The sequence below is a fragment of the Argiope bruennichi genome, chromosome X1 (assembly GCF_947563725.1).
Source record: "Argiope bruennichi chromosome X1, qqArgBrue1.1, whole genome shotgun sequence".
NCBI lineage: Eukaryota > Metazoa > Arthropoda > Arachnida > Araneae > Araneidae > Argiope > Argiope bruennichi.
Genome location: NC_079162.1, coordinates 97,905,955 through 97,973,177, shown reverse-complemented (window position 1 = coordinate 97,973,177; position 67,223 = coordinate 97,905,955). Strand labels below are relative to the sequence as shown.

Below are 67,223 nucleotides of genomic sequence, written 5' to 3'. Positions count from 1 at the left end.
ATATTTAAAGTACAAATCTGCGATAAAAATCTTTCATATCATGGATTTTCAAATATTGTATTTCACTTTTAGTTAATTTTTAATCAAGTAAACGTTTTACTAATGGCACAGAACATAAAAACATGATCAGCTGAAAATTAAGCTAGTATAAAAAATCAGCTGAAAATTAAGCTAGTATAAAAAATCAGCTGAAAATTAAGCTAGTATTTTCTAAATGCATCACATGAGAATGATCGTCTTAATCATCTTTCTCTAGAAATCATACTATTGAATCGTATTTACTAGAACTTTCGCTGATGCTATCTTCAAATTCTTTTAAACAGAAAAGCAAAAGATTCGAAATCAAAACGCTGTCCAAGAAATCGTAAACTCTGAATAACTGTAGAAAAATTTCAGGAAGTAAGACTATAAAAACTCTTACTCAACGCTTACTCAAGTAATATAAAAGCAAGCATGTCAAACCGAAAAGCTAAAAAGGTCCCTATAAAAACATCTAAGTTTACGAGAGCGATAAAAAAAAATAACACCTTTTTAGATTTTATAGGAATAGCTTTAATTCGAAACACACATAATATAGAAAAACTCAATCGATAACTTAATCGATAAAATTACCGATTATAACGGAAATAACTCTGACTTATGTGATATTGAACCAGCGGAAGTAACCTCAGGGAAACTTTCTCTAATAGATGTATTAACTGAAGCCATTATTGGACAATAGTTACGAAAGAGTCTATTAACGTACGATCTTTGACGATTAATCACTGGAAAATGATTTATACACAAGCAACGGAAAACTGAATGTGTAATTTGTATGCCGTTTTCCAACCTATTGAAATTAAAATTTGACATAGGATTACAATTGTAGTCACAAAATCCCATACGAAATTTCATATATTTAAGTCAGTGCAGTTTTGAGTTATCGCATTTCTATGCTGGTAAAAGTATAGATCACCAGATGCGAGTCCATAGGCGGATTTGGCTCCAAATTTGACACATATCTACATTTTAGATGCTAAATCCGTGAACCAAATTTTATCTATCTAGTCTTCTAAGATTTTTAAAATACCATATTAACTCATATACGGACAGCCGAACAGATAGACTACTTCTGAATGGATTTCGTTCAAAATTTAAGAGAAATCTGAAAATTGGGCGTAAAGATCATACACCAAATTTCACTTGTCTATCTCAAAGCGTTTTTTTATCGTGTTCACAGACAGACATACATTATTCCAAAATGTATTTCGCAGACTTAGGGAGATCTGAAAAGTAAAGATTCGTCAAAATCTAAAGTTCGAATTTTTTTGACGATTACGATACTTTCTTTGTATACGTCGAACATAGAGATAGCAATACCGGTATACCGGGATACCGAATACCGGTATTTTGAGCCATTTGTACAAATTTGTAATACCAGTATTCACAGGTTTAAATACCGGTTTTTCGGTATTTACTAGAAATTTTTAAAATTGTCTCCACTATATCTTCCGGGATGGCGAACAAAGCAAAATAGTATACGTTTTGGTTTTTATGTCTCCCTAACGGGCAAAATTAATTAGCTAATGAATGGCTTAATTACTTGCTTAAATCTAAATTAGCGAAGCATGGATTATCCCTGAAAGAAGATATTGTATCCTTAACGACTGACGGAGCAACAGTTACGGAAAAAGTTGGAAAGTTGATTGGTGCAAATCAGCAATTGTGCTATGCACATGGAATTCAATTAGGAGTAATAGATGTATTATACCAAAAAAAGAAAAAAAAAAAAAGAACAGAAGAATCCAAATACTTTGGATATATAAACTTCGGATTCTAACTTTGAAGAGAGTAAGAGTGAGAGTGATATTGACAATGAAGATAATGACAATGTAATTGTTGAAGAAGATATTGCTAATGAGGATAAAATATTAACCCATAAGAATTGCTTCCAATAATTTATAAAGTTCGAAAAATTGTTAAGATATTTAAACATTCCTCTATAAAAAAAAGGATATATTACTAAAATATATACTAACTGAAAATAAAACAGAGTATAGGTTGATATTCGATTCTAAAACACGTTGGAACAGTTTACTCCTAATGATGGAACGATTTTTGAAACCGAGAAATCCAATCTAAAAAGCAATAATCGACTTAAATCTGTAAATTAATATTTCAGATAGTGAATTCGACTTAGTATCCAGAACTTTATCAGCTCTATTTCCAATAAAACTGACTATTGAGGCATTATGTCAAAGAGATTCTAATTTATAAACAGCTGGTGCAACAATAAATTTCATGTTGCGGTCACTGAAAGAACAGCACACATCACTATCTAAAGAATTATATATTATATTGAAAAATCGCACAGAAGAAAGGCATACCGAAATAGAAAATGTCTTACGGTAAATCATTATAATTATTACATAATTATAATGATTTTAAAAATGAAAATGAAAAAGAAGAAAAGAAAATAACCAATTCAAATCTGATTAAGATTAGAGTAAATTTTCTTAAAAATTTTTTACCCACAAACCTATCCACATTCAGAAGAATTCGGTTCAGTTATCGAAGATTATGTTGACACTAATGTCAATAGTGAAAAGGAATTATCTTTTGAACAAAAATTAGAATTAGCGATAAATAAAAAAAATTCAACGAACCAAAATGCAATACAGAAATCATTTATATCCAAAACCATCCGACGAGAAATCGATTTATTTGAAGATGAGGGATTTAAAGGTAAATACTTGGAAAAAGTATATCGCGCATTGCTAACAGTACCACCAACTAGCGTAGATGCCGGAAGAGCGTTTTCGACAGCTGGTCATTTTTACACAAAATTACTTTTCAGGCTTAATGACAGTACAATTAATGCATTATGTTTTTTAAGATCGCATTTCAAAAATTTGTAATAATATCACAGACTGAATAGTGATATTTACACTTTTTTTGTGATTTAAATAATTAAGATGTTCCTTTACTTTTTTGTGATTCTTTATATACTGTTATAATCTATAAGTTACAAATTATTTGTTCTGATATTTACACTCTCTAATGAAACTGGCAAATAAAACAAAGAAACACCTGTGTTTTCTTTCTTTTTCTAAAATTTCTAATCTCGGTATTAAGATCTAAAAAATACCTAATGCCGATATTGAAATTCTGGTCCGATATTGCAATCCCTAGTCGAACATGAGAAAGTAAAAAAGGAAGAAATTATTTTTAAGTGTCATTTAAATACTAAGCGTTATAATTTAAGGAGGGAAATATTTATTTAGGATACAAGCATTTCAACTCTTGAAATATCTATTTGTGGTGATGCTCATTTTTGAGTTAACACATTATCACTACAGAAATTATTAATGATAAAGATAATAAAATGTGATGTATTTAATCCTCCTGAATCCCTAATGAAATCCTAAAGGTAAAATTTAACAAACAATCAGGTTAGATTATATTCAATTTCTGTTGTTATTGTTACTAATGGCCCTTTACAAACCCGCTGACAGATCTTTCAGCGATTTAAGCCGAGTGAGCGTTTCTTGTTTTTGCAGTAGCGCCAACTAGAGGCAAGTGTACGACTTAGCTACTTCATGCGTCACATTCGCTTCCACAACCAATTTTTACAAGTGGGAATATTCACACACCTCACAGATAGAACACAAAAGAACAACCATAACCGAACCAGGACTCGAACCCGGGACGCCCAGATCACGGGGGAAGATGCGCTACCTCTATGCCAGGTCGCCGGCACTTCTACGTTTTAACTTCAGAAACAAGTTTATTAATTTATAATCTTATTTTTGTAAAAATATTGACAAAATATTTTCCAAAACAAAAAATAGAAATAAAAACTGATCAATTTAATGAAACATCCAGAAGAGATGATAATATGTCAATAACAATAATTTAATTTATTCAACATTCTTCGATATCTCATTCATATTCATTTTTAAAGCTTCACTGGAATTGGAAGATTGAATATGTGTAATTAATTCTTTTTTATATTTAGTATTTACTTCTATCAAAACTAAATGTTTATATTAATCTCGCATTTTCAAAGAACGAAAAAATCTATAAAATAGGATTTTCTTCTTTTTTGAAAAATGAGTTGGAAAATGAAATGTCAATATGAAAAACAAAAAAAAAATCAATAAATAACCTAAATATATTTCGATACATACTGGAGACTCAAAAGCATCGTCATGGAAACATTAGCAATAGCAGTAGCTTAGTAGCAGATGATTTTACAAGATTCGAAATTTCTTAAAAGAAAAATAATAGGTACACATATTGGATAAAATAAAATTGATCAACTAGAAGTAAAAACTTACGTTGCCTTCTTGTTTTCTATATCTTCGATATAAATTCAGTAAAAATTTTTATGTGTTTTATCTGATATAACAGAAGAATATACACCACTTTTAAAATTATTTTTAAAAAGGCACATTTCTAAGAGAATTTTCAGCACATGATTGGAAAAAAAGCATCTGAAGACCTTCTAACACAAACATTTTTCTTATTCTTTCAGACACCCCCCTCATATTATCCAGAATTAGTCTATTACATACATGACACCCATCTTTGAGAAATTCTTTGCCCTTTTTAAGTTTCCAAATACTCCAGAAAATTGACGAAGACTTTTATCCAATATCACAAGAAAACGACCTTTCAGAAAGAATTTATTATTTTTAATGCATTTTTCTATTCGGAAACACAATTTTAAATTTGGAATTCATAAAGTTAAATCTAATAATTTCTTTGGAAAAATGCTTTCTTCGGCTTACTAAACGACTTCGAATTCTTGATTCTTATAAAGAATTTCAGCCTTTTAATGAACGAATTCATTTAAACTCCTAATTAGATGGAGAATTCTATTTGGCTCATTTATTATTCTTTCAGTTTATATAAGAACATAAAGAATGCTTGAAATACTTAAGCATGTACAAATGATTTTGATTGATACTTTGACTTAATTACATGTTTAAATATAAAAAATTCTGTACTTCAATGCACAAATCAAACATATTGTATCTGAAAAAATTGAATAAGACTGCTGTTGTTGGGAATTCGATTTTTTTATATCATTTCCTTAAGCCTCAGCAACTTCAATCTGATTTTCATTGCTCTCCCTTCTTCTCATCTTGATATTCAAATTACTAATATTTGATAGCATTTTAACAATTGTAATGCAAATTATTCGATTCAAAAGGAAAAAATTCATATATCTTAAATTAACTTGAAATCTTCAGAAACGACGATAGCTTAGAAATATGAATAATTGAGCTCCTTCAGCTAGAGAAATTTTGCGCCCAGCAGCGAGGAATTTGGGCACAAATATCTCCGAAACAGAATTGAAAATAGACATAGAATTTGACAGACATTTGCGCTCAAATAGAATTTGAGCGCAAATACCTGTTTGATAAAAATACCTACCCAATTAAATAACTGAAGATGATTGAAAAACGGTCATCTGCAGTCTTATTAGCATCTTGCTATATAGCCAATCGGTGCCTTTTCAAGATATAATTTTGAAAGCCAGCTTTAGCCATCTCTGATTGTACGAATTCATAAAACTCTTTATTATTAATGGAATAATAATCAATGATTTCATATTTAATATAATTTTATAACTAATTTTATATTTAATATTAAATAATCATTTGTGTATATATCACTAAAAGATATTCACATTAAAGTAATTCTGAAGTTATGTACACTTATAATATAAATATTACTATTATTATTTAAAATAATTCACTATACCTTGCAAATGGGTATGCAACATATAATTTCCTGTAATATATAGTCTTCTATATTGTGATTAAAAAGCTGTATCTGACGCCCTTGCGTGATTTTAGGCATCAGCGTGCAACTACCTTCTTTATCATAGATAGCGTAGATAATTTCTATTACAAGCAGAATTTTCTCACTGTCAATCTCCGAATGAATATTTTTTGAATTCATTTGCATGCTTAAGTAACACTACAAAATCTACGGCTTTCTAACTGCAAGTTCTACTCATATTTTTATACTATATTTAAAATTATAATCCAATAGAACTTTTAGTTCAAAATTGAATCAATAGAATAAATTATTAAGTGCCGTCAGGGTCGGACTGAACCTTCTAAAGGTTCTTAGTCAATAAAAATCTTGGGGCCTCTTTCCCTCCTCCCATCATTTTTAACAGGGGCCACCTCGAAATGAGGATGAGATGCTTCCGGCATGGTGACTGGATCTCGCAACCCTGGAGGGTACACAAAAAGGTGGGGGTCTGGCTCGTCCCTCGATTACGGGACGTCTTTCCTTAGGGAAGGGCTGTTCCGTGGCAGGTGATGACCCTTAGGATTCAACCACAGTTCCCGCCAGTACTGCTGTTGCAGCAGTTCGGTGATTCAGTATCTATTATCCGTGTGCCTTCGGGCGGAGCGGCGGGTCAATGATATGATTCCCTCCTCCCCCTCATATTTTTCAAACGAATATTTTTTATCGATCTTAGTTTGATCTTTATAAAAGTAGTTTTAATTAGTAAATTTTGACAAATGGAAATAGCAAAACGCTTAATTGCAGATCACTTTCTAAAAAATTGGCTTCAGTTATCGAGTATAAAAGAATGCGCTATTGAAATTTAAAAGTTATAAACAAAATAATGAAAGAAAGAGAGAATTTGTCTTAACATATTTTAGATAATATTTAATAATAAGATTGGACATTTTTCTTAAACTATAAAACATTGCATCTTTTTATAATTATAAAATTACATAAAACTTGAAAAATTTGGTTAATTAATTAGCAATGTTACTAGAAAAATTTTCCAAATTTATTTAAGCATTAATTGATTTTAATTTGAATAAGTTCGATTGTACGACCTTCATAATTAAATAAAAGTGAAAAACATCACTTGAATCGAGCCCTCACAAAATTGTGGGGCCTTTAAGCTAATTGCCTCTTTAATAATGCAGCTTTGTGTGTCTTTGTGGAAATGGCGCTCCTACCTACAATCCATTGGATCAGATGATTATTTTAGTCGAGTTTCGTTGAAATTTTCATGAGTTATGACATGGATTATAAAATAAAAAATAAAAATAAAAAATTCTAAAACCACAAAATTACTAAACAGCATTTGAAAGGTGGATTAAAGGCAGAAATAATTTCAAAATTATTATAGCAGATGATCTTAAAAATGAACAGAATGATTTTGTTTGTTTGTTTGTTTTATTTTGAATGTCAAACCTCACAAACAAATATTTGAAAGAACATGAAAAAAATGCGCTAAAGAACTTTGGTTCAGAGATAATAAGATTCTTCTTCCTGTTAGAAAGTAAATATTCTGGAAAATATGTATCTAAATAAATCGGTAGCAATCTAAATCGCTATATAAATGAAACGAGGCGAAACAGATAAAATTCACGTACACGAGATTTATCAGCCAAAAGGTCAATATTCAAACATGTGCAAACCTTCTTTCACAATCTGTAACATTAGGTATCTGTAAGAAACTAAATACCATGTCCTTTTTAATAAATAAAACATATTTCATTCTATAAAAATCCAAAAATAAAAATGAAAAAATTATCTTTCCCTTTTTAGAGAACATTATTTCTCTTAAAAATCAAAAGCAATAAGGATTTTTTCCATCAAATTTTTCCATCCCTTCAACCATGTTGTGGGCCACTTTTAGCTATAAATTACATACGCAAGGAGTTCTTTTTTAAAGGACCTCTTATGAGTCAAACTTTTCAAAAAATCTTTACCTTTATCGAAAACATCATTGCTTTCATGTCAGACATTTAGAAAATAGGAAAGGATTAAAAGAGATTCCTTGACTATTTGTTAACTAGTTGTACTTTGCCCGTAAAAGATCTGCTTTTTATTTATCTCCGAAGGAATTACATATCTTAAGAGATCGACATCAGCTAAACCGTTCTGAGTCGAATTTTTCCAGAATATTGACCAATGTTATACCTATGATGCTTTTTGATTCTCAACAATCTGAAGTTATATATTTACATTATACTCTACTTTTCTATTTTTTCTGTCTCAAAGTATTAATATTTACAGATTCATTTCCTAGAAAGAAGAAAATTCTGTTTTATAATTTTTTTTTTTCGTTTTTTTAAAATATTAGTTTAGTATAAAATTTTAGCAGAATTATATACTTAATACAAAAAGAGTATGTATATTCCATATTTGAGAAATCCATATTATATATATTCTCTTTTTTTTTCTTTAAGATTTGGAACAAAATAATTCGTCGGACGAGAAAATCGCCCCATAACCTTCCTGAGAGAGCAAACTTTTTATACATACTTTTCTTTAAAGGATAAGAAAGGAAAAAAAAATCGTTTGACTTCACCGCTCCATGGTTCTACTGAGAAAGCTAACTTTTAATAAATGTGTGAATTTTCAGAGTAAAAGAATTATAGGATTGAGAGGATTGCATTAATTGTTAAAGATAAGCTGTATAATACTGCTTTGTTGCATGCAACAAAATTTATTGCTTTTTGAAAATTTTCGAGTAGCTAACAAAGTAAATTAAAATAATTTAATCGAAAAAGAAGAAAAGGCTTATATGAAAAAGTAAAAATAAAAGCAGCAAGAATGAGATGACACAGATTTGTACTATTATTATAATGTCACAATTAAATAGTAGATATATTCACAGCATTCAAAATAGTAAAAGTAATTGCTCGAGAGATCCATAATTATTTTTACCGTGTAGAATTAACGATAATCTGTTAACAACTGAATCAAAGCTTCACCCCTATCGACTTCTAAGTAATATGTTGAAAAGAAAACCACTTTATTAATCTTCCAACTAAAAGCTTTTTAAATCGATATTTGTAAGTAATGCTTGCCTATTGATCCAAATACTTTTGTATAGAGGTTAATTGCTATTCATATACTATTGATTCTCTTATTGCAACAGTATTACAAAGTGATTCAGCTCTCAAGGTACAAACTTTTAGGGAATGCAGAATACACAAAAAAGCATAGATTAAATAAAATCACGTAGGAATATGTGACCTGAAACCCCAGTCTCGACAACTGGATGACAAACGATGCTGCATTGACTCCAAAGCAGCATCCAATTTTTTCAATTCTTTACCACCCACAATTATGCTTGCCTGAAGGTGCAGCTCACCATTGCTGTAGCAGGAATTCAGTGTGTGTCTTCAAAATTTCTATTGCATATTAAATGCAACAAACGCTGAAATGGCCGGCATGAACCTTTGTGTATAGTGCAATTTATGCAACAGAAGGGCTGCAGCACGATTGTGTGCCAAATGGTCCTCAAACGGACGTGTACTGCATCACCAAATAATTGGCAATTTACACTCTAAGCTATATGAATAAGGACACTCTGCAGAAGTAGGTGTAATACAGGCTGGTTACGAATGGCCAGCGTACCTGCTTTCGAAGAGAAGACATTGCGTTGAGTGGAAAAAGTTCCTGGTACATACGAACGATTGTCCGTAATACATGTATTGCAGCATCTCAATCAAGTGAGTGATACACATTACACAGGGAGCATTTACATCCACACCATTTGAAATGGGTCCAGTCATAGCAGCCTGATTATTTTCCCCATTTTATGGAAGTGCATGGTACCACGGAAAAATGCAATGAGTATCCCAGCATTTCCAACATTCCTTCTGTTCGCGGATGAAGCCAAATTCTTTTGTGAAGGGACATTACTCAACACACTGTTTATGTAAGGAGCAGTGACAACCCACAAAGTATAACCCTCGTGCAGCCCAGAAACGGTTTTCCTTGAGTGGATGCGCGGGTGTTATTGGTGATTACTTAATCGGATCATGTCCCTCATTAACTCAACAGAGTGGCCACAAATATTGCATTTTTCTGGAGAAAGGAATTCTCAGTATCGAAGCTAGGTCTACATGACGTTCAATGTGGTTCCAGCATGATGGGACTCAAATTCATTTTTCCCATATTACATGTGATTATTTGAACAGAACAAATGCGCTTCGATGAATTTGGTGCTGTCCAAAGAAGGCCAAACAAGATCCCCGATTTATCTAACACGGACTTTTTCTTCTGCGAGACACTGTAAGTCACGGTCTATCAGACCACCATTGACTTGGACACCGACCTCGTTCCAAAAATTTCTATCACAACTGCAAATGTCCGTGAAATACCCGATACTTTTAAAAGGATCCGATAACCAATGCGTCGTTCTTTAGAAGCGAGCATAACTGCGGATAATGAGAATTTCGAGCATTTGTTGTAAAACTTAACACGTACACGTACTGTCCTAGGGTAAAGTAACATTAAATAAAAAAGTGTTTCCTCCCATTATTGGCTTATCAATTCTGCTTCCACATTTAACCTCTAGCTGATTAGGTAGGGGTTTCCGGTCATATATTTCTATGTTATTCTGTTTTACGTTTTCCACCTCCTCTAAAAGTGATGGAAATGCAACTAGAGTTCACTTTTGTAGCCATCTTTATACAAGAAATTAATTAATAAAAATAAAATTTTCAGACCAATAATGTGTTACCATGTTTGATTAGAATTCTTTAATTTTCTCGAAACTGATCACCGAACACGCTCTAGCTTTCTTTTTGGCATTAAAGTCTTGACTCTTCAAAATTTCTGCTGAGACAGTTCATAAGCATCACAGCAAAATTAAATATTAATGCACCTGATAAACAGTTTATAAAAAGAGACTGAAGTAATTCATTTTAGAATTAAAGGCAGTGTTTAAAATAAGTTCAAACTATCAACTAAAATACCCAACAGTATTGGCATTCTTTGAATCAGCAGTCATGAAGTTAAAAATTTTCTTACAAATGAAGACTAAGTATTACGAAAGATATCCCGATATTTCTATCAAAATCTTTCATTTAGTATTATTTCAATATTTAAAAAATACCTTTTTAAATTTCAATTCAGCCACGATAATAGTTAGCATTTTTTCAATGCGAACAAATTTATGAAGAGATAATTCACATTTTATACGCACACACGAAGACATGAAAAGCGGAAATAGTTCATATGAATACTTAGTTGAAATTAAATATGTAGAATTTAATTTAACTACATCATGCGGAAGACTGCTTTTAGCTCATGTGTCAACTATGCATAAATTTTACGTATGAAAAATTTTAAGGCTATATTTGAGCGGAAAAATATCTAATAACCTAATCTGGCACTATCCAAAATTGTAAATGAATATTTTTTGTGATTAAAGTATAAAAAAAATATAAGATTATAGAAAATATATAAATGCGTGAAGAAAAAAACGCAGCAAACATTTTCATTTAAACTAGGTTTTCTAACGGGAGTCTAAATAGGATTGTTAGAAAATAGATAGGATTCTAGGGGACCTTTTTCTGTCAAGAATTCTTCATCATCTGTCAGTAAAAATAATAATGAAATTCTGACTCAAAAGATTTCATTCAAATGTTTTGATGACTATTTTTTATATTTCCTTTCAATAATCAATAATTAAGGCTTCTTATCCTATTCATCTTACGGATTTCAAGAAAAAATTTCAAAAGGCAGTGGAATCGTCATTGGAAATATTTCAGAAGCCTTTATTTAAACTACTAAGCAACAGCGTATAAATTCAAAATCAAATAGTAACATTACATTCGAGATTTTCCAACAAATAACAGAAAAATTAAATGTTCAGAAGTTTTCAAACAAATAGCAATAAAGCTATAATAAAGAATAACTATTATTAGAAATAACTACCTACTACTGAAAGAATCATTCATACATTATAAGAAGCGGCGATTCACTTATTCACTATTTCAAACATATGAAATCGGTAATCAAACACAATTTCAAAGTATCCATGAAATTCAGTTTTGAAAAATCTTCCTTGGAAAAATTTTGAACGAAAATGCTATTTATAAAAAAGCAAGTTAATTTAAAATTGTAAGATAAAAAATTAACATATATCACTTCAATGCAAACATGGTATTAATAATCATTTGAATTAACAGAGTGAAAATACAATTAAATACTACCTCTGTTCCACCCAAAACAAAAACATACATTATTGCATTGACAATACAGTCTGGTATATTTTATCTGCTTCTCCTTCTAGCTTCTCATTTTCTAGATTTTGCTTTCATTTAATACTTTGAAACGAGTAACTAATGAAAATTCAAAATTTATGTCATTCGTTCATTTAACTTATTACTTACAAATTCACTTTTTAGTAAAATTTGGAAAGCATTTTTTTTCTTCTCTCTTCTTCTTCTTTTGTGTCAGTTCGCTTACAATCGAATTCGTTCAGTAGATTCAAAATCGAGTTTCAGTTACAAAATATCATTTAGCATTCCCTCTATGAAAAGAGAAAACTGATACAAAAATTAGTGTAAAAGGAAAATATTAAAAGTATAAATTTTCCTTTAGGACAAACAATCTCTAATGCGCAAGAAAGAAAAAACTTCCTTACACTTAGTTTTACATTCTTTTATCTGAAGGTAATCTTCGACTCCTTTGTCCTTCTGATTCACTTCACTGAGCGCACAATTCGCTCTAATGCTTTATGATTTGCATTCCTTTATCTTTAACAAAGAATCCTCATTTCAGAAAAATCATTATTCTTAAAAAGAATCAAATAATTTTGCAGCAACTATCTCCAAAGTAAAATGTTTATCCGCATAAAATAAATGTTCATTTGATCTTTAAAAGAAATCGCTGAAGAAAAATTTTGTGAAAATCGTAAAAAAATTACTAATGGCTTAAATCATGTTAAAAATTTATGCGGGAAAAAAAATATACAGCAGAATCTCGTTGTCGGATATTCTGCTTTAACCGATAATGGTTCAGAATTAATAAGAAATCTACACGTAATTATGTGTTCTGTACTTCATTTAATAGTTATTATGCAAAATTTTCAGAAAATAATCAAAAAGTTTATTACTAAAGGCAGAAATCATGAAATAAATAATATACAGTAGAGCCTTGTTGTCGGACATTCTATTTTAACATATATTAGATCAGAATTAATAAAAAACCAAAGTGGAAAGATGTGCTCTGCAGATTTTAGTATCGTTAGGCGAGTGTTTGTTTCCTTATTTGTATAGCTAATGCTGATGCAGACTCAAAGACGATTACAATGCTGTGATAGCAAATATCGAGAAAAATCTTTCATAAACTTTTTTTTTTTTTTTTTTTTTTTTGTGATTATGCCCCCTTCCCTGGTTAACCTCGATTTTTAACCTGGATGTAGCAACGCTTAGATAGAAATTATTCATGGATGGATGAGTATTGACCAACAGTGTAAAGTAATGGAAGATAAAATATTGTAGGTTCTTAACAATAACAAGGACGCGTTCCAAGAATAGCCAAGTGAGATCAGTGATGTTAAAATGACTCACGCGGAAGGGTAAATTTCTATTAAAGCAGCCATAAAAAAATAGCCTGAAGAATGGATATAATGCTTTTCATGAGTTGATGTTATTAGCAGTAAGAAAACATCAATTTGTATTAAAACTACTTATTATCACTAATTTTAAAAAAATTATTCCTTTTAAATATTGTTTTATTTTTATCAAGATATTCCTAGTTGATTAATTTGTTAGTAATATAACTTTTTACTTTGAAATATAGTATATTTCGAAAGATATTTCTAATGAAAGTTATGAATATAATGTAAGATATTTCTAATGTAAGGTGCTTCTAATGTAATTAAATATATTCCCTTTTTAAAAACTTACTCAACTTGATTTGTTATGTTAGTAAAGAAGGAACTTTTAAATCGATTTTTCATTTACTCCCTCGTGTGATAATGAAATTTCGTTAACTTGCGTATTCTCGATACAATACAGTATTTTAATAATTTCAAAAGTAAGTTATCAATTAAAAAATTTATTAAAATAAACTTTTATTCCTACCAGTGGCGTCATCTGGTAATAAACAATACATTTCTAGACTGAAAGGAAAAAATTATTAAAATTAAAAAAATGTTGTATAATACATTTATAAACATGTGGCTTTAAAAACTGTATATTTATTATTTTCCTTCCTTTCATCCGACACAGGCAATCCCGTTTAAGAGAAAAAACTGAGATTCTACTGTAATAATAATAATAATAAAACTGTTTGCTATCGCGTAGCTACAAAACAAGAAAACTGAATTAACAAAGAACTAAGATCGCAATAAAATATTAAGATGGATAAAATGTTATTTCAGACAAACTTATTGCAATACCTTGAATATATCATATTATACGTCCATTAGTATAATTTATCAGCACAAGATGCATGCATTTCTAATCTTAAACAACTTTATATTTCATAAGAGTATATACAAAATGTAGCATTCTTTATAACAAAACTTATTGGGCTGGCAACTAAGTGATTGAAGATTTTGTCAATAGATGGTCTCAAAACATTCTTTTGTTTTATCCACGTGTTCAAAGCACCGAACCCATATTGTTTACTTCTTGCTTAGACTTCCACCTTTGATTTAGAAACAAAATTGTACCAATTTATGTACTTCGTAACATATTAACAATGAAAAAGAGTTAAACATCTATGACATCTTTATTGCATGTGCATTGTAAAGGACAAGTGTTCTTATATAGTGGCCAATTAGCTGTTCATTAATCTCAAGTAAAATAAACAGCAAAAACTCACGTTACAGCATTTAAAAAAGTTTAGTGCAAAATCGATAGAGACACTTCATACTACAGAAAGATCGAATTTAAAATAGCGTGCTTTGAATCGGTGGTGTGGCTACAGCGGACACATAAGATTTCGTGGTCAGAGCGGACACTCCGAAACTCATCGTGGTTAGAGCGGACACATCCCCCCCCCCCTCCCATCTTAGAACAGATAAAGGGTGCAGATAAATAAGTAAATAAATACTTTTAAAAATCACAAATATAATTTAAAACAGTATTTAAGTGGCAAATCTCTTTCACGTTTGATAACGTTTTTTTTTTTTTTTTTCGTTTTTTTTTAACCGAAGTTTTCTGTTTTTGCACTCGATTATCGAATTAAAAAGATAAATACATTTTTGCCAATCAAATTTAATTATTTATATTATAGTACGAATGCATTTTAAACATAGCGAAATGTAATAAAAATAAAAAATTTCAGAGAAATATTTAAAAATTAATAGTAACAGTATAATGAAGGGTATGAACGAATTTCAGAGATTTTGTGGAAAACTGTATTTTAGAGTCAAATAAATGTTAGAACAGGTGCAATTGCCATAAAATTAATTAGTTTCATTAATGTAAGTAAAAATAAATACTAGAAGTAAAATATATAAAACAGATACAAGTAAATAAAAGAAAAATAAACACAAGTAAATAAATATTAATTAACCTTTATTATAAAGGCATAAATATCATTTACCACAGAATTTAGTCCAACCTAATTACAAAACTTAAAGATTTTAGACATTTTTCTAAATTGTTTGGTGTTTCGAATTCTTTTAGGATGTTTTCAATTCTTTCATCCAATTTTACATATGCTTTTTTCCTTTTTATTCCAGGGTCGCCTAACTCTCTGGATTTCAATTTAAGAGACACTTTTTGTGTTTCTTCTTTTAGTATTTTAACTAATAAGTGGACATTGGGCAGGTTTCTGCTAGTGATTGCATTTAATTTGGAATTCCACCCTTCAACAGAATTATTTGTCCTATAACGCTATCCATACACATTCCATACTTTAATGGGCATATTTGGAGAAAGGCCTTCTCTCTCAAAAATATCGGCTTATCTCTACAGCAGGTGTAAAGCTCGAAACTACACAATAGATGACATATGACTGATTAGGGAAACAACACAATAGGTGCAAAAATGTCCGCTCTGCCCACCCAGCTCCTCTCACGTGTCCGCTGTAGCCACTGTCCTCTCTGACCATGTAACCTTAGAATCGCTCTGTGAAGAAAAGTATTCTACGATTCGCTACATTATAGTCTGTGTATTTTCAATAGACAGTTCAAGGTCACATTTTCTACTTCGTTATTGGTTTCTGGTACCAGTAACGTGGTAGAAAATGTGACCTTGAACCGCCTACAGAAAATACACAGACTATAGGTGCATGTACTTTTCTGAATTTGCAGTTTTGACTTGCGGAATAAAAATATAGTTCATATTATGATAGGGGAAAATGAGGATGTCACGTAGATAATTCGTAGAATGTTGCATCTGGTACAGTCGATTTTCAGATACAGAAACCCCCCGCTCTTCTTGCATGTACTAGTCGGCTTTGATTCTACCAAAATAGGGATATGTTAAATGTGATAAGAGGAGGATATTCCTCGCCATCTCAAAAAGGGAATTCTGAAAAACATGGGTAACTTTTTCTTACATTTGCCGTGCATCAGTATCCACGGAATGATATTCGATTTTTACACTCAAATAGTGCTCTTTCTTCAAAGTGTAACTGGCAGTATAACATTTATTTGAATCATATAGATAATCCAGCTCTCATTGCAGAATTGTCTGCAAATATTACGAAATTAAAGAAAAAAGTTTTGTAAGTAAGCAAAGAATGTTGAAGTCTTAAGATTTTATAATCTAACTAACAGCGTAAATAAATATGTTTAAAACATTTTTCAAAAGAATAAGAGTCTAAATTGAAACAAAGAAATAAAAATTCATATTTTATATAAATGATTATAAAAAAATCTTCTACGATAAATTAACCCTAGCAGCCTTTCCGCTCAACCAAACGAAAGGAAATTTCGGATCTTATTATTTGAAGGTATGCGCTCAAGACTGTGATGATTTAAAACAGTAGAGTATTCACGGTTACAGCAAAAGATTTCAAAATTTTTGATTGGCAGTACCCACTCTTTTTTCTGCACTTGATCAGAGAATAGAAAAACCATAAATGGTGTTGGAACGATACATGTATGCCGAAAATTGGCGGCATAAAACATTTGCAAAGAAAATCAATGCAAAGGACCAACGGCAAATCAAAGAGGAGAAGTACTGACAAACTTCGCATAATTCACAGGAATAGAACAGAAGTATCAATCACAGAACACCAAGTGCAAAGAATACAAGCATACCGTGTGGAAAAGCTTTAATAAGCAGTGTAGGATGATAGTTTTTTCATTCAAGTGCTCGAACGTGACAGACATAGGGAAACAACAAAGTAAATTGGATAAAATTGTTTTTTCTGCACAGGTGAAATGTAGCCGATGCAATGTAAAAAAAATTTGAAGATCTGGATGCACATCTGATAGACCACGACTCAGACAATCATCTATACCTGTTGAAGCAATTGCAGAAGCACATAGTGCGATCACTGCAAATCCAACGCATATCGCAAAAAGTATTATCCACAATTTGAATGTACTGAAAACCACAGGCCTAAGGCTTCTGCACTTTGTTCTGGAAATGTAATTTCTTATATAATCCAACACGTCCAGATGTTACACGAGAGGCGAGCAACAGCATGTTGACTTTGCGAATTTTTTTCTCATCAGATATGATGAAAATAGCACATGGCCGCTACTGATATTATGGACCAATGAGGCACAACTCTTCTTAATTGGGAACGTAAACTCCAAGAACGGCATTTACTAGGTTGGCAAAAATTATCACGATGTAGCACCACACTTCATACAAACCTAAAGAAATTGTGTAATGCGGCTTCGAAATAACATTCATTCTCGATCCGTATTTCTTCAAAGAAATCATTTCCACAAGTGTGAAAATGTGCGCCAACACAAATGCGCGGTGTACAATAATGTTCCAAAATTACACATTTCCAGAATTGCAGCAGCAAAATATTGTTAATGACTTTGTAAGAACGCAAGATGGTTCTCCTCTGCTCATCGTTACTTATGTTAAACAACAGCTACATTAGGACTTTAGAAATTCATTTTCATTGGTGAGTCATTTCTCATAATTTTACAGTTCCGTAGTCACTGTGATCTTCCGACCTCACTATGATGGATTTCTGGCTTTGGAGTAGGGATTGCAATACCGGACCAAAATTCCAATACCGGTAAGCGGTATCTTTTAAATCTTAATACCGGGATACCGGTTTTAATACCGGTATTAGAAATTTTAGAAAAAGAAAGAAAACACAGGTGTTTCTTTGTTTTATTTGTCAGTTTTGTTAGAGAGTGTAAATATCACAAAAAATAATTTGTAATTTATAAATTATAACAGTATATAATCACAAAAAAGTAAAGAAAAGTCTTATTTATTTAAATCATAAAAAAGTGTAAATATCACTATTCAGTCTGTGATACTATTACAAATTTTTGAAATGTGATCTTAAAAAGCATAATGCATCAATTGTACTGTCATTAAGCCTGAAAAGTAATTTTGTGTAAAAATGACCAGCTGTCGAAAACGCTCTTTCGGCATCTACGCTAGTTGGTGGTACTGTTAGCAATGCGCGATATACATTTTCTAAGTATTTACCTCTAAATCCCTCATCTTCAAATAAATCGATTTCTCGTCGGATGGTTTTGAATATAGCCGATTTCTGTATTGTATTTCGGTTCGTTGAAATTTTTTTATTTATCGCTAATTCTAATTTTCGTTCAAGAGACAATTCCTTTTCACTATCGATAGTAGTGACATCATAATCTTCGATAACTCAACCGAATTCTTCTGAATGTTGATAGGTTTGTGGGTAAAAAATTTGAAGAAAATTTACTCTAAACTTAATCAGATTTGAATGGGTTATTTTCTTTTCTTTTTTTCCATTTCATTTTTAAAATCATTATAATTATGTAAATACCATAAGACATTTTCTATTTCGGTATGCCTTTTTTCTTTTCAATTTTTCAATGTAATACATAATTCTTGAGATAGTGATGTGTGCTGTTCTTTCAGTGACTGCAACATGAAATTTATTGTTGCATTAGCTGTTAATAAATTAGAATCTCTCCGACATAATGCCTCAATAGTCAGTTTTATTGCAAGTAGAGCTGATATAATTCTGGATATTAAGTCGAATTCACTATCTGAAAAATTAATTTACAGGTTTAAGTCGATTATTGCTTTTTGGATTGGATTTCTCAGTTTCAAAAATCATTCCATCCTTAGGAGTAAACTGTTCCAACGTGTTTTAGAATCTAATATTAACATATATTCTGTTTTATTTTCAGTTAGTATATATTTTAGTAATATATCCTTTTTATAGGGGAACGTTTAAATATCTTAAAAATTTTTCGAACTTTATAAATTATAGGAAGCAATTCTTATGGGTTAATATTTTATCCTCATTAGCAATATCTTCTTCAACAATTACATTGTCATTATCTTCATTGTCAATATCACTCTCACTCTCACTCTTTTCAAAGTTGGAATCCGAAGTTTCTATATCCACAGTATTTGGATTCTTCTGTTCTTTATTTTTTTGGTATAATACATCTATTACTTCTAATTGAATTCCATGTGAATAGCACAACTGCTGATTTGCACCAATCAACTTTCCAACTTTTTTCATAATTGTTGCTCCATCAATCGTTATGGATACAATATTTTCTTTCAGGGATAATCCATGTTTCGCTAATTTAGATTTAAGCAATTAATTAAGCCATTAATTAGCTAATTAATTTCGCTCTTAGGGAGACATAAAAACAAAAACGTATACTATTTTGCTATGTTCGCGATATCTGAACATATAGTGGAGACAATTTTAAAAAATTTTTATAAATACCGAAAAACCGGTATTTAAACTTGTGAATACCGGTATTACAAAATTGTACAAATGGCTCAAAATACCGGTATTCGGTATCCCGGTATACCGGTACTGCAATCCCTACTTTGGAGTAACTGAAATCCAAGGTGTAGACATCAAATTTGTCAGGATTGAAAGATGCCATAAAACGTGAAGTTATACAAATTTCTCCTCCTATGTTGCGTTCGGCATCGTTGTTAACTTTGTTTCCAAAGGTGGGCACATTGAAAATGTGCAATTCCAATGAACGTTTTTATTTTTTCCATCTGCTCTTGTGTGTCATCATCAGACCTTTACAACACTCTTCTTTGTAAAAGTTTAAAATTTTCGATATGCGTGCATCGGTCCGACACCATTTATGGTTTTTAAATGCGCTGATCAATTTGCACAGGAAAATAATGGGTACTGCCACTCAAAAATTTTAAAATGTATTCATTGTAACTGTAACCCTGAAAATCTAGATTTTTTTTATTTTTTATCATCATAATTCCGAACGTAACCTTCAAATAACAAGATCTGAAATTTCTATTCGATTAGTTGCCCGCATATGTTACTAGGAATTCACATATCTGGGAAGGGTTGTTTTTTTCAACGACAACCCTGTACATATTTCAACAAAATTTGAAAACAAAGAGAAAAGAAAAGAAAAAGAAACAAAAAGTGATCCTCCAAATTATTTCTGTTATCTAATAAATTCAGTAATACATATGATAAATATTTTTAACCGCGCCTTTCAAAACTAAGCAATTATAACAGTAAATTTCGAACAGTAAATTCGTTCAGTCGAATGTTTCTAGTAAGCTTCGAATGACTCTTCAAAACAATGGATTACCTATTTCTTTTCTGTTACATTCCAAATTAATGGTATTCGCCGCTCTGAAGTTATAAAAATGTCACGTTAGTATCCTGACATGCATGCAATGCGTAATTGACTATGATGAATACGAAAAATGTGTTATCCAAATAAATAAAAAATTCTTTTCTCCGATCTGTGGTCATCATATTGCTGTCTTAAGTCGATCATACTATGTAGAGTTGTTTTTTGTGCATACAAAACGCGCTCATTTTTTGTGATACATGTATCGTTCCAACGCTCTTTAGGATTTTTGTATAAGCTGAGCATTTTGCAACTGGCCCTTAGTGCGCAATGCCATTCGAAAATTTCGAGTTTCTGTATCTATAACCGTAACCGTGAACGCCACTTTGCCGCTGTTCATAGAATCCAGAGCTCATAGCTTTGAATAACTATATCTGAAAACTAGTCTCGAACGGTTGAACGAGTCTGCCGCTAGAGGTTCATATACCGGTAAAGTTTTTTTTTTTTTTAAATGCCCAGCCGGAACATCTACTTCGCATCACAATATATATATATATATATTGTGATGCGAAATGAACCTTTGGATGCCTGGGATTGGACGCAAAACTACATTACATATTTGTAAATATTTAAATGAAATGCTTTTCTCATTTAAATATTTAATATTTTTAAGTGTAAAACCCTTGTGATAGTGTAGCAATAAAAGCGTTAAAATGTTGTTTTGAAAAAATTGCAAAAGAAACGAATAACGCAAGTCATTTTAAATGAATTCAAATGATTTATAATTTCATCATTAGATCCTATTTCTATATTTTGGTAGTCTAGGTTAAATTTAAAATAGCTCTAATTAAATAAAAAACATAATTACGAGATTCGAGTCTAATTTTGTTTGTGATGGGGATAATAAAAATTCTTTTGAAATGTGTACAACCAGAATAATAAGCTACACAGAAGAAAAAAAAAATTCATTTAAGATTTTGACAATATTTTTATACCCTATTTGTCCAACAGGCAATTCAACTAAAAGAAAAATAAAGACTTGGAAAAAATGTGAGAGGACCATCATTACACTCCCCGCACCGCACAGAAGATAGTACCACTTCGTTGAGCAGACCATGAGCCACTATCAAGCGGACTCTTAACACCACTCCAGAAAACAAGCAATCACTGATAATGAAGTTTTCACAATCTGTCTACAGAGTGTCTCAGAAACCTTGACCGTGGCTTTTATTCCTTAAATATTGATCATAGACATATACTGTAAATTACAAAGTTGCGTAAAAAAAAAAGGTGTAAAATGTTATGAAATCGATTAAAATTTTCAGGGAAATAAGGGGATTCAGGGAATTTAAATTTTTATACAAACCCAATACAAAAAAAAAAAAAAAAAATCCCAGTGAGTAAAATGTGCCACATCCGCCACAATGACCACATAAGGTCATGTACAAAATTTCAGCAATTTATCACAAAATGTCTCAAAGATATGAAACTACATAAATGCTGACTTAAACCACTTTTCGATGCCTGGATATGAGTTCGCGAAGAGGAAAACTCATAACGGATGTTCATGTTTTAGGGGTCGACACAAATTAACAAAGAAAGTAATGATTGAATAAATAAATAATAATTTTGCTATTTATTGGTTCAAAAGTATTAAAAATTTGTAGAAATAATAACTTAAAGAAAAGATTACTTAAGGAAAGATTACATAAGTTTTTTTACAAGTTCATTGACTCTGCTATTTTTAAGTTATATTCTGTAATTCATGATATAAAATTTTAAAGTATTTTTCCGGAAGCAGAGATTTTAAAACTTGTATTTAAAACTAAAGATATAAGGCATATTTTATTTCCGTATGATGCATTCCTGCGTCGCGTCATCTGCACTGAAGCTGTAAAAATTTGCATTTTAATTTGTGATTGACCCTTCACCAACTTTGTTTTAACATATCTTTGTGAGTTTTCATGATAAAATTCTGAAATTTTGTACATGACCTTATTAAAAAATGGGGCACATTTTACTCATTGGGAATTTTTTTTTGTACGGGGTCCGTATAAAAATTTAAATTTTGTATTTCTTAAAGTTTAATTCCCAGAAAATTTTAATTGATTCCATAACATTTTGCACCTTTTTTACGCAACTTTGTAATTTACAGTATATTTCTGTGATCAATATTTAAGAAATAAAAGCCGCGGTCAAGGTTTTTGAGACACCTTGTATTTTTTCAATGAGTATCTAATATACAGTACAGAGTACAAACTTTTGCAAGAGTGCACATTCTGCAGTTAAATACAAAGATTACTTTTCGTATCTAAAGGCAGCTGCTTGAAACTAAGCCTTCTTGAATACAAACAGTAATTCAGGAGCACTACACTTTAATGTTCTTATTCTTTAAACAGTGACAAAAAATGAATTAACTATTTTACTAACTAAATTAATTTTTAATAAAATGAGTTAAAAATTGCTTTATTTCAACTAATCAAGCACACATATTACACTTAATACACGTAATTTAAGCACTACACTTAATAGCTGTCAAGAGTCGATCTCATAAAAGTTAAAACGAATTTAACTTTAAAATAAAAGTCCTTATGGGATACGACCTACATTCATCAAGAGCAAGAAGCATTTCCCTTTTTACAATCTTCAAAGTGGAATAAATAATTAATAACAAATAGGTTTGAAGTTAAATAAAGCTGGGGACGTCTAATTCGTGTTAACATTCCATTACTGAGAAAATTCCCAATTGAAGAATTCTTTATGGAAAATAATTATGTCAATCAAATAAAGGAGTTATCTCTGATTGTATTTGTTTTAATTGACTTTCTAGATCCAGCTGAAACCAATAAAAAGTGATACCAGTATATTGGACATGCACAACTTTAATTGCAAAACTAGACCATGCATCTTATTTAAAAATCCTCGATATTTGTCTACCTTTGGTTTTTCATAAATTTATTTCATAAGTTAAGAAATCAAGATCGTTTCTAGTAGTTGAACTGCAAAATGGATTATAAGGTTCAAATTACTCGATATTTATCATATTTTATTTTAGTAAATTACTTTATTTGTGTAACTAATAGCATTCTGTTTTAGAATCACTTCCAAATAATATATAATAAAAGGGATTCCTAACGTACCTAAAAATCAATTCATCTAAAACAAACAGTCACTGAAAAAAATATACAGGTAATAAGAGATGTTTTTATTGCACAATAGTAGACTTTCCATGTAAAATGTAAAGACCTTTTTTTTTTTTATTAAAACCCTAATATTAAATGAAATATTAATTACCTTGTATAAAAAATACAGATATTCACTAACAAATATAATAGGATAATAATTATCTAGTGTGGTCATGCATATATATTTTTTCATATTGACTTAAAAATGCACTTCATAGATTAAGAAAAATGCTAAAATTATTTGAAAAGGAATTTAAAAAAAATAACCCATATAAATATATAAAAATATGACTTGATTTTATTATCAAAGACAACATATTTTCTTAAATATCATGAATTACCATTTTTATACTTTATGATTTCTAAATGCAAGAAAAAAGTAAGTGTTTAAATTGTTTGCATTACAGTATTTCTCAATGATAAGGGGAAAAAAATCGGCCAGCTTATGCTAGTCATCGAAAGCTTAATCATTTGAATTGTCAACTAAAATTTCTGTAAATGATGTAATTTTTCCATCTTCAGAGCCCACGAACTCTTCTTCTTCCTTAATCAGTGAGATCTTTGATTCTCTATCGACCAAAATCGCTTTTAGACCAGAATTTTTAGCCGCAACAATTTCTGTGCAAAAGAAAAGACAAAGAATACATATTATATTTATATAGAATCGTTATAATTTTTTCATAATTGCTTTATACATACAAGCCATACTTCTCTTAACGAGCGATGTCATGCAGAACAAGAGAAGAGGAGACATTTCGAAGTCACATTAAGGATTGGCCTACATCGCAGGTATGAGCATGTGTTGGGCGTTTATTTGAGTTTAGTTTAATTTAGTTATATTAACGTCACGTTTAAAGCAACACTAGGGCTATTTTGGGACGGACCTCGTAATTCTGTACCTCGGTCAGATGACGAGGACGACACCTGAACTGGTACCCCCCTCCCCACACCACGCCACACCAGCGGGAGGACGTTTGGTCATGACGAATTTAACGTGCTTACACGACGGTTCTTCAGTGGAATCGGGACACGAACCTGAAACCCTCCGGTTCCGAAGCCGAGACCTTACCACCAAGCCACCGTGGCCCTGGGCGTTTATTTGAAGAGAATCCTTATTTCGGTATGGGAAAAGTTCAGATCAGAAGTTAAAAATATCGATGAGCTTACGGAATTGCTTTCTGTGATACAGGAGAAGGCTACGGATGAGATTTGGTCAGAAGAAGAGAAAACAATACAATCAGCTGAGATCAACCCTCCAGTGAAATAAAAGAGATCCCGAAAACATTGGAAATTATTACATCGTAAGTAAAGAAGCATCAATCTAATCAGGCAATAATGCTGCGGCACATTTTCACCAAATTTTGAAGCATATCTAAAGACAAATATAAAACATGCATTTTAAATAGTAAATTACATGACTGTAAACTTGTTTGAATTATATTTTTTTTCGGAAGGGAACGCGACGCCCGATTATACACGAACCCCTATGCAGGAAAAAAAAAAGGGGGGGGGGGTTCGCATTAAGTGCAAGATTCGGGAACGAAACATGCTCGTTAAGCAAGGTTCCACTGTATATATAGCAGTTATATTTTTAAGTTTTTATTTTTTTAGAAAATGACACAAAATTAATTATTTTGTAAAAATATTGGTATTTTGATATATTACACTAGTATGTATATTGAGATAAAATTTCAAAATCATACTATCATTATCTTCGAGAATTTTTGACACGGTAACATTTTAATTAGCTTATTCTCACAGCAGAAATAATAATCAAATTTTATGGCTATGCCATGCTTTTTCAAAAAGTAACATAAATAATAATTGCAATGCATGGAATAAACAAAACCCATGAATCATAGACATAAATATAGCATTTAAATTCAAAAGCATTGGCAAAGTACATTTTGAGCATAAATTTGAGGGTTACTTGTCAAAATCCATATATTTTATATACGGATTTTGAGTTAAAAACATTATTACACAAACACATTAAAAATATATTTAAACAAATATTCACTTAAAATACTAAGATTAAAGTGAAAACACAAAATATAAATTTCTTATCTCAAAAATGAAAATAAGTTTTAGTACATGAAATCAGTACATGAAAGTTATTGCTACTAAAAATAACAATCTACATTTAAGCTTCCATACAAAACATCAGGAGAAAGACTTTTAAAATCCATCTTAAATTATAAACAAAGGAAAGAAGTATTTTGTTCCAAATTTTTTTCTCTTCATTCTAAAAGATTTATATTTTACTAAGTACAAAATGCATGAAAAATTACATAAAATAAAATATTGTGAATATCAAATGAGAAATGCAAGGATTAACATAAATCCCTTTAGAATATTAAAATTAAACCACTAAAACAATTTAAATTTCTTAAATGATACATATTTTTCATATACAGGCTATATAAGGGATGCAAGATAAATTGACTGATATTAACACAAGTAAAATATGTAGCATAGGTAATAGGCATTATTACTCCAGCCTATTTTACAGTATTTGACTTAAACAAACATGACACTGTTTCACAGAAGCTAACATTTTATGAAAAAGTAAAAGCAAACTAAAACAAGGGTGTGCTTTCAAAAGCCAAGTAATAAAATTAAAATTGAGAAAGAGAGAGAGAGAGCAGACGCAAAAATAACATTAGTTAGTTACATGCTTACTCGGAAAAAGAGTAAATCGCACAAATACACAGTGTGAAAAAAACGTTGACCTAAGCACGAATTCTTTAATTATTGATTCTGGACAACTGTTATTCAACAAAGATGCATAAAAACGGGTAGAATTTTAAGAAACTGATGAAAAATTGGAAAGACGTTTTAAAGAAATACAAATATTTCTATACTGTCCTCAAACATTCAAACTTAAAATGAAATAAATGCAAGCCATTTTTAAATCAGGCAATTACAAAATTGCGGCACTGTATCCAAAGCAGTTGCAGGCATATGCTAAATAAAAAAATACTGACATATGAATCACAAATTAAAATATAAGCATTGAGTTATGATGTCATTTGTATTCATAATTACAAATTATGCGTCACAGAAATGCATATACATGTAAATATATACATATGTAATGATATTCTTAATTTAAATCCTAATTTTTATCTTAAATTACCCCTTACTTAATTCCAAAATGTTCCCTTATTTTATGATCCTAATTCCACTTTTTATTTAATTATTTCCAACATGAGCTCTAAAAAATTGATATTTAGTGCGTTTCACACGCTCAGAGTGAAGGGATAAAAATCCGTAAATCCTACGCATTCCTTTCAAAGATACCCAAGATCCCCTTTCCTAAATGGACATGTGTCAAAGAAATCTCTATCAGACTCTCTCAGCAAAATTACTAAAGGGAAAAAAATTCTGTCGCTTTGCTCTTGTGCGAACGTACGCGGTCCAATTTTGACACCATGCACAAACCTTACTCTCCCATGGAAAACTAAACTGAAGCTTATTCCAAAAGTGTCTCCTTTTAGGGGTTTAGTGGTCCTAAGGAGTGCACACACATTATGTAGTCCTTCTTTTAATAAACCGATCAACTTAATATCACACTTCAACACATTTTTAACATGTTAATGATCTATTTTAGATAAATATTTTTATTTTATTAACTTTGTGAAAATGTATTTGTTCTTAGTTATTTATTTATTATGACTGCAAATTGACTGGCACAATGAAACTAATTGACATAATGAAACATATTAAGAACCTGACTAATTATACTTGATAAAGTATTATATTATAATAATATTTGATGATCCATAGCCTTTGTATTTTTTTAAACTTATTTATTCGGTAACTAGGAAAATAAAGTTATTTAATCGATTTGCTAGTAGCCCCCTACAATAGAATTGACAATTGTCAATTCTGCTTAATCAGAAATCCGCCACTAGTTTCCTTTTAGTAATTGGTGGTTCTCTGAAATGTAATTCACCAACATAAATTTCTTCTTCGTAGAAATATCTCTAAATGGTCAAATCAATATTTTGGTCTTTTCAATTTCAATTTTACAAAAATGAAATTTTGAATCATTATCTCACCATTAAACAGAAATACTTTCACACAAAATTTTGTTTTCATTTTTCATAACTCAGTCAATCTATATTGAATAATTAGAAAACAATTGTAACTCATTATAATAATTTTACGGGAAAAAGTAATTTAAAAAATATCCATGTCTTCGCTTTCATATGAAGCTTTAGCTAAGAACTCTCTTTTATCAAGAAATGGCAGTTATGAAAAAAGAAATCAAAAGGGGGAAAATGCATTTTTTATAGCGAAAAAAGTTCCATACAAATTTTGAGATTTTTGTCAAATAATCTAATTCGACATTATGTAATGAACATTATGTATCAAATAAAGCGAACTTAAAATTTTGATAAATAAGAGTTTACTCCAAAAAAAATTTAATTTGTTACCTTTTGGTCTATCAGAAAAAAATACTGCTTCACAAGGATTCACTTCAGCAAGGCTACAAATGAATCTGTAACCCTGACATTCCAGCTTAGATCCAATGGATACATCAAAATATTCCTTTATAAACTAAAAAAAAATAGAATTGCGGCAATTACTACTTTTAAGCTAAAGCAATAAGCAGAAGAATAATTTACTAACTAGGTTTTGTAAAATCTGAGAATTTAATACAGTAATTAGCTGGTTAATGAACACAATACATTCAATGAAGACGCCCATTTACTGATTATTCACTACGGATTTCTTATAAGAATTTAATTACATCGTAAACAAATAAAACAATGCATAATTCCTTACAACGTTTATTGATATGCAATAACAATAATACATTTCTCTTGCTTGATTTTTATGGTAAGCAGATCTTAATCTTATCTCTTTCTACATAACATAATATTATCAGCTTTTTCTAAAAATAAAACGGCTAGAAAAGTAGCCACAAAAAAAAAAAAAAAAAATTAAGAGAATCACTACGCAGCGCGCGCGCGTGCACAAACACACACACACACACACAAAATTTGTCAGATTCTCGTTCTAGCAGTTGCTTATAGTCGTTTGTCTATACCACGATCGTCTGAAGCCGTCTCCAGACAGCAATTGTCTATACCAGCAACAGAGTTGTTGGTATCGACAAAACCCTTTGGTATTCAGTATGCCCATCTTCCTGCTGTCACGTCAACACATGACAGTAAGATTCAGAGCAACACATCTTATACATCATATCCCTTCTCTATTAGTTCAGTGGAATGTGCTCGCAGGTCAAACATAAAAGTCTTTCGCGAAAATGTTTATCATTCGCTTTGTCTTCAACAAGGCCTGTTCTAAGACCTATCATCTATTGCACAATTAAAAATATAATCCCAATAACGAAATGTCAGAAACAGTTTTAACATGTAGCATTATGAAATAACTTTATTAATAAGGTTGGCTAAAAGGAGCAATATACATAAAAGAAGCAAATAGTTTTTCCTAATGTATTAAACTTACCTCTGACATGTCACCTTCGATTGTATGTCTGAAATATTCAATTTGCGTGTCTCGAGATCCAGTTGAATAGGTATACACTGGTTTGCCTTCACGAGACCAAGTTTCCAACGCTTTTATAGCATCCGAATACAAACTGTAAACATAAAAGAAGAATTTAAAGAAAAAAATTGTAACCCTTGACAATTTAATTTTACTTTTTATAGAAATAAAAATCTTGCATATAACTAAGATTTATGTAATGATAAATACAGTCTTATGGTATAGTTATATCAAAATATATGAAATCGTGTACTATATCTCAAAGAAGCATATAGAAAATAACCAGGTTAAATACCAAAAATCGCCTTATTCTCTTTACCCTTTGAAAATCGAGCGTTCTTATTTCAGGTACTTTTATAGCAGGATAATACATAGTTTTAGTATTTTAGAAGTATTAATTGAATTTTAAAAGCAATTTTTCACGAATACCACTTTTTTTTTTTTTTTTGAAGGGACGAGTGTTTAATTTACAGTTTTAAAAATTAACTTTTCTTATTACAAATGATTACAACTTAAATACCTCTTACCATGCTTTTTCCTATAAAGCTATCGCTATTTTTATTTACTGGTGAAGATTCTAAAAAGTTTTAACTTTTAAAAACAATAGTTAAATTCCTCATATTTCCTTCCGATTCGTTATTTTTGACTATAGATTCTTACAAGAATATATGGAATTCGAAAGTGAAACAAGAACCGACAATAAGACTATGAATTTTAAAAAAATCATTGGAATAAAAAATAATTCTTTAAAAGAATATACATTTCATTGCTGATCTTAATTTCACAGGATTTGAAATTACTTTTTTTTTGTGTGACAAATATGTTAGCACTGTTTTTTTTTTTTGTTTGTTTGTTTGTTTTTTCGAAATTATTTGTATATATGCTCAATTAAATGCCAATCTTAATAAGAAAATCTTTTATAGTTTCAATAACCTTTACAGATCTTATAGGGTTTCTGATTACTTGAAGAAAATACACAATAAAACAAAATAATACATTTTAAATAAATCGGTATACAATTTTTTCATTACTTAAAATATTTTAATGGTGAAACCGATCCTACCAATATTCTCCACACGCACATACGTAGTGGTTTAAAGTTTGACATCTGAAAATTACACAAGAATAATAATACCACAAATAAGCACTATTTATTTTTACCGATGGTTTTTAAAAGTAAGGTTTTACATAACGCACAGCTAATTAATCTTGAATTATTGACATTTACCATTTTTAAATCAATTTTTCAATTTGATTTTTATTGTCTGAATGGATTTTAATTAAAATTATATTCCAATAGAATAAGATTTCATATCAACTATGGATTGCAGAATTTGCAGAATTACAGAATAAAAAAGTCTGAATGCTTTTCAAAATTCGAGACAACTTTTTAATAATTCAAGAACTTTAAATTTTTTTTTAAAAATTCACATTTTTTTTTTAAATTTTATTTATTTATTAATCGATTATAGGTCGTTCGCATAAACACGAGCTTTTGGTTGACCCCAAAGAAAAAAATACAACCACTGATCAAGCATATTCACTTTTTGATAAACGACAAATGATTAGGAAGGTTCAATTTTTCTGTCTTTTATGTACTCTCATATGATAAATTTGATTGTGACACCCAATTTCTTAAAACTCTTTGTTGGGACTAGAACAAAAGGGCGGTGACTCGTTTCTTATCGAGTACGCTTCCAATTTATCGAAATCGCGTCATCAAGAAAATCTTCGACTTGCTAGGTTCATGAACATCTAGGAAAGACACTTTAAACGCATCACCAATTTTTCTGCAAGAATGCGTTGATAAATAATGCTACGTCATAATTTTTTTTCCCTAGGTAGAAACAAATCTCTATCAGGTGCAAACAAATATTTTTAAAGCTAACAATGTAAACGTCAACCAACATTTCTAGATGTATATTAGTTTTAACAGAGTTACGGCAGCCACTATGAAAACAATTTGTTATTAACAGAGCTGATTATGATTATTTCATAAATCCTGAAAACTACCATGGAGTAAAAATCCCTATACTTTCGATTATTAAAAAAAAGTTAAATTTTATACACACACATATACATGATTACATTTTAAGTAATTTCATTAGCCATTCAAGAAGAGAAATTTCGAAAAAACAAAATATGAAAAATAAATTAGTGTTGTATTAACGAATATAATTTTTAATATTCATTTTGGTATTTATAAACTTAAATTTCGATTTCACGACTTTTCACTCATTTAACACATTTTTCGATCATAACATTTTATTTTTGCATTTAAAGAATTTTTTTTACCCAATTTCGACTTTTAACATTAATTTTTTTTTTAATTCAAGTCCTTAATTTCTCCTTACAGAGAACGTCGCACATATGAAGAACTCTATTATTTTATATTACTGTGAGGCAGCAATACAGTGTAAACTCGTAACAAAAATTCCAGAAAATGCGCTCTCTAAAATATATCAGTAAGTAAATAAAAATATTTTATACAAATAATTTATTTCAAAGAGTCTATTAAATATTTTTGGATATAAATATATACCAATCGTATCGTATTGTATTTAGGTGGTCTTTAACGAGTTTATTGCTCTGCAAATTTAATCTTGAAGATAAATCTTTTATATTCAATAAAAATATAAAACGGCATATTTGTTTCATCAAAAACTTTATCCTTACAATAAAGTTCACACTGTGTCTATAACATATGTCCAAGCTCATACAAATTTATATTATATGAAAATTAACTGATCAGAAAGATATTTATCTATCTGAATACATCTAATTAATTATTAAAAAATGTGAAGTATGAATTACAATGAAAAATAGTAATTGTAGGCTAACAAGCCACTTGTTCGTGCACGGTTTTGGGGTGGAGTGCCGTACTAAATGTGGTATTAGTTTGAAGTATCCAGATACACCGTAATGAGTTTTAAAACCATTCAAATAACATAATTGCCTTAACACCCAACGCTGCAGTTATAATAATACTTAGTTCAATACGAACCTGTCATAATAAACAATATATATTTGAAATATATCGCTCTAAATATAATGTTATGATAAAGTACAATTTCTGATCATAGATAAAAACCTTTGTTTTATACCATGACAGCGCATCCAAAACTTAAAGCATTTATAATTGCTCCCGGAAATAATTTTGCATCATGATTTCTAGATAATTTGGTCATAAAATGATTTACCAACAGTGCAACAAATAGTATTCCATTCCCTCATTCTATGCAATTTACAGTGAATCTATATCTTTATTATCAAAATAATAATTCAATAAAATTAACCAAATTATAATGACAACAATATTAAAAAGGCAAAAGAATACATTTTGTAGCAAATTTACTCGAAAATAAGATGCTAATTTCCTGCCATTTTTTTGGTTACTTATTGAATTTATAGTAAAAATTCGTTTTCACAAATCTTGAATGCAGTTGCCGAATTCTAAAATGTAAAAGATTTTAAGAAACAGATGAATTAATGCAGTCATAGCTTAAAATTCATCTGCATATTTTAAATTTGTTTTATTAATAGTTTTTCCGTATGGCCTCTGGCTAAGTCGAGGTATCGCTTGCCTTACAGATGTTCCAATCAGTAGTTATCGAAAATTATAAGAATAACCTGGAGACAACTGCTTCTTCAAAGAGTGTTTAGTTTTTATTTATTAATAGTAGAGGAAAGTACTTTTATCTGCAGCTCTGGTTAATCTCAAAGTAAAAAATAAATTTTTAAAAAATGCTCAGCAATAACATGAATTCTCGTAATATAAATTACATTTTTCAAGGGAAAATAGCGTTCCCCATCCCATTTAATTAACGTTTCCCATCGCTTGATATTTTAATGTTAAGAGAACTCACTTTTAATAATGGAAGAAATAAAACCAATTATACTTACTGGGCAAAGATATCTTCATTTCGAAAAGCCTTTTGCAAAGCAAATCCTTGAATTCCTTTCCATACACGATCATCGCGCTTATTTTTCATCAGATGTTTCACATAATCAATAACAACTTTCTGATAGTTAGTGTTTACTTCTGTATTTTCAGATGTAGGGAATGAAGGAAATTGAACCAAATCATTAGAACTCTCTTTTGAATCCAGCACAGACTAAAGTTTGAAAATGGACAAATAATCTTAACAATTTAATTTTGTTAAAAAATCTGCACGAAGTCATAAATTTTATAACTCAATAACTTCGAGTAATTTTAAGATGAAGAAATAAGCAGATACAGTAAATCAGTGACATCTGCAAATACTAGACTTGCATCAATATTTTTGTCTTTATAATGAGAAATGGAATCTCGATAAGTACAGATTTAGGCATGTTGAGACCTCAGGCAGTACACATTATGAGACTCTCTTTTAACAACTGGTTAATTTAGTTTCACATTTCACCAAATTTTAATTTAACATTTTAATGACAACTTTTAGTTTAATTTTTTTTTATTTTAATAATTTTCTTAAAACATTATGCTCATTTACCTATCTTTTAATAGGTATTACATGAAAAAAAAATGCCTAAAGCTATAAAATTCTTCTCAGCTAAAAATAGCCAAAAGTTAATAATTATTAATTTTAATTAATTAAAATTATAATTATTTAAGGATTTTCTGATTTACAAACAAAAGTAATTAATTATTATAATAGATTTTAAGGAAATAAGTTTCAAACAAAGCAGTAATAAAAATTATTATTTTACAGGAACTGCCAAAAGGAATATGACATAAGCAGTTAAATAATTGATATTAAAATGTATTAAAAATAAACAATTAATTTTACTTTAAATTATTTAATAATGCTTATAATAATTTAAAAGTAAATAACATCTTAACCCTAAAGTTTATAATTCATAGAATTAATATTTTTCACAAATTTATTGAGCAACTAGTCTTTCTTATCGACTTGGTTTTCTTTTCCCGTCTCCTCAGGTCTGTAGCCTAACCAGGAATGTGCCCTTGTTTCTATGATGGAATTTAGTCATAGGATATGCAGGGAAGAAAAAAAAAATATGTCATAATAATGGAATTCAAGCGAATGAAAAATCTTTATTCTATGTTATCAAGTTTGTTTAGAATTTAAGTAAACTGATAAAAATTATTTGTATTTTGAATCAAAAGGCAACATTCGAATAATTAATTTATTATCAAGAACCAAGTTTAATCCTTTCGCATCGACTGTCAAGTATACATGCCCGCAGAAAAAGCATTCATTTCCAGGCCAACACGCTGGCGTGCCAGAGCATTTCTGTAACTTTTGACACAAGACGGCATTATATGTCCATATGGTTTCAGATACATGTAGATTTAACCTTCTACTCAAAATGAGAGTAGCATGACTCACATACACGTGGTTTGGTTTTTGATTATATAAACATAAGGGGAAAGGAATGTTTCCGAATGGCAAGCTTTATAACGACTCTTTAAATTAATTCGCACGTGGTATTTGTTTATAATAAGCAGAGGAGTTTTATTTTCGACACAGCGTTGGGTATTTCGATTTGCAGTTCAGTTTTTAGTGGATAATTAGATCTTGTAGATGAGAATTTTTCCTTTTTCTACTGTTAGAATGTCGATGTGTCGAAACTGTTTAACAGAGCTTGAAATAGCAGAAATGATGCAAAATATTTCAGATATTGATTCTGAAACAGATTCTGAAAGTAGTGATAGTGACACTATAATTATTATTAAATAACGCGTTGATAATTCGGTAATTTCATGGATTTAGGCTTAATAGCAAAAAAACCATCCGGCCCTGGACAGATACTCGCGAAAGAGACTGCCGGCCACAGCAATAAGTTCGCGTTTGCGCTTCCCGTCGCGAAAGGGTTAAAAGAATCACATTACAAGATTTTAATTTCATAACTCGATGCAGATGAATTAATGCTTCGCTGATTGCGATTGAATGCTGATTGCTGATTTGCTTAAAGCAAAGCTATTTTTTTTAACAAAAATGTAAAATATAATGAGTACAAAATATAAAGTAACTTGTGCACACGCACGAAGCGGTCTATAGGCGTAACTATTCGTCTGAGAAATTATGAAATTTACAATACATCTTAATGAAAGGATTGTAAAGAAAAATAACTCATAATTTTAAAAAATGACAGTGACACCAAAAAGTTTTCAATAAAAACTATTTTCACCCTCATTTTATAAAAGCAGATAAGTCATGTAACTCCTAAAATATGCAAGTATACTAAAAATTACCCGGTGCCAACCAATATTTGTAACTTCTGAGCTCAAAATTTTTTCCATTATTTTATTAAGATATATTTACTATTTCATAGTTTTCTGATAAATAGTTACAGATAGACAGCTCTGAATAGATTAAATACATCCTTTATATACTTCAAATTAATATCTGAAGGAGGAAAAATTCAAATAGAAATATGAAGCAGCTGAAATATTTAAAACACGATTTACGAAAATTCTAATGAAAAACTATAAACTCTCTTCCACCTGTCACCTTTTGGAGTGCAAGATTACACAGATGACGTGAATTTTGAAATTGTAGCAGTTGCATGACTCTATCTTCTCTTTTGGATAATAGATAGCGATGCCTGATGATACGCATCCCATAGCGCATTGCGATTGTAATTATAATGAGATGGCGCGTAAATGTCTTGTCTTGTCTTCATGTTTTGTGTGAAAAGTGATTATTAAAGACATGTTCCCGAAAACATGGGTCCTCCTGCTTCCACTGCACGGATCATCATGATCTTCATTCCACCACAAAGAAGCTACTAAAAAATATTTTAGATGTATCTACAAGATGTTTTATAAAGTACTTAAGGTTGAAAGGAAACTACAGATGTAAAAGTAATATATTTAGTAGGTAATATATAAGTAGTTTATCTACAGTCTAGAAAGATTTTAAATGTATGTTTGAATTGAATTTAGGGTAATTGCAAATTTTACACGAATACTATAAAATATGTGCATATTAATAAATATCATTAATATTATGTAATTAAGATAACGCATAATAAAATCAAAGAATATTTTCCTTTTTCAATTCACTGAAAAGAGCTGGAGAAAAAAAGAATTCGCCCAATTTTTATCTGAAGAAAAAAAATTTATGCACTTTTTCATTGTATTCTTAAGAGAGACCAACACGAATCGTAATGAATCGAAATTTGGGCTTGACTTCGGTCTTGCCTCTATTCAATCAAAGTTGACGATTTTTCAATTTTTGAATTTCAAAATATTATTTTCTGCATATTTTTTCTCTTCTTTTTTTACAATGCGTTAAGACTCAACTTCGTGTATCAGGTAGTGAAAATTTTAAAGACAATCACATTAATGCCTTGAAATAAATTCATAATTTTTAAATATCTTTGCATATTGTATACTGCATACTACGTGAAAAAAAATAGTACAGTCAAATTTTGCAAATTATATTTTATATTTTTATCCTGTTGATTTATATTTCTTTTTAACGTTGTTTGCCTACTTTTCCTTTTATTTTAAAAGAGTAAATTTTTATTTTAAATGAGACAAATAAAAATTTAAAAATAAACAGTACTTAATAATTTTTGGCATGTGAAAAAAGTAGGACACATGCTAAAATAATTGTTTAGGAAGATATTGTAAACTTTAAAAATGAATGTTTCATTTTTTATTTGTTTTTGTTAAAGGAAAAAAAAAAAAACATTATTTTATTAAAATCTATCGTTTTCGTCTTTTTTATAATGCCTAGAGGAAAACCTTTAAGTGAATTTGAAAAGGTCCAAATTGCCTACAAAAATTATGGCAAAGGTGTGATGCAGCTACGCCAGCTACATATAAGTCCAACTCCTGTTTCGAACTTCATAAGAAATCCTAGTAATCGGGAACCAAAAAGAAGACTGGCAGACCTAAAAGACTAACGCAATAATGAGACCAAAGAAAAATCATTCAAAAACTTAAAATACTGCAAGCACAACACACGTTTCAGGAACAGTCTACAACTACACAAAAAGCGCGAAAAGGATCGTATTCAGAAAAAAGGAAACCCCAGTCTAAATGGGATTGAAAGGCACACTGAAAACCGATTGCAGTGGCGTAAAAACACGTCCTGGAGTTCAGCTTAGACTTCCATTAAATTTTCTGACGGAAAAAAAATTAATTTAGATGGCCCCAGATGGCTACCAATGCTATTGGTATTATTTCGATAATAAAAAAAAGATCTATTCTACCGACAGATGAAAAGAGAGAATTTAATGATTTAGATGGCAGTATGGAGTATGGAGAAAGAACATGCAAAATGTTTCTGAGTGGCAGGCAGAAACACAGACTATATCCAAGTGTTGAATTCATATTTTTTTCCCTATGATGCCAAGGTAAACGGAAATGACTGGATTTTTCAACATGACGGATCATCAATTCACACAATTAATGGAGTTAAAAATTGGTTAGAAATAAATAATGTTCGGGTTAAAAGTCCGAGCCTCAACATTGTAGATTACAAATGGGCAAGGATTTTTCGTCGCATTTACGGGGAAGGCAATTAGTTTGAATTCGAAGCTGAGCTTCGGGGAGCTTTGAACGATGTATGGGAAAATGTTTGCCAAACAGAAATTGAAACGTTTTATGATTCGAAGGCAAACTAAATCTTTGAAATAATCAAAGCCAATGATGGAAGAATTCCTTATTAAAAATAATTTTATTTTCACTATTTAGAAGTATCTTTTTTTCCACAGAGTATGATTGATGTAGGCAAAACTGATTGTTTTATTGTAATTGTATTTTTTTTCAAGTGTCAGATACAGTTATTTGTTTATAAACAGGTCTTTAAAGTGTTACTCATTAAAAAAAAGTCTTGTATTCTTCTGTTATTGTTTTCACGTAGTGTTTTCGCATCATTCTGGAGCGTGTACCTTAAAATACCACCATCCAAAAATACATTCTGTTTCCTTGAACGGTATTATCGCTAGGGGTCCTTATATAGGCAAAATAACAGCATTCTCCGAGAGTAATTTTAATAAATTATATCATAATATTGCAGCACTGAATATAAATAGCAATTAGTTCTATTGCAAAAATATTTTGACTTATTCATAAGAATAGCATCTAAATATTAATTAAAAACAGCCCGACACTAGAATTTCGATGATGACGGGAAACTTAAAAAAGTAAGGGAACTTGACACGCGCATTTTATCTGTTCTTTGTTTTACCAAAAATGCATAAATCTTACCTGTTGTCGTAGACGTGATAAAATATCCTTAACTTCTTCCCAGTATATAAGAATATAGTCTTCTATTTGGTTCTCAACAAGAGGAAAAGCTTCATTCTAAAATAAAAATTTTTTTTTTTTAAAAAAAAAAGACTTATAAATTAGCTCTTCGTTTTCAATAAGATTTTTTTTTTTTTTTTTTACCATTAAGGTAGGAAATCATAAGTATAAATAACCCAAATACACTACAACTGAATTCGGAACCTCTCCTTTCTGTTCTGAAACCAGAGGGTAAAAAAGATAACGCAACTGGAGAACATTATACTACACAGAGTTTTCTCAAATACCCTGAACTGACTTTATTCAGCAATACCAAATAAATAATCAATTCAACGGCATCAATGACAGTAATATTAAAAATGAAAAAAATATGATATAATAAAGCAAATGTAGTAGCATTAAATCAGAAATTTGTAACAAATATATACAGCTTTGTTATATAAACTTGGAAGGGGTTACTAAATTTTCCTTCAAGAAATTTAAAACTAAAGATACAAATGCTATCATCATTCCTGATCTTGAAATTTGTATGGCTTAAGCTTCTGTCAAATAATTTCATACAAAATTTTCTACAAAGTTAAGATGATTTTCCCTTCAATTTTATACATATATTATAAAAAGGATATAAGTAATATTGTCCCAAGATCATAAAAAGTTGAGACTTTTTCCCTTTAATTTAAATTTTATCTAAAAAAATCCTGAAAACTTTTTTTTTTTTTTCAAATCTGTCAAATCTGTCTGTTTGACAAAAATCTGTAAACTCAAATAGTGAGAACTAAATCTGTTATTAAGATGTAAGATCCATTTCAAAATTATACAATTGCCATTTCGGTTAAACCTTGTACTTTGAACAATAGTCAGATAACGAGAACGACAGCTGTCCAGACAATCTACATTATTAACTTCTGTACCACACTAACATGAGAACTTTTAACCCTTGACCACTGGTGTACGTGCCATAGACCCTCAAGTACAAGGGATTTTCAGTGGAACTGAGTTTCGTATCTGCAACTACCATTGTCGTGAGATGTGGTCAAGTATTTATCATTCTTGATTTTGGATAAATATTTTAAAAGAATTTAAATATTTCTAAAATAATTTTGAAAGATAAATTGAAGTAACTGATACAAGAAGTACAAAATCATCAAAATCCCATTCGAAATTTGAAAAAAAGATTAGCAGATTATGATACTAGAAACTAAAACAGGAAAGGTGATTAGATCTGTATTGATTCTAATTCTTCAATCTACTCATTCTTTTTTTAAAAAATTCCGAATTTGTTCTAAACACTCTAAAACATTATTGAGTCACTAATTCTGTTTGAAATGATTGATATAGTGCTAGGAAACTATTAAACAGATAAAGCATGATCTATCTAATTAAAATATCTAATAAACTATTTCTTTAAAAAATTTTAATAATCCAGTCAACAATTTAAAATTTCTAGTCTTACAAAATTTCTTAAAAAATGCTAAAAGTTTACAGTTTTAAATGAAGTAATTAGATAAATTTAATTGCATTCTCCCTTGATACCCACTTTTCCTTTTTCTACAATTACTTAAGAAATTGATGACTGATTGATGAAAAGTCACTTTATTACGAAAAATGGTGATTTAATTATTTTCAAATGACTTTATTACAAATAGAAAAAAATTATTAAGGTTTAACTATTTTTAATTGACATTATTACAAATTATTGTTAAAGTGTCAAATTATTGTTCTAATTATATTAAAAATGCTGTTATGGGCAAGCATGAATGAAATTCAAAACTGTTTCAAACTGCTGAAGTAAGAGCGAGCGAAAAAGGAAGAAATGTTAGCTTTTCTATCCAACTCAATCTCAAAATACATATGCCCATAAAATCAGATAACACAGTCTCTTTCTCTATTGTTTATCTTACTTCAGTTTTATTGACATCTGTCAATATTAAGGCAAATGAAAATATTTTCAAAGACTAAAAATGAATACCACATGAAGAATTACGCTGTATCTGAATTTTAATGTTTTAGTGAATTAAACGATCATTTACTTCCCTCAATATTGAATATATTAAAGTTACTTACAAATATCCTATACCTATCAATACTTTTAAAAGAACTTAAATTAATTTAAAGTCCACTCTTGCAGAAAAACAACAACAAAAAAAAAAGACTTTTTAAGAAATTTCAAAGATATTTTAAAGAAAACCAAAGTAATGAGCAATTTCATATTTTCGACAGAAAAATGTAATAACATTTTAAGACAAATATTTTCAACATAAATGTTCAAATACACCATATTTCTTCGTTTATTATTTCTCGACACTTAAGTGAAGAGTACGAAAGATACTTGTTCTCATTTTGCAGTTAATTAGCAAATTATAGTTCAAATTGGGTTATGCGGTCACAATGTACGGACCCTTAACGTTAGCCACCATACGGTAATTACTAGATGTTGATTTAACACTGCTTCTATTGAATGCTCCCATCACAAACACATTTACACTCTAGTGGAAAAAATATTAATTTAAAATTACAAAGTCATTAAAAAACGGTAATATCACAAGAATATCCAACTTCAATTTTAACCTACCCTAATCTCCCAAAGTACCTGGCAAACTGAAAAGGAAAATGTAAGAGATATAAATCAACAAATCTTTAATTATATTTAAACAAATGGGCTGCCGGCGTCCTGGCCTAGGGGTAGCGTCTGGGCGTCCCGTATTCGAGTCCTGATTCGGGCATAGTTGATCTTCACCCTGTGTTCTATCTTTGAGGTGTGTGAAAGAGCCCTCCCTTATAAAAAGAGGTTGTGCAAGCGAGTGTGTGAGTGCTACTCTTCATATGAGCTAGAAGTCATACTTCTGCCCTCGGGTGCTCAGGGATCTTTACCCTCAGAAGCTACTGCACCCTGTTTCTGTGGTAACGCGGACACGACATCATCATCATCAAACAAATGGGCTGCAAACAATTTTCCAAAAAAATATTTTAAATACCTCTGTGAAAGTCTCAATTCCTACAACTGTTTGATCGGCCACGAATTGAAAATTTATTCTTCTTTGTCTTTTCAATTAATTTGTCCGCAAATTTCTGAATTTCAGGAATACTTTCAGTTCTAATCGTTTTTTTATTATAAGTCATTTAGTTCATCTGATTTTTTTTTATTATTATTCTTTTCGTTATATTTAGAGCGGGCTATATTTGCATATAATCTAAGTTCTTTAATAATTCAAAAATTATCTATTCCGCCTCATTTAATTTTAATTTCATGGAAAATCAAATGTTTTGCAACGTATGTTTCTTCGATCAGGCTTTCAACCTCTATATTTTTGATATAAGTGAAGTTCCCTTTCTACTATGCCTTACCCATGAAATACTATCATCAGAACCATAATCACCTTCCAGAATTTCTGATAACACTTTTGGTCTTCTAAATATCTAGATAAAAACAGATAAATTAGATTCTTGGATACTTCAAATCCCTCAGCTTTAACTGAAATCTAAGCTACATGATTCCAAAAGAAAAAGTTACTAAACTCTATTAAAATAAAACTACATGTTTTTTGGTTTTTTTTAGTTGCTTGTAATTCTTAAGAATGAAAAGAATGGCTTCCATCTTGTTACAGCAGCAATGACCTTTGTAACCATTATCTTCGGGTCTAAACTGTTACACTTCTGGCAAGTACATAGTTAAGAGGAGACTTATCCACAACATTACGAATGAAAGTATATACGAAGTCCTGACAATCGTACTTCAATTTTCAAAACAATTTTTCCGAACTTTTTTTTGCCAGTAAGCCTGTTTGCATTCCTTGTCCTTGTTTGAAAAAGCAAATCTTAAAATGTTATTTACAGTTTTTAAGTTTTTAATAACATCGTTTTTCATGACACTGAAAGTTTCCAAATAGCCGGTTAAAATCTTTTTGCTTAATTTGCACCAAAAATGGAAAAAGTGGACAGTCTCTTTAGTAAAATGTTAAAAATGGTTGAATAATTTTGGTCAATAACAAGAAAAAACTTAGTTTCACAGAAAAAATCGGAACTTTGCTGAACTTTGCAACAAATTTACATGACTTAGTTTTTTGATTTAGGAAACTTGCCCTTTTCAACGTTCTCAACACATCCTTTACAACGTTCATAACAATGCGGATATACCAAGTCGTCCCAATTTCGACTATTCGTTCAGCAGCAGTTGCATTTTCTAGCCACCTAGTTCTGCTAAAATCCACTATCCACTTGCTGAAAATCCAAGATAGCCTTCATTTCCTGCTGGAGAATCTTTAAATAAATAATATATACTACATAAAAAGAAGTCAATATATCATGTGGATTGTATTTCTAATGAATCTAAATGAATTGTTAACAACATGCAGGCAATAACTACTCACATTAATTAATAATGCAGAAAATTCTTTTAGCATTTCACCATTCAATAAATAAATTTAAAAAAAAAAAAAAAAAAAAAAAAAAAAAAAAAAAAACTTCCATCTTACTGATGGACCATCCATTGAAATAGATAAAACCATTTTCAAATCCATGTTTTCAGTAGAGAGAAATTCTCGTAAAATATCTTTGGCATAGGAATGGCCTATAAAAGCAGAAGCTAAGTAATTAATTTCAATCTCCTTGTTTCTTTCTTTTTGCATTTCAAAGCTGAATGTACAAATTCGTTCGCTTTGCAAAGATTTGCTGCATGCTTCGTTTGCAAATAACTGTATGCTTCGTCAGACATCAGACGATAACATTAAAATAAGTCTGACATTTAAACAAAACACCCTTGATGTATCAAGCAATGTTAAAAGAAATTATGTAAGAGCATTTTGTCGGTCCACAGAAGAAATTTTTGGAAATCTCGGAAGCGCTTGGAATATCCTAGCAAGAGTTATACAAATAACTCTCTCATACTTCAAAGACCATTTCAGTTCCGCATCTAACATTGTAAAGGCACAATGATTACTGTAGAAGTAGTTTCTCAAGCTGCTGGGTTTGTTGAAGATTCCTTGGCAGTTGTATGGCATTCCCGCTTGCTTCCTCCCTCCCCCTCACTCCAAGCTACACAGAGAGAAACGATCTGTGATTCACAGCATTCCCACAATAACATCCTTTCTCCGTTGGTGATATTTTCAAGGCAAAATTAAATCACAAACAGGTTTTCTATTCTCTCCCAAAAAATAATAAATTTATATTTCGCCTATTTTTCAAGGGGTTTTGAAATGAAACAACAAAATGTTTACATTCTATTCAAAAGTAAAATCTTAAGATTTTTTTTTTTTTTTAAAAATCTTACAAGCTTTTAAAGTACTACAGATTTTATTTCAATGAACAGTTCAAGAAGCTGTATTATAACATTTGCAATGCAGTTATCTTTAAAACTAATAGTTCAAAATAATTGAAGGCTATTGTATAACTGAAAATATGGGTACTAATTTACTATGAAACTGATACTTAAAGTTGCATTAAAAAATGAAAAAAAAAAAAATCCGACATTTTAAAACTTCGAACTAAGCTAGCTTTGTCTATAGTGTGGGAAATCATGCATTATCAGTAGCTGATAAAATTTAAATTTCAACTAAGGAGAGAGGTAAGAATAAACAACCGTTGACTGTTTTATATTGATGATGTCTTTAATTAAATCGAAAATATGAAAAATCATTGATCATATAAAAAAAAAAGTGTAATATAATCGGTAGAACGAAAGCTACAAGATTATTGCAAAGTGTGATTTCCAGGTTCTAGAGTACTTAGTTAAAAACTGCAAATGCATGCCGCAAATCAAGCCAATGCTTAGACAAGCAACAATACAAAATGAGGATAAATATGTACCGATGACCGCCTGAAAACACATAAGTATGAACGCTATTCTTCTCCATCGGCGCTACTAGCATCACAGTTTCAACTCAAATTGTTCGAAACCCCCTACATGCTGTAAATCTGCATGCCCGCATACTGATGGTAAGTATGGTGCCAGGAGAGAGAGGGCAAAAGATTCTATCAATTGAAGGGAGTAAAAAAGGCTCTCTTCTCCAAAGATGCTTATTCTGCACTTCGTCCTGATAATAATGTATTATCGTCTAGATGGAAAACAAAATCGGAACAATCTCACATTAGTGCAAAAAAAAAAAAAAAAAAAAAAAGTGTCAGAACTTGTTGAACACAAACGTTGGTCTGAATTCGCATCGCTATTAATGTGATGGGAGCAGTTGGGGCTTAATTCAGTTTTAAGGGTGATAACTGAAAGGTTTTCTTAACAATGAAAGAATCTTTCGAAAGGTTTTACTAATATGTTCCATGGATATGTTAGGAAGATGAGTTGCTAATCTCCTATTCACTATCACAAAAAGTTCAAGAATTGAAATAAATTCTTCTATAGCAATGGAAAAGAATGTCCTATACCTCATAATATCTTGATAAAGTCCATGTCTCAAAGGTGTTAGCATTATTATCCGCTAGGGCATAGTTTGTTTTAAAATGATTTTCTTTAAAAAATTACATTTTCTTATACTTTTTTGAGATACAAAAAATTACTTAGTTCCATTTGATACAAGAAAATTTTCTTCCATGTATAACCTTTTCTCATTCTTCTTATCTGGGGAAGAAACATCAAAAGTATTCTTTGTTATTTATCCAAAACTATCCATCCAAATTCATTCTCTTCATTATCTATCCACAAAACTTAATATTTGTCCAAAACTTTAATAACCTTTTTTTTTTTTCCAGCAGTATATTTTACCACATAGTAAAGGTATCAACAAAATCTCATTTTTTTTTTTTTTTTTTGTTGATAAACATAAACGCTGTTTTTTTTTTTAGTCACTGATTTATTTTTTTAAATTAGATCTAATATTCATTGATCCTATGATGGTTTAGTTTAAAAAATTAGTATTAAATGTTAATAAGTTTTATGTCAGAATTGCACTGCTCACAAAATAAAGTCATAGCATCATAAAAAAAGACATTGGCATGAAATGAAAGCATTTTTCAGCATTGTCCAAAGATTAAAGGGACTATTAAGTAAGTCAACAAAACTTTCACTTCAAATAAAATGAAACATTGCTTTTACATTAATATTACATTAAGCAATTTTATGAATTTCTGGCTAAATGATTTATTTATAACAAAAGAAAAAAATAATTTCCCAGGACAGAGGCAGTAAAAAGTAGAAGCTCCCAATGCAAAAAGTGCCAAGAAATTTCAGCCTTTTCTATCAATCAACAACAAACAAATTTACAACAAATTTATTTTTTTGAAAAATAAATTTGTAAAAACAACAACAAATTTGGAACAAATTTATTTTTTTAACACTAAGATTTTGAAAAAAAAAATCCAAAAATTATTCTTGATATACATCATTTTTAAAATAATAAACATTCAATAACAACAAAAATACTGCAATCTAACCAATACTTTTCATGTTTCATCAAAAGATCATGACTCTAGCTAAGAAAAAAAATTATTAATTAAATAGAAATTGAATTTCATTCTTCATCAACCAGGCACAGAATGAATAATGGAGAAATTCAACAACTCAGCAGATTCTTGTTCATGCAAAATAAAGTACACCAATACCATGATATCTCCGAGTAAAAGAGCAGATGTGAAAGAAATTTTACTTTGAGATTCTTAGCCTCTTTTCAGCCCCTGATTCAATATCACCCTTACTCTTGATCTTAAAATAAATGCTGAATGAGTAAGCTGAATTTTAACTGAATGAGTTTAAAAGAACATTTAAACGAGTAAGGTAATTTTTAAATAATTTTTTTGCATTATTTTTTTAATCAATGATATTCAGTTTTAATCGAAGGAAAATAATTTTTTAACCAACAACATTTGTAATCAGTCATGGATGAGCATTCATCTTACACACAAAAAAAGTCAATTGTTAAAAGTTCCTCCAATCTTTTCCTACTTATACAGCCATACCTTAAGTCATCAATTCAGTTAATTCAGTAAAGTTCTTACAGAGAACCTCTAACAGCTTAGTTAATTGGAAAAATCAATGAAAACATGTAATAACTTTAAAATGAGATGTTAAGCAATAATCTATAAATGTTTTTACCAATAATAAAAATCTTCACTGTTCAGTTCATTCACAAGTTTCACTTTTTAAGAGATTTCAGGAAGATTAAAGCTTTTTTATGCTTAGCTCCTTTGCCTTCAGTTAAAATGTAAATGTAGGATATAAGAATAAATATAATAAATATACTATTTATCTTATATTTATTATATACATTAATAACCAATATATTATTTTACTAAACTTATTAAAATATTTAAACAAAATAAAACCAGTACCATAAAGATTTCCTGTTCAGTCTCTGTAAACTTTATAAAAACCTACACAGTAAAATGATTGTAATCTGTGTAGATACCCATTTATAATTGATACATTTCATTATTTATCACTTTTCTTCAATGTCAAATTTTGCACTCAGTATTTTTTGCAGAATATATATATATATATATATATATAATTTTTTTTTATTTTAATCCCTCAGCAAACTTTATTACAAAAATACATCAGTATTCCTATTCCAATTGTATGTAAAAACTCTTATTTACAGCCACTACAGTTAGCAAAAACTTAATTTGACAATATAGGAAAGTGAAGCAGAATACAATTAAGTATAATTAAGTTGTCATGAATATGAGTCTAATATATTTAAAAATAATTGATGCATTTCAAAATATTTTTGCTTTAAATATAAATAGCAGTTAATATGTTTTACACAATGCTATCTCTAAGACATAAGTTATTCACCTATGAAGCCAACACATAATTTTAAACTTAATTTAAAGCAATGGTTTCTATAAATTCCTCTTGAATTATGTTAAAAACAACAAAATTCACTGTAAAGTAAAATTAAATAAATTTTATTGGAGTGGGAGGGGGAATATCAAAAAATCATTAGAAAACCATTCAAAAAACTTTCTATATATAAAAAATTTTTTAAAATGTTAGCATAGTAAAATATATATATTGCTTTCAAATACTTTCCATCCTCTTTAAAATAAAGCATGGGAAAAAAATTTCAAAATGGCTTCAAAATTTGACTGATGGTATGTAGCAAATAAAAATTATTTGGGAGCTATTGAATACATGTTGACTTGTCAGACAGCAAAAAGGAAATATGGAAACATGTTCAGTTTAATCACAGAATCAAAAGATAGCTGTCTTATAAATATTACACAGGGCAATAGTGTGTAAAGTCTTCACAGATAAATTTAAGCTCACAGCTTTGCATGCACTTCTAATTGTCTTCGATTATATTATTTGCTAAAAAGATGTAGATAATCGAGTTTCTCAATCAAGCAACTAATCTAACAGGTTCTGCATGTGTGTGTATTTTCTCAGTAACCTTTTCAAATAAGAAATAAAGAACTTACTCGTAAGAAGTCAATCGATGCTATAGTGCCTTCTATATCTAGGATTATTATTTTGGCTTCAGAAACCATCTTTCTAAGAACTTTGTTATCCATTTTAATCTTTTTTCTTGAATTATGTTTCTCACTTTTTATGCTACAGGAAACAAAGATATTCATCAGTTTTTTATAGTAATAAGGAAAGCAAAATTTAAGTTTGTTCAATTAAGAAAAAATTGGACAAACAGACAACTTGATATTGATTCTAAGCATGCTTTCTTGATTCAGTAATTTAAAACAAATGATTTCAATTAATTTATTGCAAGCCTAATAAGATTTTTTAAAATATCCAAACAGGAAGCACCTCCTTTTAAAATTTTTACTTCTCAATTCATTCATTTTAATATTCAAAATTAATATACATATATAAGATATAACCAGGAAATAAACTAGGTTGTTGTCTCAAACAAGAGTTCAATTTGATATTTTTCTCTTAATATATTAAAGAATATTTACTTTAATATACATCTCATTTCAGATTCATACCTTGCAAATTACTGTAACTTTTATATTTAAAATTAATAAATTATTCTTCACAATAAAAACAATCAGAAGGTAATATAAATTAATATTACTTTCATCGTGTTAACACAAATAGCATAATAATTTAACATATAGTATAATAATTTTATAAATTATTAATAACATAATAATTTATAAATAAACATTTATTTCCCAGCAACTAACATTCATGCAAATAACAGGAGTATTGATTTATTATGGTATGTGCTTTAGCTAGTCATGAAATAGAAGAGCATTTTACAAGCAAAATTAAAATAGCAGAATTTACTACTAATTTAAAGGATAATAAGTAAATGTTAAGTAAGTAAATGTTAAACATTTAAGAACTATATTTAAATATAAATAAAAACTGATGTTAAATTTCAAGGAAAGACTCTTTTATGGTATGATTTACCATGAAATAAATTAGATTATTAAGTGTCTGGAACAAGAAGTCTGTTTAATATTTCATCTAAGGATATTATTGGAAATTTAATAAAATATAAACCTTATATATTGCACATACCAAAACTTATTGCATAACATAGGTATTTCAGTGCTTTTCTTACTTCATGCCCGAAAATAACATCTAGTATTCGTTTTTAAATGTGCTACAAATTCATGATTAAAATTAATCCTGCAAGTGCTTCACAATGAATTAAATTGATAACATTCTGTGAAGCAAAACATTCAAATCACAAAAAAACTAATATTCATGTTTTGCTCCAAAGATACCCTACAGATATTGAATCAATCTACAAATTCCAATCAACTCAGTTTTTATTCATACCATAAAGCAATTTTCAATTATACCTTACAAATTTTTAAAGCAGGACATCTACAAAAATTTATAATTTTGTAAATAGTTTGAAAATAGCAACAAAAAAATAAGGGCCCAAAATATTTAATATACGTTAAATATTTTTAAAAGCTTCGTTACGGAACGTACTTAATAAAGCAGTTTTTCGCAATCAAATTATCAATCAGCCCTTTGATAATCACACCGATCAGTATATATTTACAAATTCAAACTGCGCTGAACTCGCATGAAAATGTAAACAGCTGTTCGGCTCAGTTTGTTAGATAGGCTGAAGGACATAGAGCAGCAAAGGCCGTTATCCCCTTATGTCGATACTGCTCCGTTCAGTACTTGCGGAGTGATCGGCTGTAGGGATGACGAATATTTTACAACTGATTTTTATGTAACCAACATCAAAATGTCACAACAACCAGTGTTCAATACTTTTCAAAGAGAAGCATGATTCAAATCCTTGATATGATTTTACTGGTGATATTTCGTTTACAGGTGCTGAATCACGATAGAGAGAAGCAATCGATATGATCTATCCAATGAAAGCTAAAGAACAAGAATTCGGTCGTGCGTACTGAAAGTCCCGTTTCGATTAGAGATGCATAATCCACGATTTTTTGAATAACAAATAATTTTGCTATTGTTATTTTTAAATATTTGTTCCATATATCTGTTATTTCAATCATATTAATAAATAAAAATTATTACTTAGTATTAAATATAAAATTTATTAATTGTAATTAATACTTAATTTACTAATTTAAGTAACGTGTGATTGAATTAATTTATCTATTTCAGATTACTTCTTAAATTTGATTTTTTCATCAAAACTGTTTATTTAATTTCTTAATTGGAATAAACCATTTTCTGAAAAATTTGAATTAAATATATAAGTAATTTCTTTAAAATGTTTACTTTAGTTCTATATTCTACCAATAGATGGCGCCAGCAGTAAACAGAATATATGCAAAATCAAATCACAAGTAATTAAAAAATGATTTGTATGGAATAGTGCATTGTCAAATGCGAATATCGCAAGGTCAAGGTCACTCTCATTAAGTGGAGCGGTAACTTCACACTTTCCAGTGAAGTCAACGCTCTGATTAATTTCAGTGATATGCAATTCAATGATACGATAATTCCAAGAATAACCGGTCCGTTCACTTTTCTACCCATTCACAGATTTCTCCTTTTCTGTTTTGTTCGAGAGCTTCCATTGGACAGATCGTATCGATTGTTACTTTCTATCGTGATTCAAAACCTGTAATCGAAATATCGCCAGTAAGATAGTATCAAGGATTTGAATCACACCCCTCTTTGAAAAGTATTGATCACTGGTATTTGTGACTTTATGATATTGGTTACGTAATAACCGCTCTTAACATATTCGTCATTCCTACTATGGTCTTAAATATGCTATCCTACCCATTGTAGGACCACTCTCACTTGGGGATGTCGATCGGAAATTTCTCGCAGATTTTCGGTAAAAGGAACAGATATCAAAGAACCTCGGAAATCCAGAAAAAAAGACGAAATGCAAGGCACGCACGTTCCAGGAAAATACCTCCCTCGACCAACACCCCAATCGTTGCTGCAGGACTTACTGGTCATATGCAGACAGTTTCCTACTTCTCAAACAGTTAGACAGAAGTTGGAAGCATTAAGCTGCGTATCTCATTGTGTATGTGCATAAACCAGATTTCTTTATGCACTTTCGCCTCTACAGAAAAACAGATATTTTCTTAAAGAGGTTTTTGCAGATATTCAATTCTCCAAACAACTTTCATATATAATATCCTCTAAATGGATATAAACGTCATAATAACTGCCATACATTTAACATTTTTCCATGATTGAAACGATTGATATTCGCATAAGAAATAGTCCATGCCCGGTTAGCGTGGACCTTTGCTGCCAAAGACTGCCCAGCTTTTAAAAACAGATATATATGATTTATTTTTAAGTCTTTTTAAAAGTAAAAGTGATATTTTAAATAACTTGTTTCTGATAAATTTCCCTTCATACAATTTTAAAAAACATCTTGGGAAATGCCTAGAAATTCATCCAAATTAAGATATTTTTTTAAATGTATAACAGAAAAATCTAAATATTGGTATACATCAATGATTTTTATACATCATCAGTAATATTGTTGGCAGTGTGGTAAAGAAAAAAATTTCGTTTGTTTTATTATAATATTAATTTTATTTTCAGAGCAACATGGATTTCTCCTTAAAGTGAAATGATATCATTGGTTTTGTAGATTCGAAAATATAATAACTATTAAATTTGCTATAAAGTTATTTCAAGAAAATACCGATAATACATGAAATAGATAATGAAATTTCTTAAAATAAAGAAAGGCGAATCAATGAAAAAGGGTTGTAAATCACCTTTTGACTGTCAGTCATTTATATCCGAGGGTGTAATGTCTACATACTATTTTTATTGGAGTTTTATTTTATTTTTTCAGAGAAAGTTTTAATAAGAGAAACGCACATAGAGCATATTTAAAAAATCATAAAATTTCATTAATTACAAGATATTTATTAGCAAAATAAAAATATCCTCAAATTACTATTTTTAAATGTTAAAATAAATGTTATTTTAAAAAATATTTCTTGGCCATGTTTCATAGAAAATTTTTAATAAATTAGTATCGTGTATATGTAGGGTACAGCTAAATGCGAATCTCAAAACTTAAAAAGTTTTTAGGAGTTAACATTGCTAAGCTTTTTTTTTATTTCCTAATATAAATAATTATTATATATAATAGCATTAATAATTTCATATTTAAAAATAAGCATATAATTTCAAAATTACTGTTCAACAAAATCATGAAAGATTTTAAAGATCGTAATATGTAAATGTCTCATCCATCCAATCCTGTGTATTTTGCTTTTTAACCAAGTAATCGAATAGAAATCCCAATGAATTGCAGTGAATTCTCAAGGCAGTGCGTAAATATGTTATGCCATCTATCTTTAAATATTAAAATTAAAATAAGCATTATAAACATGGAAATTATATTTCCCAAAATATAATTTTAAGAGTACAAGAAGTTTACGAAATGAATAACGGAAAGATCAATTAAATGGATATAAAATCGGTTATGCTTAGTGTTCGGAAACTAAACTAAACATAGAATCTTTCAGAAATTAAAATAGGTTTGCATCTACCAGATGCGGGTACTTAAGTTCAAAGGTTTTTCAGACACATAACGTTTATTGACAAATGGACGACGCAAACACAGATACACTTATAAAAATCACACATCTACGCCGAGATCACAATCCGTACTGAATATATCACGCAGCTCTCAAGCTGGCGTCACAACATCGCCGCCTAGTGGCGGTTACATTTCACTTCGCTTTACAACATCCTCCCCCCCCCCCTTGAAACTCAAAAAAAGTCTCAAGTACATAACATACATTATTCAAGAGATCGAGTTTTTTAGGTGCTTTCACACATCTGTCAGAAGAGGTGTATTTTCTCATAATTACATCAGCGGCAGGTGCTGATTTGTTTCGATTATGACACACATCATGAGAATTAGATTCCCCTTCAGTAGGTTCCTTATGAATAGGTTGATTTGAATGAATTTCTAAAGGATAAATTCTCTGTATAGGGCGTAAAACTGTCCCATGTTGCGTTTTAAGTTTAACTGTCCGAATTTTTCCATCACGCCCTGGAATCAATTCAATAATTTTCGCCAAAACCCAAAACAAACGCTTTTTGTTATCATTACCTACTAAAACTATTTCTCCAACCTGAGGACTACGCGAATACTTTTCATTATGTTTTTGCACAAGTTGGCCAAGGTATTCCTTTCTAAAGCGCTGACGTAGGTCTTTCAACAAGTTGTTGCGATATTGTTTTCTTTTGTTGAGACATTTCGAACTTAATTCTTCAATATCTTCAGTGTTTGAGCTTTTGTTTTCAATAAGGAACATACTAGGAGTAAGAGGAATCAATTCTTCTGCATTTTCTGAAACATAAGTTAACGGTCTACAATTGATAATGGATTCACAGTCACAAATTATGGTATACAGTTCATCATATGCTAAATTAGATTTTCCTAAGGTGCGTTTTAACAGATCTTTTAGAGTGCGAACTAACCTTTCCCACCAGCCTCCCCACCAAGCAGCGATAGGAGGAATAAATTTCCAAAATATTTTAGGAAATCTTGTTTCTTTCAGAATTTTACTCCACTTCAATTTTGAGAGATCACTGGAAGCGCCCCGAAAGTTGGTTCCATTATCGCAATAAATTGTTCGTGGCCGGCCACGTCTAGCGATAAACCGTTTAAGGGACAAAAGGAAAGAGTCAAAAAATAGAGAATTTACAAGTTCAAGGTGAATGGCGCGATAGACCGCACAAGTAAAAAGAACTATCCACACCTTTTCTTTATCTTTCAAAAACAGTGGCCCTGCCAAATCTATTCCCACAATTTCGAAAGGCGCACAATCCGTTACTCTATCTGGTGGTAAAGGCGTGAGTTCGCTTGACGTAGATTTTATTTTAAAACGTTTACAAATTACACAATCATTCAGGACATTTTTAATAGCTTTCCTAGACCTTATGATCCAATATCTTTCTCTTAATAGACTTTGCATCATTTGAATTCCTGCATGACAATTTTTTATATGTACAAATGTAATTAAAAGTTTAGTAAATACACATTTTTCAGGTAATAATATTAGGTACAAAAAAGATCTCTCATCATTCCGGTTAATTATTTTTGTTTTTACTCTTAATATACCTTCATTGTCAAGGAAAGTTTCAATGAAATTGGAAGATTTTGCATAAGAAAGATAGCAATTCTGCACTAAAAGAATTAACTTCTTCTCAGAATATTCAATTTCAGATTGTGAAAGTTCAGAGACTTTACATTTTTCATTAACCTTACAGTTTTTCAAAAATCTCAATATTCATGCAAATACTCTAATCATTTTATTGTACTCCGATATTCTTTCTGCATGCCAAGGGTGTGTGTCTTCGGTTAGATTCATGTTTACAGATTTAGACTTTTTCCTTTCAATGTCCACTTCATTAAGCTGACAAATGATGCTGCTGAAAGGCCAAAACTTATGGTTATCTTTTAACCATGATGGACCTTCCCACCATCTTGATTTTAGCATTTGTTGTGGGGAACATCCACGCGATAAAATGTCGGCAGTATTCATATCTCCTCGCACATGACGCCACGAATACCCCTCAGTTAGTTCTATGATCTCTTTAACGCGATTGGCAGTAAAAGCAGACCAGTCGCCATATTCTTTGATCCCCACAAAGCAACAGTGGAATCTGACCAGAATGTGACTTTAATGTTTGGTGCATCGATAGCTTTGATAACAGAGTTAACAAGCCTGGCTCCGATACAGCAAGCCATCAATTCCAATCTTGAAATCCTCAAAGATTTTAAAGGAGCCACTCTGTTTTTAGCACGAATGAGCCTAACCTTAATTTCACCTTCTTCCTCTGATCTAACAAAAACACACGCTGCATATGCCTCCTTGCATGCATCTACAAATACATGTAATTCTGATGTTTCGTTAAAGTTCATAAAACAAGGCAAGGATACCTCTTTCAATAAATACATTTCGTTTAACCATTTAGAAAACATTTCAGTAACATTAAAAGGTAATTCATCGTCCCAAGAATAACGAGATTTCCACAGATCTTGTGATATAAATTTAGGAAGCAATGTAGAAGGCGTCAACATACCAAGAGGATCATAAAACTTTTGTACAGTAGACAAAATAAATCTCTTTGTTATTCTAGTTTCACAAGATAAAATTTCAAAATCAATTTTACATTTCAAAGTATCCTCATCTAAATTCCAAATTATTCCTAAAACTGAAGTATTTCCAGAATGTTTACTGATATGTTTACACTCCACATTGCTCTCCCAACCTCTCAAGTTAAAACAACCTTTAGACATAATAATTTTTGCCTTTTCTGTAAAATTCTCAGCCTCTGAAATACTACAAACTCCAGTTAAAAATTGTCAACATAAAAAGAACATTTGAGTTTCAGCACATCATAAAATTCAGTACAATTTTCAAGAAGATGCATAATTGTAGCATTCAATAAAAATGGGCTCGAAGAAACAGCAAATACAATTCTACAATGTCTGTAAATCAATTCTTCATTACAAGGATAAAAGAATCTAAGAAAATTTCTATCATTAGGTGCAACAGATAACATTAAGAATGCCTTCTCAATATCTGCACTAATACCAATTGGATACATTCTAAATCGATCGAGAATATCTGGTATAATTCTATTATATTAATTCCTTTAAACAAACATTCGTTCAGAGAAGGTTTCCCTCGCTCAAAAGCAGAAGCGTCAAAAAACGGGCGAATTTTTGTAGTTTGGCTTTCCAATTTAATCACTGGCCGGTGCGATAAATAATGGCATTCTTTATTTAATTCGAAATCCGGCACACGCTCAATAATATTCAAGTTTTCCCAATCCTCAAACACCTTCTTGTAATTAGAAAAGAATTCCCCATTTCCAAATTTGCTCATCATTTTTTCATGTCTTTTCCAGACTAATTCTTTATTACTAGGTAAATTCTTAGAAGCATGTTTCCAAGGAAGTTCAACTTCATATCTTCCATCAGGAAGAATTTTCATTTTGTCATTAAAATCATTTAAATCAATATCGTCTTTTCCCCCTTCAGATTCGGTGGGGCTAGAAATACCCAAAACTTCAAGTTGCCAAAGTTTATTTACTGGAAAGGTCATGGAATGCATTGATAATGTCGTTAAAATATTATCTTTTTTTATAAGAACCCTTTCCAAAAACAGTCCAACCGAGTTTCGTTTCAACTGCGGTTAAACCAGATTCTAATTCAAGTGCATTTCCTGTCAATAATTTTCCTAAAACATCTGCGCCGATCAAAAGATTAATTTCTGTTTCGTTTCGGAAAGAATCCGAGAAATCTATTTTCTTTCTTTTCAATTCATTCAAAATATCTTTATTCTCAATCTTAGGAATAAAGCCGCAAATTCTTCTTTCAGAAAAAACTTCAAAACTACAAGAAAATGTTTTGTCTAAATTACTGACCTCGATCTTGAATACATCATGATTCTAGAGATGCATAATCCACGATTTTTTGAATAACAAATAATTTTGCTATTGTTATTTTTAAATATTTGTTTCAAATATCTGTTATTTGAATCATATTATTAATAAAAAATTATTACATAGTATTAAATATAAAATTTATTAATTGTAATTAACACTTAATTTACTAATTTAAGTAACATGTGATTGAATTAATTTATCTACTTCAGCTTACTTGTTAAATTTGATTTTTTGTCAAAACTGTTTATTTAATTTCTTCATTGGAGTAAACCATTTTCTCAAAAATTTGAATTAAATATATTTGTCATTTCTTTAAAATGTTTACTTTAGTTCTATATTCTACCAATACATGTCCCAAGCAATTAAAAGTTATTGTATGGAATAGTGCATCATCAAATCCGAATATCGGAAAGTCAAGGCCACTCTCATGAAGTGGAGCGGCGACTTCACACTTTCCAGTGAAGTCACCGCTCCAATAAATTTCCGTGATATGGAATTCAATGATACGATAATTCCAAGAATATCGTTCACTTTTCAACAAATTCACAGATTTCTCCTTTTCTGTTTTGTTCGAGAGCTTCCATTGGACAGATCGTATCGATTATTACTTTCTATTGTGATCGAAAACCTGTAATCGAAATATCAACAGTAAGATCGTATCAAGGATTTGAATCACACCCCTCTTTGAAAAGTATTGATCACTGGTATTTGTGACTTTATGATATTGGTTACGTAATAACCGCTCGTAAAATATTCGCATCCCTAGATACGGTAATTCGAAGGATAACCAGCCCGTTCACTTTTCAACCCATTCACAGATTTCTGCTTTTCTCATGATTTCAGATAAGGGAATGGGCATTCCCTGAGAAACAAGAGAAGAATGTTTTGTGTTTCTGGTATTTCCTTTCCTTCCCCGGGAGGGTCGGGGATCAGCCGAGCCTATAACTATTCTTTTTTTTCAGACTCTTCTTAGATGAATATTGCACAAGAGTGTCAAGAGAAAAAGACGTTTCATTAAATTTAGTTTAATCATTAACTAGATTTTAGTTATAGAATTCTCACAGTGAAATAAATAAAATAAATTTACCAATTCGTTACCGAGGAAGTAAAAATTTGATGAATAAAAAGACGATTAATTTTAGAACTATTATTCATTGAATTCTGAATTAGGAAAATCAACTCCATGACCTCTTATGCGTAATATTAAATTCCCTAATATTTCCACTTGAAATACTCAAGAAAAACATTTTTTTTTCATAACATATGACAACATCTTAGCCGAAAAACAATTTTTTTTTTTTCAGTTTAGTTATATTAACGTCTCGTTTGAAGCAACACTAGGGCTATTTTGGGACGGACCTCGCAATTTTGAACCGTGGTCAGATGATGCAGCCGAAAAACAAAGAAGAGTTGAAAAAATGCAACGTCTTGTTCACTTGCCAGCTTATTGATTATTCTGCTAATCATAGTGTAAATTATAAGCTAAATGAGCGACATTTAAATCAGATGTCTGAAAATCTGCAATACTTAACTTCATCGATATCTACTGCATGGAGATCATGGCCGGCCAAAAATTGTCGACAGCATGAGGTATCTTCTTCACCTTGTCGGATATGTTGCAAAACTAGCGTAAATTAATAGTCTGATGAATGACATTTCAATCAAATGTCTGAAAATCTGCTGACTCAATGTCTTCTGCATTTATCAAGTTTGTTTCATATTTGGCCGACCAAAAATAACCGGCAAAATGCGCCAGTCATCTTCTCGATATCTTATTCTTCTGTCGACTTGTCGCTTGTATTGCCTAAAGTATCGCAAATTATAAGCTGAATGAATGACATTTGAGTCAGATTTCTGCGGATTGCATGTCTACGACATCTATCGTAGTCAGTTCTTAGATCAAAAATTGTTCGCAAAATTAACACCTTACTGACCTGCCACCCTATCAATTAGTTTGCCGAAAATTGTCAAACTGTTTTAACCGTTACCTGGATATTTCGATATTGTACAATATATTAACATTAAAGTGGCTTTAAAATTATTATATTCGATAATGTGCAGTTCTTCAAGACCATCCTGAATTGCAGATTTTTACCGGTGAAACATTCAATCGCCTCACCGACGGCCGGGGGACAGTTGCTCCCCTGCTAACGCCACCTCTGAGGTGCGCAGCTTTGGTTAGATCTTAAATAGATTTAAAAGTCTTACATTTAACTTACTAAACACAAAATTTAGGTCATGATAGTACAGCTGTGAGCTACAAAGATGCAATGAGGTTCGGATAAAATAGAAGTAAAAAAATACCTTGCAATTTGGGGTATACGAGAGTGCATATGAATTTACATTTCCTTCTTACTGTCTTCATGAATGGAGTTGGAGAACAATCTCAGTTACACTGCATATTTTCGAGGTTTCTGTATTTTTTTCACCAGAATAATTGGGAAGGTGAAGAAGCTTAGGAAATATAACTTAAATATATATATATAATAATAAATAAGAACTTTTTTTTCTTCCAAGAATGTAAATTATCACCCTTTTTTAATACATTTTAAATAAAAGATAGCAAAAGCAAGAAAATATATGGAAGACGATATATATTGATACATTGTATAATATCTGGAAACTAAGTTATATAATATAAGGAAATAATATTGAGAAACTAAATTGCATGATGTAGGGAAAATACATTGCATAATAGAGAAAAACTATATTGTTCAATCTAGAAAAACGATGTGTAAAATATTGGGGAACTGTATTGCACAATATTGAACAATTTAACAGAAGTTTTACATTTTACACTGTTTTAATATAGTAAAACTGTGTTTTTAAATTTTACAATATTATACAACACAGTATGCTACTAGGGTAAGGAATGCGTAGATTCTTCTACAGAATCCATATCTGTCAATGTAGAGATGTTAACTGTGCTTTGCATTTTCACATCAATATTTCGATACAAAAATTTGTTTACGAATGGACTATTTAATAAATTGATAGGTTAAGAATTTGGGCAATCTATTATTTCGATTTCCATACTTTAATTTTTTAACTGCTCCCCTTCTGTACTTTCTAGGTAAATTTTACTCAAATAAAGCAAAATGAATGGGGAAAAAGCTTTTTTTCAGGTGGATAAAGAACCGTATTTTTTGTTAAATCTAAAGTAAGAACGATGTTGTTACAAAGGATTTACTTTTTTTTTCGGAACAAGAGCCAGTACTGACGAAACTGCACCAAACGCATCTTAGTATAATGAACAAATCCTAAATTAGTCTTGATATAAAAGAACAGTAAAAAACAAAGAAAAGATGTAATTAGAAATTAAATATTCTGCATGAAACCAATGCCGCGACCAAAACGTTGGTATAGAAAGATTTGCCAAGACCTTGTTATACAAGAAAATACCTCGTTCAATTATTAGCATTCCAGCCCACCATGTGATATGACACACAGGAAAACCTGATTTTTCCTTCCTATTTAATACACTTTAAGAATATTTCTACACTACAAAGAAAGTTTTAATGTTCAACTCTGGGAGGAAAAAAACATTTCTTGTTAAAAAACAAAAGCCTTGCACTTTCAAAAGGAAATTAAAACCTTCCCATGAATAAATATCAAAATTTGCATATTATTGTGACTTGTATCCTTGTTTACATTCATGTTCATAAATTAAGAATAATTCAGAATCTCACAGAAATCGAACTCGAAAGTAAAACTTTCACTTGTAGAATTATCACACACATCTTCAAGAATAATATGCAAATTATAGGATGCCACCAAATAACGCCGATAGCATGTCACAATGACGAGAGTGTAAGAGGGGTATATAAAAAATGATGGCTAAAAAGTAAAATTATTCATAAGCGTTCTGTCAGCCGCACAATGCCATAACCAAATACGTATGACATAAAGCACGCATGTGCATGATTTTTTACGTGTTTGAATTATTGGCCGTCTCGAATGAGGGTGTACTTAGATGGAAGTATCCGAAGAACTAGATATCGAAAAAAGTGTAAGCTCTAAGCTTTGGCAACGATTCCAAGATGATGGAAAGGTCAGTAAACGTTACAGTATAAGTAGGGATTGCAATATCGGATCAAAATTTCAATACCGGTATTCGGTATTTTTTAGATCTTAATACCCGGATACCGGTTTTAATACCGGTATTCGAAATTTTAGAAAATGGAAGAAAACACAGGTGTTTCTTTGCTTTATTTACCAGTTTTATTAGAGAGTGTAAATATCACAAAAATAATTTGTAATTTATAAATGATAAATACTTTTTCCAAGTATTTACCTCTAAATCCCTCATCTTCAAATAAATCGACTTCTCATCGGATGGTTTTGGATATAGCTGATTTCTGTATTGCAATTTGGTTCGTTGAATTTATTTTTTATTTATCGCTAATTCTAATTTTTGTTCAAGAAACAATTTCCTTTCCACTATTCACATTAGTGTCATCATAATCTTCGATAACAGAACCGAATTCTCCCGAATGTGGATAGGTTTGTGGGTAAGAAATTTTAAGAAAATTTATAGAAACTTAATCAGATTTGAATTGGTTATTTTCTTTTCTTCTTTTTCATTTTTAAAATCAATATAATTATGTAAATACCATAAGCCATTTTCCATCTCTATATGCCTTTCTTCTGTGCGATTTTTCAATGTAATATATAACTCTTCAGATAATGATGTATGCTGTTCTTTCAGTGACTGCAACATGAAATTTATTGTTGCATTAGCTGTTAATAAATTAGAATATATCCGACATAATGCCTCAATAGCCAGTTTTATTGGAAGTAGAGCTGATACAGTTCCGGATATTAATTCGAATTCACTATCTGAAAAATTAATTTAGAGGTTTAAGTCAATTATTGCTTTTTGGATTGGATTTCTCAGTTTCAAAAATCGTTCCATCATTAGGAGTAAATTGTCCCAACGTGTTTTAGAATCTAATATTAACATATATTCTGTTTTATTTTCAGTTAGTATATATTTTAGTAATATATACTAAATCTGAGAGAACGTTTTTATAGAAGAACGTTTAAAAATCTTAAAAATTTTTCGAACTTTATAAATTATAGGAAGCAATTCTTGATGGGTTAATATTTCATCCTCATTAGCAATATCTTCTTCAACAATTACATTGTCATTATGACTCTTACTCTCTTCACAGTTGGAATCCGAAGTTTCTATATCCACAGTATTTAAATTCTTCTGTTCTTTATTTTTTTGGTACAATACATCTATTACTCCTAATTGAATTTCATGTGCATAGCACAATTGCTGATTTGCACCAATCAATTTTTCAACTTTTTTCATAACTGTTATCAGTCGTTATGAATACAATATCTTCTTTCAGTTATAATCCATGTTTCACTAATAATTTAGATTTAAGCAATTAATTAAGCCATTAATTAGCTAATTTCGCCCGTTAGGGAGGCATAAAAAAAATCTATACTATTTTGCTATGTTCGTGATACCTGAACATATAGTGGAGACAATTTTAAAAATTTCTAGTAAATACCGAAAAACCGGTATTTAAACTTGTGAATACCGGTATTACAAAATTGTATAAATGGCTCAAAATACCGGTATTCAGTATCCCGGTATTGCAATCTCTAAGTATAAGTCATCCCCGAGTTACAAGGCAAAACGACGACCTGTATTAGGCAGTAAATGCCAAAAGATGCAAATGGAACACAGCATTAAACTTGTTTCGTCAGCTATTTTCAACCACAGGTACACACACACATAAAAAAAAATGTTCATTTTAAAATATTCAAAATAAAAATATATTGGAAATAGGGATTGCAATACCGGTATTTTTAGATCTTGATACCGGTTTTATTACGGGTATTAGAAATTTTAGAAAAAGAAATAAAACACAGGTGTTTCTTTGTTTTATTTGCCAGTTTTATAAAAGAGAGTCTAAATATCACAAAAAATAATATGTAACGTATAAATTATAACACTATATAAGGAATCACAAAAAAGTAAAGGAACATCGTATTTATTTAAATCACAAAAAAAGCGTAGATATCATTATTCAGTGTGTGGAACTATTACAAATTTTTGAAATGTGATCTTAAAAAGCATAATGGATCAATTGTACTGTCATTAAGCCTGAAAAGTAATTTTGTGTAAAAATTACCAGCTGTCGAAAACACTCTTTCGGCATCTACGCTAGTTGGTGATACTGTCAGCAATGCGCGATATATATTTTCCAAGTATTTACCTCTAAATCCCTCATCTTCAAATAAATCAATTTCTCGTCGGTGGTTTTGCATATAGCTGATTTCTGTATTGTATTTTAGTTCGTTGAATTTTCTTTTTTTCAATATCGACATTTGTGTCATCATAATTTTCGATATCTGAACCGAATTCTTCTGAATGTGGATAGGTTTGTGGGCAAAAAATTTCAAGAAAATTTACTATAAACTTAATCAGATTCGAATTGATTATTTTCTTTTCTTCTTTTTCATTTTTAAAATCATTATAATTATGTAAATACCATAAGACATTTTCTATTTCGGTATGCCTTTCTTCTGGGCGATTTTTCAATATAATATATAATTGTTCAGATAGTGATGTGTGCTGTTCTTTCATGACTGCAACATGAAATTTATAGTTGCATTAGTTGTTAATAAATTAAAATCTCTCCGACATAATGCCTCTATAGTCAGTTTTATTGGAAGTAGAGCTGATATAGTTCTGGATATTAAGTCGAATTCACAATCTGAAAAATTAATTTACAGGTTTAACCCGATTATTGCTTTTTGGATTGGATTTCTAAATTTCAAAAATCGTTCCATCATTAGGAGTGAACTGTCCCAACGTGTCTTAGAATCTATTATTAACATATATTCTGTTTTATTTTCAGTTAGTATATATTTTTGTAATATGTCATTTTTTGTAGGGGAACATTTAATTATCTTAACAATTTTTCGAACTTTATAAATTATAGGAAGCAATTCTTGATGGGTTAATATTTCATCCTCATTAGCAATATCTTCAACAATTACATTGTCATTATCTTCATTGTCAATATCACTCTCTTCAATGTCGGAATCCGAAGTTTCTATATTCACAGTATTTGGATTCTTCTGTTCTTTATTTTTTTGGTATAATACATCTATTACTCCTAATTGAATTCCATGAGCATAGCACAATTGCTGATTTGCACCAATCAACTTTCCAACTTTTGTCATAACTGTTGCTCCATTAGTCGTTATGGATACAATATCTTCTTTCAGGGATATTCCATGTTTCGCTAATTTAGATTTAAGCCATTAATTAGCTAATTAATTTCGCCCGTTAGGGAGAAAAAACAAAAATGAATACTATTTTGCTATGTTGGCGATCCCTGATCATATAGTGGAGACAATTTTAAAAATTTCTAGTAAATACCGAAAAACCGGTATTTAAACTTGTGAATACCGGTATTACAATCCATAATTGGAAATTATCAAAATGCTGACTCAATCAAAATAATTTCTATCGTGCTTTTCCAATTTATAAGTAATAGCCGGCTGTCAGTATGTAAAATATAATAGAAGATACTGATGGAAATACAAGGCACTAACACTATTTTATTCTCATCTAATTTGCTCTTAAATTTCAAAAACTGCCGATTATAAAAAAATTAAAACAATAATACAAGGCAAAATATTTATTTCACTTTTCAAAAACGTAACTGTATTGCGAAAATGAATACATAAATTAATAATATACATTAAGTAATGACTGTTTCTAATCATATTCAAGTTTACAGATGACATATATGTCTTGCAAAGCTAGAAAACATTGATAAACACTGATTAACAACATACAGTTAAAAGCAACATCACATACAAAAAAATTCTTTTAGTAAAATTCGTTTCATGAAGCAACATTTTTTTTTCTCTCTCAAAAAGCATAACTGATTTCTGTTTACAGAAATATTAAATTGAATTCTTACATTAATCTGATGCTTTGAAAAAACAATCTTTTAGAAATTTGTCAAATTAGACTGCAGAAAAAATAGAACAACAAAATATTTATTTCACTTTACAACAGTAGTACTGTATTATTAAACTATATTATATATATATATATATATAAAAGCATAATTTTTTGATCAGAAGGCAGGTTCGAAGACACATTTTACATTTTGAAATTCATTTTAATCCATCCCGGGAAGGCAATTTATTTACAAGTAGGCGCGGACAGAACACGTATACAACAGCGTGAAACAAAAGTAGAAGTAAGGAAGGAACGAAACAAATGATCACTAGTCTTATATAATATGGGATTTCCGGCGACGTGTCAATTGAATGCTCGTGTTAACCTTGAAAAGGCCACCGAAAGGGTCACTTTCACTAGGCACGTGGAACTGATGGCGCATCAGTTTTACAAAGCTTCAGTTGAATTAATTAAACAGAAAGTGGAATTGGATCAGGAAATAAGAGAATGAAATTACTATCGGCAAAATTAAGATAAAGCTTTGGAGAGTTTAAAATACCATTACACACACACACACACACACACACACACACACATTATATATATATATATATATATATATATATATATATATATATATATATATATATATATATATATATATATATATATATATATATATATATATATATATATATATATATATATATATATATACATACACAGAGAAAGTGAGAAAAAGCAGAATGTTTGTTATCAAAATAATGGAAACGCCCGTGAATAAAAGTGACATATTTGAATGTCCTTCGTAAGGAATAAGATATAATAACAGCCACAAGTTTCAAATATATTGTAATGTCTAAAAATCGAACTGCAGCAGCAAAAGTGACCGCAGAGCTCAATCCCCATCTTGATTCCACAGTGTCAGTGATTACAGTTAGAAGGCATTTTCATAAACAGAATATTTATGGTAGAGCAGCAATTCCCAAGCCACTTGTCACAGATGTTAATGGTAAACGTCATCCACAGTCATGTCACATTCACAAAACCTTGTCGATTGATAAGTGGAAGAAAGTAATATGGTCTGACGAATCGTTTTTCACATTTTTCCCCACAACAGGACGGGTGCCCGTTTGGAGGACACCTGCACAAGCGTATGATCGTGATTGTCTCCTTCCAAATGTCAAGTATGGAGATGGATGTGTCTTGATATGGGCAGCCATGTCGTGTTTTTCTGTTGGGCCAATCGTAACCCTGAAAGGAAGGATCACCGGGGAGAAACAGAAAATTTAGCTGATCAGGCCCGTTCTATGATGCAAACTTTGTTTCCCGCAAGAGATGGATTTTTCCAGGATGATAATACACCTATCCGTGCAGCGAGACTTGTCCAGTCATGGTTTGATGAACACGAGGATGAAGTTAAACACCTGCCTTGGCCTGCATAGTCACTTGACCTCAATATAATTGAACTGTTATGGCCTATTTTGGAGCGTTCAATACGGAATCGATATCCTCCACCGGCATTTCTCACAGAACTTACACAATATATCCAAGAAGAATGGTACAATTCCTCAAAATACTATTCAACAATTGTATGGATCGTTTCCTAGGCGAATCCAAGCTGTATTACATCCAAAGGCGGTCCTAAAACATACTAATAAAGGATTCTTTACAAATCTAAAGCGTTTCCATTATTTTGATAACCACCTGTATATTAAATAAGATCCAGGGGTTGATTAATATATATTAAATAAGATTCAAGGGTAAGTTATTAATATATATTAAGTAATGAATGTACCGAATAATATTCACGTGTACAGATAAGATAGGTTTCTTGCAAAACTAGAAAACATTCATAAACACTGATTAAGAACATACAGTTAAATACAACATCACATACAAAAAACAGCTACAAATTATTTTAGTAAAATTTGTTTCATGAAGCAACATTTTTTTTCTCTCAAAAAGCAAAACTCATTTTTGTTTACAGAACTATTAAATGGAATTCTTACATTAATCTGATGCTATGAAAACACAATCTTTTAGAAATTTATCAAATTAGACTGCAGAAAAAATAGCACAACAAAATATTTATTTAATTTACAACAACAGTACTGTATTATTAAATTATTTTATATTTGCATATACAGGGTGGCACAAAAAACGGGACATTTTTAACAATCCAATAAAACCATGAGTGTTGGAAGTAAAATGTGTTATCCACAGTAATTGAAACATTAAAATTTACCATTTAAGAAACATTAATGAAATGTATTTATATATATTTAAATTACACTCGTAAACTACACTAAATTACACAGATGCCGTTCTCCTGATTGGCCACTGAAATATTTCAGTTGGGATACTGAATTTCGTCCTAAATTCTCTGTTTTAACATATCCAAAGTTCTTAGTTGAGTCGTGTACACTTTACTTATGAGAGAGTTCCACAAGAAAAAATCACAAACAGACAAATCTGGCATTTTTTGGGGTCAGGGAATGTTACTGAATCTTGAGATCACACGGTTACCGAACAATTCTCACACAGCTTCCATTGATTGCCGTGCAGTATGTGATGTTGAAACTAGATATCTTGAACGTGCTGAAAATTGTTCAATTCAGACATAACGAAGGATTGTAACCTCTCAACATAACGATTCGCCTTAACAGTTACTGTGATCTTTTGCCCATTTTCAAAAAAAATAAGGCACAATGATTCCATATGATGAAACAACACACCATACTGTCACATTACTAGCATGTAAAGGGCGCTCAGGAACTTCATTAGGATTTCTGTCTGTCCTATAATGCTTGTTCTGCTTATTCACGTGACCTGCAAGATGAAAATGGGCCTCATCTGACAACTTGCTTAGAAATTCATCGTCATTGTTTATGTTTGTTATCACTTTTTGATAGAATTCTAATTGCAAATGGTAATCGTTTTCCTTCAGTTGTTGCACTATCTGCAGCTTGTATGGATGAAATTTCAAATCTAAATGAAGAATTCTGCGAACACTCTCCCAGAGCTCTTCAGCTGTAATTGAACGTCGGCTACGTAGGACAGAATTGCGTATCACTTCAATGTTCTGTGGA

At 30.3% G+C, this 67,223-nt stretch overlaps 1 protein-coding gene across 2 annotated transcripts; it reads right to left on the bottom strand.

Moving 5' to 3' along the window:
* Positions 1–23,911: 23,911 nt before the first annotated feature.
* LOC129958429 (enolase-phosphatase E1-like) lies at positions 23,912–49,555 on the bottom strand. Of its 2 annotated transcripts, none has more exons than XM_056070918.1 (7): positions 49,524–49,555; positions 47,744–47,876; positions 38,342–38,437; positions 33,061–33,272; positions 29,119–29,251; positions 28,080–28,203; positions 23,912–24,255 (listed from the first exon to the last, which is right to left on the bottom strand). In XM_056070918.1, the coding sequence occupies exons 1-7, from the start codon at positions 49,538–49,540 to the stop codon at positions 24,101–24,103; spliced, it is 870 nt and encodes a 289-aa protein (XP_055926893.1). In that variant the 5' UTR covers positions 49,541–49,555; the 3' UTR covers positions 23,912–24,100. The 2 variants fall into 2 exon arrangements, with proteins under 2 accessions (XP_055926893.1, XP_055926894.1); XM_056070919.1 differs by lacking the exon at positions 49,524–49,555 and adding an exon at positions 49,230–49,510.
* Positions 49,556–67,223: the final 17,668 nt, after the last annotated feature.

What these genes read in the sequence shown, in the direction of transcription:
- LOC129958429 (XM_056070918.1), bottom strand. An exon ending in AATGAAGATATCTTTGCCCA is followed by an intron (nt 29,252 to 33,060) that starts GTAAGTATAATT and finishes TTATGTTTACAG; the next exon opens with TTTGTATTCGGATGCTATAA. An exon ending in TTTTTCTGATAGACCAAAAG is followed by an intron (nt 24,256 to 28,079) that starts GTAACAAATTAA and finishes TCTTTTGCACAG; the next exon opens with AAATTGTTGCGGCTAAAAAT.